The sequence below is a fragment of the Ruditapes philippinarum genome, unplaced genomic scaffold, assembly GCF_026571515.1.
Source record: "Ruditapes philippinarum isolate M1 unplaced genomic scaffold, ASM2657151v2 ctg4703_1_1_1_1, whole genome shotgun sequence".
Classification (NCBI taxonomy): domain Eukaryota; kingdom Metazoa; phylum Mollusca; class Bivalvia; order Venerida; family Veneridae; genus Ruditapes; species Ruditapes philippinarum.
Genome location: NW_026853547.1, coordinates 14,523 through 86,611, shown reverse-complemented (window position 1 = coordinate 86,611; position 72,089 = coordinate 14,523). Strand labels below are relative to the sequence as shown.

The 72,089-nt window shown below is 32.8% G+C and overlaps 3 protein-coding genes across 3 annotated transcripts in view; 1 reads left to right on the top strand and 2 right to left on the bottom strand.

The window, feature by feature from the left end:
* Nucleotides 1-6,184: 6,184 nt before the first annotated feature.
* LOC132737170 (uncharacterized) lies at nt 6,185-26,312 on the bottom strand. Its single transcript, XM_060724421.1, has 6 exons — nt 25,495-26,312; nt 15,768-15,878; nt 14,669-14,706; nt 12,557-12,676; nt 11,338-11,482; nt 6,185-10,184 (listed from the first exon to the last, which is right to left on the bottom strand). Exons 1-6 carry the CDS (start codon nt 25,661-25,663, stop codon nt 7,930-7,932), a joined length of 2,838 nt encoding a protein of 945 aa, XP_060580404.1. The 5' UTR covers nt 25,664-26,312; the 3' UTR covers nt 6,185-7,929.
* Nucleotides 26,313-34,706: 8,394 nt separating this feature from the next.
* LOC132737169 (uncharacterized) lies at nt 34,707-58,659 on the top strand. The gene is made up of 10 exons (XM_060724420.1): nt 34,707-34,994; nt 39,009-39,193; nt 45,035-45,179; nt 51,712-51,818; nt 52,245-52,386; nt 53,241-54,853; nt 55,272-55,353; nt 55,799-56,059; nt 56,764-56,844; nt 57,655-58,659. Exons 1-10 carry the CDS (start codon nt 34,856-34,858, stop codon nt 57,819-57,821), a joined length of 2,922 nt encoding a protein of 973 aa, XP_060580403.1. The 5' UTR covers nt 34,707-34,855; the 3' UTR covers nt 57,822-58,659.
* A 9,069-nt stretch (nt 58,660-67,728) lies between these two features.
* The window catches only part of LOC132737168 (3-hydroxybutyryl-CoA dehydrogenase-like), a 12,273-nt gene continuing 7,912 nt past the window's right edge, over nt 67,729-72,089 (bottom strand). The window contains exons 6-8 of the mRNA XM_060724419.1: nt 70,134-70,232; nt 69,231-69,350; nt 67,729-68,746 (exon numbers count right to left, since the gene is read on the bottom strand). Of these exons, the coding sequence (XP_060580402.1) occupies nt 68,562-68,746; nt 69,231-69,350; nt 70,134-70,232 (404 nt within the window). The 3' untranslated portion in view covers nt 67,729-68,561. The remainder of the gene's footprint in view (nt 68,747-69,230; nt 69,351-70,133; nt 70,233-72,089) is intronic.

Sequence of the window (72,089 nt, the reverse complement as noted above, 5' to 3'; positions counted from 1 at the left end):
AACATATGATTATTTTATTGGTGAAAAAGATACAAATACATATCAAATACAATACTCGAGTATGAGTATATCAAAAAAACCGCGGGCGCATCACGTAGCCTGGCCAGAATCACCATCAACAATAACTTCTACTCAACACATTACTAACAACAGGGGGTACAGGGATGACGTACATAAAGATTTTTTTATAAATCGCGAGTATATCAACAAAACCGCGGGCGCATCACGTAGTCTGGCCAGATTCACATTTTATAACAAGCATTAACAATAACTTCAACTCAACACATAACTAAGTACTTGAATAACATATATAAAGATTTTTTATAAATCGTGAGTATATCAAAAAACCGCGGGCGCATCACGTAGCCTGGCCAGAATCACATTTTACAACAAGAACTTCTACTCAACACATTTCTAACTCAAGGGATAACATACATAAAGATTTTTTATTAATCGTGAGTATATAAAAAAAAAAAAAACGCGGGCGCATCACGTAGCCTAGCCAGACTCACATTTTGTAACAACAACCATCAACAATAACTTCAACTCTACACATTACTAACTACAGGGATAACATACATAAAGATTTGTTTATAAATCACGAGTATATAAAAAACCGCGGGCACATCACGTAGTCTGGCCAGAATCACATTTTATAACAACCACCATCAACAATAACTTCAACTAAACACATAACTAACTGCAGGGGGTACAGGGATAACTTACATAAAGATTTTTTTTTATAAATCGCGAGTATATCAACAAAACCGCGGGCGCATCACGTAGTCTGGCCAAATCACATTTTATAACAACAACCATCAACAATAACTTCAACTCAACACATCACTTACTACAGGGGGTACAGGGATAACTTACATAAAGATTTTTTTTTATAAATCGCGAGTAAATCAACAAAACCGCGGGCGCATCACGTAGTCTGACCAAATCACATTTTATAACAACAACCATCAACAATAACTTCAACTCAACACATAACTAACTGCAGAGGGTACAGGGATAACTTACATAAAGATTTTTTTAATAAATCGCGAGTATATCAACAAAACCGCGGGCGCATCACGTAGTCTGGCCAAATCACATTTTATAACAACAACCATCAACAATAACTTCAACTCAACACATCACTTACTACAGGGGATACAGGGATAACTTACATAAAGATTTTTTTTTATAAATCGCGAGTATATCAACAAAACCGCGGGCACATCACGTAGTCTGGCCAAATCACATTTTATAACAACAACCATCAACAATAACTTCAACTCAACACATCACTTACTATATACAGGGGGTACATCACTTACTACAGGGGGTACAGGGATAACTTATATAAAGATTTTTTTTATAAATCGCGAGTATATCAACAAAACCGCGGGCGCATCACGTAGTTTGGCCAGAATCACATTTTATAACAACAACCATCAACAATAACTTTAACTCAATACATCACTTACTACAGGGGGTACAGGGATAACTAACAAAGATTTTTTTAAAAATCGCGAGTAAATCAACAAAACCGCGGGCGCATCACGTAGTCTGGCCAAATCACATTTTATTACAACAACCATCAACAATAACTTCAACTCAACACATCACTTACTACAGGGGGCACAGGGATAACTTACATAAAGATTTTTTTATAAATCGCGAGTATATCAACAAAACCACGGGCGCATCACGTAGTCTGGCCAAATCACATTTTATCACACCAAAAATCAACAATAACTTCAACTCTACACATTACTTACTATAGGGGGGAACAGGGATAACTTACATAAAGATATTTTATAAATCGCGAGTATATCAACAAACCGCGGGCGCATCACGTAGTCTGGCCAAATCACATTTTATAAGAACCATCAACAACAACTTCAACTCAACTCATAACTAACTACAGGGATATTAACATACATATTTAAAGATATTTTATAAAGCATAAAAGATAGCATACATCAAGAACAATATAAACGATCAAATACAAAAGTTGTAAAATATCATCACACTTACTCTATTCACAAAGAACGTCTTCTCGGCGCGAGTTTCCCACCAAAAATGACCTGCTAGCTCAAATGATCACGTGGTCTGTAATCTGTGAAGCGGAAAAAATCGGCATATTCCGCCGTGCTTCTCAACTCTGACCTTTTCATTATTGAAATATTGTTGGGCAATATTGGCCCGAGACATTTGAATATTCAATGACCTTTTATCGGCAATCATCGGAATCCGGCATAACGGTATCGATTCAAATATGATCGAGCATGGGAAATCTTAATTTATAAGTACACAGGGGTGGCAGGATAAAGCCATATACGAAAACACACCAACAGGAAAAACATTTGAAAGATAATATATGGCCTGTTAGAGTAGTGGTTAAGGTCCTTGTTTCGCATGCGGAAGGTCGTAAGCTGAAATCCCACAACGGGTGAAACTTTTATGGGGCCTTTGAATTAAATTATCCTATTTTTGTTTTACTTTTTAATTCATTTATTTTTTTAATTCATTAATAATCATTATTTTATATATTTTCCCATGTATTTCATTTACGAGAATGATATAGCTTATAATGTATGGTGGCTGATTTGGAACACTTTGAGCGTTGCGTTGTCGATAGCGACAACAATCGCCTTTTCGTCGCACTGACGTCTTGTCGCTTGGCTTATAAGTCAATCCTTTGATTTGAGCGACATCGCGACATCGCGACAACACGCCACACGACAACGCGACGTTTGGCGTGCTTCGCTAGCTACAAGACGTCGCACAAAAACGTTCCAAATCAGCCACCAAAGAAATCAACTTTATTTCTCAACGAGAACGATTTGGAGTGCGGGTAACTGATGCCTGCACTCCAGTTAACTTACTGTGCATGTATATGTATACGATTTAACTGTGACACTTTTTCAAACTGGCAGATGGCGCAAGTCTTGTGTAGAACATGGTCAAAGGAAATGCGCTTTATGTAATCAAAATGATATTGCCGATGAATTCCACTAGATGTTAAAATGCCCTTTCTTCTTAGTATCATGAGGAGGCCGCCTAACATCTTAACAGCCTATCGATGTCAGCTTTGCAACCTGAGGTTGGCAATCAAACATCAAAACACTCGGCAATCTGATTTATACTCGGGGCTACGCCCCCTCGTACAGTCAGATAGCCTCGTGTTTCGATGCTCTTTCTATTACTTAATGTATTTCATGTTTAATACAAACATGCCGAGGGAGGTCCTCTTCCTTTGGGTTTAGTTAGGGGTCCTGTGGGTCAAGGCCAAAGTCACAAATGCCAAAAATAGATTTTCACTTTTTACAGGTGCATTAACATTATTCTTTTGAGAGATGACTTTTATATTTGTAGGAACATAAAATTGAAGTCTTCTCCTTTGGATGGAGTAAGGGTTCAGTTGGGTCAAGGTCGCCAGTTCTAAAAATAGATTTCTACACTTTTACAGCCTTTATTTATTGACAAATGTATTTCATATTTGGAAGGTAGATAACTTGCATGGTATTCTTCCTTTTGATTGAGGTAGGGATCAATGGGGCATGGTCACAAAAGTTAAAATAAATTTTAATTTGCAGAGTGAAGTTCACAAAAAACAGTTTACGCTTTTATCAAATTTGCTTCTCGTATGCGTGTTTTTATTTCCATTTTAACGCCAGAAAGGCAGTGGTTATTCATATTATTGTTGCAATAAATTAAAAAGATGTTTTCTTTACACATTTGTCTTATGTTTTTGTTTTGAAAAATAAAGTTCTTAAAATTATCTTAAAATAGATACTCTATTGTGCGTATGTTTTGTATTTATGGTCATTTGAACTTCACTATGACGTACTCGACATGCGCATTCGGACATGATAAGAAAAAAAGTTCAAATCAAACTCGTGAATAAAAATACGAGCATAAAAGTGGTTACAGATATCTAACTAATATCTTCGTTACATATGTATTATTCATGTCTTGTGTTTTTCGAAAGATGTCAGATTTAATTTAATTCAAATATTTAAAATGAAGCTTACAGATTAAGATTTTCATTACAGCAAAACAATGATATAAAAAGCCTAAATTCTCTGGCCAATACGGCTAGCTGTCTTCAGCTAAATAGCAAGGCCAATATGAGCTTAACCCATTATTTGTATTCTTATTATATGGTATTTACTGAGAATCTTTCATAGGATAAAGCGACTTGGCGAGTAAAATATCACTTGCCACAATGTCAAAGCGTAAATAGTGTTTGACAAATCGTAAAATGTACTAAATCTTGTGAACTCATTCTAACTTTGACATCTGCTTACTGTGTGTGTATTTGCGTTTATTTATACTCGCCACCGGTTGCCCATATGGCGAGTCCTCCAGAAGTGTATTAGTCATTTTAGATTTTGGAGATAGTGCAATTACAGGTACAGAAAGATGCCCCAATTCCAGAAGCTTCCCCTGGTTCTTTAACGTGCCAAGTTGTTTAAGCACCCATACATGGGACCTCGATTAAAAGTGTTATCCGAAAGACTAATTAGTAATTTTAGTTGGCCAGTCCGGGAATCGAACCCACAAGGTCGAGATTACAAGTCTCGCGCTCTAACCGATTGAGCTATGCGGGCTGGCTGCTAACAAAAATTCCGGTGCATATTATATGTGTTAATCGTAAAATTCGGTCATATCTAACGCCCGACTGCGGCTCGAATACTAAATGATCAAGGAGTACTACATGATAATTTTTGTTTTCGATTTTCGTATTGACCGTGCATTTCATACTATGTTTTTCACGTATTTGCCGTTTCTGACAAAATAAAAAAATTTGCCTTCACGTTTGAAGTGAATATTTAATATGTATTTTGGGGGGAAAATATAAAAAGGGAGATAATTTAGCAAAAATACCTGTCAGGATCATCTGTCCTTTAGAAATGCATTAGTACTTATATATGAAATAAGTATTTAAGTTTAAAGTGAATATGTTTGAAATTAGCCGTATCAGAGCGAAAACATCTTAGAGAAATAAGGGGAATAACTTTGCAAACTATATCTAGGATTATCTGCCATTTGATATTGCATCATATGATCATAGTAAACAGATTAACCACATTTAAAGTAAATTCGGTAGTGTCTGAGAAAATAAATGAAATTACTTAAACCAAATTCTGAGAGCGACAATACCATTATACCTTTAATCTGTTGTCAATCAGGGTTACAAATGAAAATGGGAAACAAAAGAAAAATACTTATCTATTGAGAAATTAGTATCAATTATCCTTTCTAGCCTAAAAATTACATTATATAGCAGCTCAAAACGTCGATATTTAGGTTCATAAAAGAAAACAAGTAAAACAAAGATGACAATTACAATAAAATTAACTATGAGAATGTTAAAAAGTAATATAATAATACTTTAATCATGATTTTAACATGAATTTACATCTTGCGACATTTAACGGTAGTGTTGCGACATTTAACGGTAAGGGAAATTCGTGCGACATTTAACGTTAACATTGCGACATTTAACGGCAAATGATTTTGCGACATTTAGCAGCGGTTGCGACATTTAGCGGCAATGATGCGACATTTAGCGGCGGTTGCGACATTTAGCGGCGTTGCGACATTTATCGGCGCCACACTCAGCAAGTCAGAAAATGATGATGTTTCGTTCACATCCGTAGCACAATTATATCTTAGTTACAAAACACCGATTTCAGACGTTGCTGCTTATCATTCTGTTTCATTTTTTTTTATTATTTGCTAGAGGTAATTCCTGCTATGAAATAATGTTCAACATTCTTTTCGTAGGGTTCCATATCAGAATTGTGTTCATTACATAAGAATGGTTGATGTTTAAGAGGCTTAGATGAGAGGCTGGTGACTGGATCACACGCTTAATAAAAACTGAAAACGATGTCGACAATAATGATTTTAAGTTATGATTTAGCTTTAGTTGAGAGGCCAATACATATAGGTTCGAGTATCATGTATTTTCCTTTTGTAAAACGGGAAATATCGAGCTGGTATTCATTTGAGTTGCTTTAGTAGCTTAAAACAATGTGGTGTCATGACTAAAGTCAACACACTTCATTAGTCCTATTGTCATAGAAACAAACTGTTTGATGCTGCCTCCGGACTCCACCGTGTTCTTCGTTCGCTCTTTGAACAAACACAACTTAACATACAAATAAAAAAAAAAATGACATATAATTTTATTTTTTATTGTAAATCCATAATAATATATTACTTAGTCACATTATCCACAATAAAAAACGATAATATATATATAAACATCACTAAATATATCAACAATGTTATCATATGTAGCACATGTATATGATTCTGAAATGCTGCTAGGAAATAACGCCGACGAACGCTGTAATTCCCCTGACAATCGTGAGGAAGCCGGTATTTTACATTGATCAAACATAACAATTTATTGCAAAAAAAACACAAAACGTAAGTGAAGTATTTAATATCATAATAAAAGAGTGCAAAACAATATATAAAAATGTAGTAATAAAATACAGACCCATGTAGTAATAAAATACAGACCCATATGCATAAAAATCGTAATACAATGTAAATATACATGTATGACACACGCTTGTGATTTCTATGTTTGATATAGTTAGTAATAGTTACTTTAATATTACTTTAACAGTAAGGCTTTTGAAGAAAAAAGGAAGGGCGTTGGTTGTTGTTATAAGAATGATAATAGTTTTTGGCAATAAAAATGAACCAGTTAAACAGTAACAAAATAATCATGATAATCAACAGTATCATTAGAACATAATACCATTGAATTTATAATATATTTATGATGCAACTGTATAAATATTTGTTAATTGCATTGATTCTTATCATCTGGGCAACATTTTTGTTTATAGATACGACCAATACTGAATCAATATTAGTGCTAGGGGACGTGAGAGATGTTGCACGTTTTCATTATCCCTCATATACAGCCTCAATCAAACCGAGTATGCATGCAAATTTGTTGTGGTTATCAAATGCTTCCGAGGGATCACTTTTTCCCAAGATTTTCATACTTCTTAACAAAATACTGAAATATACATGTAGTACTTAGTGGCATGTATTCTCGTATTATCTACATTACTCCCTATATACCACTTCCTTTGACATTTGAGCCGTGTCACGACAAAACCAACATAGTGGGTTTGCGACCAGCATGGATCCAGACCAGCCTGCGCATCTGCGCAGTCTGATCAGGATCCATGCTGTTCGCTGTCAGTTTCTCCACTTGTAATAGAGTTGATAAGCGAACAGCATGGATCCTGATCAGACTGCGCGGATGCGCAGGCTGGTCTGGATCCATGCTAGTCGCAAACCCATTATGTTGGTCTTGTCATGACACGGCTCATTTTATTATTTTTCATCAAATAAATTTGAATTAAAAGAAATAATGATGTTTAAATTTTACTGAACTTCAACATAGGAATCATCTTAATTTAAAATTGCTTTAGTCTATTTTAACAACCATACGTTAAAAAACAAAACAATTTAAACGAAATTTTATTTTTCATTTAGATAATTATGCTGTAAACTCACTTTAAACTATATATAACATTAAAACTGAGGTCAGTAAAACAAATAAACAATAAACAACATAACGCACATGCACATTAACACTAGAAAATAAATTTGTGGATTAAAAATGATTAAAAAAAAATAGCTTGAGTATAAATTAAAGATTGTGTTGAAAATAGTATTAAAACAAAACGTTTAAGAAAAAAAAACGTAACGTTACATGTTAATAAATCCATTAAGTTAATAAACATAGATAATAAATGAGTGTAAAGGTAAGCCTGAAGAATTAGAACATGTTGTTTTCCTGATGCACTGTAACCATTACATTTGAAATAAAAATAACATATGAACACTTTTGAACATGACTTTGATCACCATTTTTGTCATCAAGTCAAAAGTTTAACATTCCTCCTCTGAATCACCCATTGTATGTATCTTTACTATAATTGTCTGATCGTTACCTGTTGATAACCCATCTTGTACATCTGAGTTCATGTTGATTAAGGGTGTATTTGTGTGTTTTGAGGTGTCAGGTGACAAATCCCGACCCTCGGGTGACGCATCTCGACCCTGATTATTGCTATCTTTGATATTTGTCATTCCTCCCATGCTTTCGCCAGGTGGTGGACTGTCTCTGCTTGAAAAAGAACTTGATAATGACCTACATTGCGAGTCTGAATCCGATAATTGTTCATTTTCCTCTGCGTTTTCTATAGTCCGATTAGAGGTGACAAACGTAGCTTTAGTTAGTTTCTTTAAACTCGAAGACATAGAGTCTTCATGGATATGCTTTTCTATCAAAGCATCGTCCTCTACAAGATGTTTTTCATCAGTCCATTCTTTGTCTGTATCGCCTTGAGGTATTTCAGTAAAAGAACCTGATCTAACTAGCCGTTTTCCTGACCATTCAAAGAAACTATCATCATTTTCATTCCGTATCTTATCATTACCTTTAAATGAGGTAGGTCGTTGTGGAGAAATATCTCTTGTTATATTTCTGTCATCACTTAAACTTGTATCATATGATCTTGTTTTATGAATATTTAAATGATTCACAGTTCTTAATTCACCAGTAACAAAATCGTCTCTTACTTCAAAAGCTATACCCCCTTTTTTGTTTGGCGATCCTTGTTTTTTGCGTTCTTCCTCAATAGCCGTTCTTTCCATGGCCTCAAGTTCAGTCACAGAAATATCATAAGCATAACTATTTTCTTTTTCCTTAGCATTTTTACTTGGAAAGGATTCTTTGAAAATTACAGACTCTTTATCAAGCGAAAGAAGTCCATCTAACTCTGTGAAACTTTTATCAGTGTCAGCTTCTTGATGTAGGTGATTTGGCAACTCGGTGTTATCATCATCCGCCTCTGATTTAGGTATGTCGTCACTGACATTTTTCGTAGTTGTTACAGAAGCATTTGCTAATGTATCAATCTTTTCATTTTGTGCAAATATGTTCGATCTTAAAGGAACACTCTTATCCTTTTGAATTTGCGTAGCTGTGAAATTTTCTTCTACGACCTGGCTGGAATCATCGTCTGGTATACTGGCATCTGTTTTATTTCTGTTTTGATTTTTGAATTCAGATGAATCTTCGACAGAATCATCATCCTTGATAGAGATATCTTCAACTGTTTCAGTTCTTTGATGAAACTCAATAGAATTACTGCCAATTGCAATATTCCGCGCTCTTGTCTCTGGGAGAATGAAATTTTCCTCGGCCTCGTTATCGTGTACTGTAATCAGAGGCGGCACTTCAGCGATGTTCGCCTTGGAGGGAGATAACTCTTCCATGTCAATTTCCGGGATTGGAGGTGGGGCTTCAGACGGCGGAAGTAATGATGAACTAAACACATTATCATCATCATTTAAATTTTGAACTGGCGATGATGGTGAGCTACCTTGAACCTCACTGTCGCTATGGAGAGGGGTGCTATTTGTGGAACTTCTCTTTTTCTTCCGCTCTGGTTTGAGTGGTACACTTCTAAGATCAATGCTAGCATCTGCAGATTTTTGTTGCTTTTCCACGTCAATAGCGGCATCAGGATCAGTGTAACTGAGTCGCAACATGTCAAGTTTATCTTGTTCTGTTAATGTTTCAAAAGGGTCTATAAACTGTTGTTTTGGTAATTCATCGTCGGAATTAAATGGTTTGTTTTCACTAGTAGAGTTGTCAAAACCTAAATTAGTTGTGATATTGTTCGCACCTACTGACGTATTTTCGTCAGGCACTCCTTTATTAGTGATTTCACTGTGTACAACAACACTGGTCTTTGGTGCTGTTACTTCAAAAACCTCATTGTCAAGTTGTATTGAACCGTTCCCTAATTCTTCAGTTATAATATTTTCGTTGAAACTTGCGTTCCTTTCCTTACTATAAGCCTGATTCTTCGGACAGTAACGCATTTCACTGGCTGCCCGTTTCGGATAAAATGGTGTCTCGTTAATGTGTGCGCCTAGGACCTCTACAGACTGACTTCTATATAAGGGATGATTTAAGTTTGTTCTGACGTCACTTAACTTCCGGTTTTTCGGCATTGTCTGCTGTTTTTGCAGCGTCACTCTGACCGGATATGGGGAAGCATAACTAAGAATTGTAAGGGCGTCCTCGTACACCATATTTTCAAAGGAAATCCCGACATTCATGATTCTGTCCCCTGAAAACACAAATAAATTCATTAATTCAACAGTTTTTTTTTCCATATCAATGAATGATTTCTTACAATTACCTCTTATCGTGCTAAATATCGTGAATGGACTTATCCATCTTGGGATAAAACCATTTATCATTTTAGGGGGAAATCAAAATAGTAACATAGGAACCGATTGAATGGCGAACAGTGCAGACCATGTGCCGGCTGATCTTGGTTTACACTGGTCGCACATGTAGAATCTGTTGCTACCAGTAGGCTAAGGGTGAAGTACAATTATAAAAAGGACCAGGTAATGAGTGTAAATTCCTGTCTTTTTAAATGACTCCGTAACGAAATATTCTTGAAAAAATCAAGAGGTTATAAAATAAATAAGAGCTGTCAATAGGACAGCAACGCTCGACTATTCTTAGTGCTTGATAGTATAAAAGCCTTGATAATGTAAAATGTTAAGTTAACAAAAGGGCAAAAATTTTCTGTAAATCCATGTTACAGTTATAGGCCTTGAAGTGAGTCCTATTACGCTCTCAAAGAAGAGTATAAATTTCCACTTGTTTCAAAGCCAGATGTCAATAGAATATGAAAATATCTGAGGTGGTATGCAAACTTAAATCAAATAAAGTTCTAAGTTGAAAAAGGGGCTTCATTCTGCCAAATGCTTCATAGAGTTACCTCCTCCTGTCTACAGGTTGGGGTCATGATGGTGAACAAGTGTGCAAAGTTTCAAAGCCATATGTAAATGGACTTTAAATATATTTGAGGTATTACAAAAACTTTAACGTAAATTCTAAGTCCAAAAAAGTGCATAATTTTGTCAAAATGCTTGATACAGTTACCTCCTCCTGTCTACAGGTTGGGGTTATGATGGTGAACAAGTGGACAAAGTTTCAAAGCCATATTTCAATGGACTTTGAAAATAATTGAGGTATTACAAAAACTTTAACGTCGAAAAAGGGGCATAATTTGATATGTACAGGTTGGGGTTATGATGGTGAACAAGTGTCCATATGTCAATGGACTTTGAAAATATGTGATGGTGGTGTAAAAAGATTAACATAAGTGGTTACGCCGACGCAAACGCTCGGGTGACTACAATAGTTTTACTTATTCTTATCGAATAGTCGAGCTAAAAAGTACATTTTTTCATAATCGTTCTTACCGACTTGAAATTTTCCGGACTCTTTAGCCGGACCACGGTTGTGAACCTGGCTTACAAAGATACCGTCCCTCATACTACCGGCTATATTGAACCCAAGACCAATAAAATCCTGGCTGGTCAACCATACCTCCTCTGTATTAGAGTCCTGTAAAAACGTATATAGGTTCTCAAATAAATTACCATTATATCGATATCAAATGAGTTTTTATCATATCAAATCAGTTATTATTATATCGATATCAAATTAGTTATTATATCGATATCAAATGAGTTATTATTACAGTGCATATCGATATCAAATGAGTTATATCGATTTTAAATGAGCTATTATCATATCGATATCAAATGATTATTATTACATCATTAACGAGTCAAGGAAGCAAAAAAGTGTATTGGAAATGACAACAAACGGAATATTTCTTGCCTGATGATATTATAAACACGCACGTCCATCAGTTAAAATTCGCCATTTTTAGATTCAATGCGTGTACAATAAAAATAGAATTAAATTGAAAAAGAAACTATATCACGGCGTAAATTGAAGTAATTTGTATATTTACACATGTGTTGGGATAGAAATTTCAACAAAGTTTTTCTTTCAAGGTGCCCAATGTTCACAAAAGAGAAGAGAGTGTCAAAAAAATCCCAACACAAAGTAGAGAATAAAACACACGTTTAGATTTTGTCTGTTATATTTAGCGCAATATTTTATTCATGGAATGGGATTTTCAAAAAAAAAATGTCATAGCTTTGTTGAAATATAGAAAGAAAGTACACTTCAACGATTCCATAAAGATACCTGTATATAAAGCTGCAACAAATATCTTAATGTATGTTGCATGTTTTGAGAGACCATAAGAAGAGCATGTATACATTGAAAACTGAATAAATAAAAATTCATTTAAACTTTCCTAAATACAATATTATAATGTTTCAAACAAGAACAAATGAACTCATTGCAACTTAAAAAAAACATGATATCTCTATCAATCAAATCACGGACTTAAACTGAATTAAAGTCCGTTTTAAAATTCAATTTTAAGTTCATTTAGAATATGACAGAGGCAAGTTAGGTCCGTGCCAGTAAAGATGAGTACAGGTCAGTAAGAATTGCCCCTCAATGTCGAGTCTAAAATACCTACATGTACTTCGCACCCAGTTCAAAGAGTTAGTATATCGATTTAACAATAGACGAAAGCTTTTTGTACATTTCACTTACAGCCATAAATTTATCCAGTGACCCTAATGAACTCTTTCTTTGTCGAACGTTTGGCATATCTGAGGGCGGAAGCGAGGACCATGTTTTCTTAGCAAGATCTCTGTCTTGTACATTTGTAAACTGAAAGAAATCAAATGATAAGTTAGAAAACATGCAGTCTTATTTAAAATGTACATAACAGTTTTCATATCAGAACGTGATTGCAGTTGGCAGTTTCAGAAATTTTCATTATTTTAGATATTCATTTCCATTTGTTTGGACTAACGTTGAAAATCCGGAAAGTAAAGTAACGTACATTTTTAACACGTAACTGAAAGGAAATGACTGGTTGCTAACACTGGTTTACCTCAAATATATTCTAACTTTGTATTTATCATTACCTAACATATAAATAAAATTACATATATGAGCAATCTGAAAAGCCATTAAACATCAATCAATTTCATTGATATTGCTTTCAATTTTATCATCTTTTCCGTATACATTTTAACAAGAGCATTACGTTTTCTATTACAATAACTTTCGACCTGTATAATTTGAATATTCTTCCCGTTTCATTCCTTGTGACCTTTCCTAACATTGACTAACGGTATGTCACCAAGGGAGGTAAATAGTACAATTTCAGTTCGTTGACAGCTATATTTGTATTTTCCCAAAAATGGTTCATATCAAAATGAAATATATAAAAATGCCATATATAAAGAATGCCATACATTATAAAACCTTTGGGTAAACTACTTTATATACTATATGTCATGTATAAATGAACAAATTTTAGTCTAAGCTTGAATAACTGAGCGGATATTCGAGAAACAAGACAAGCGGAGTAACCTCCCTTTGACAAACACGTATATAGATTCCATGCTATGTCCACAGGTAAACGTTGCGTGGCCATGACTTAGTCTATACCCCCATCCCCCTCTACAACCCAAAACCCTAAAAAAAAAATATGAAAAAATTTTTTTTTTTTATGACTAAAATATTATAAAGGTATTTTACTCTACTTTCATTTTGCATAGAAATATCACTAGCATCTCAATTATCAGCGCATATATTCATCAATTTTTCACCAATCTTAAAAATCTTGGTCTCAAATCTTAGATAAATAAATACTCTTTAAGAAAACAACACTGGCACCTTCGCTGATTATACGTAGGAAGAAATATCCAAGCCCAAACTGTCAACAAATGAAACTCGGAAGAGATCTGATTGCACCGTTTCGGTAAAACTCTCACGAGTAAAACACACTAAATTCACCGTGAAAGAATATTTCTTTGTATTGCGTATTTAGGTATATAGTAAAATGGGCCTGCAGATTGTTTTCAAATGGAGTATTTTCATTGGTCACATGAAAACCTCGGACCAATGAAAATACTTAAAGGGAAACAACTCTGCTGTGCCAATTTACTTTCATTTTGGATTGAGAATTTGACATATAGGAAAAAAGGTGCGTTATAGTTTCATATGATGCTTTGATTGAACAATTATTACAAATAATAACTTAATTTTATCATATTTAAATGCGCAATACAAAGAAATATTCTTTCACGGTGAATTTAGTGTGTTTTACTCGTGAGAGTTTTACCGAAACGGTGCAATCAGATCTCTTCCGAGTTTCATTTGTTGACAGTTTGGGCTTGGATATTTCTTGCTACGTATAATCAGCGAAGGTGCCAGTGTTGTTTTCTTAAAGAGTATTTATTTATCTAAGATTTGAGACCAAGATTGTTAAGATTGGTGAAAAATTGATGAAAATATGCGCTGATAATTGAGATGCTAGTGATATTTCTATGAAAAATGAAAGTAGAGTAAAATACCTTTATAATATTTTAGTCATAAAATTATTTTTTTTCATAATTTTTTTTAGGGTTTTGGGTTGTAGAGGGGGGATGGGGGTATAGTGTAAGTCATGGCCACGCAACGTTTACCTGTGGCTATGTCAACCCCGTATTTGACCGGGTGGAACAATATTGTAACACAAAGGAAATTCATTTACTCTATTTACTTTTGGCAGTAAGTAGAACTGTATAAGAAACGACTTTGGATCAAAATGAACACTATGTTTTTTTTTGTTGTCGTTGTTTTTTTTTACAATTGCAGAACTTAACTTACTGTGTTCTTTCCATCTTTATAATCCAGGGATGAGTCACCTGAAACATATGATTGTTTGGTTAATTCTTTTCACTTCAAAAGATTATACATGTACAACTTTTACATCAAATGGTGCATATATAGATTTGGAATGAATTAGACATGTGTTCATACATGTGTTAAAGATTTCCCTGTAATATTTTAGAGAACTGAAGAAAGATTTAGTTGATCGTTTTTTTCCTAATATTTCATACTATTGTCAACATATTTCATTCAAGGCACATCTTCTTTGATATAAGAAACCTATTAAATGTTATTACATGATTTAATGTTGAATTCAGCTAAAGCCGGTGCTAGGGGGCGTGGACGGTAACTTGCACTTTCAAGTACCGTCCATGAACAGACTCTCAATCAAACCGAGCCTGCAACTTTTTCAATTTTGTGGTGTTGGAATTTTATTTAGGGATTCCGTTTTTCTCTATTTTACAATATAATTGTTTTCAAATTAACGGTTCCTTTCTGTTTGCAGGGTTGATGTACTTTCCATCCATCTTTATTATGAAAAGTTATAAACTTTTTAAGATTCACCTTCTCTATTAATTTACAAATTTCGCTTTTATCATACATAAAACATAACCAAAATGCCAAAGATTCGGGTATAAAAATCTTAAAGTAGCTTTGATTTAGTAGTGAAATTTATGGACAAATATATTTCTTTTTGGATTGTAAATTGTTAAACACAAATTTGACATACTAATAGTCCTTACATCATTCTAGATCAGTGTCTCGTGTTTCTATATTATATAAACATAGTGTTATAGTATTACTTCATTCATTGGTGTTTATCCTTATTTCATAATATAATGTTCCACATTCATGTCAGTGACCTTCCTACCTTCCCAACATACTTTCATTCCTTTATACAAGCCAAACCTTTTTAAATCTCGCACTTTTCCATTTAAGATATACTCTTAATTTACCATCCCTCGACAAAAACGGTAGATCTATGTACATTATTCAACGGACCACATTCATGTTCTGTCTACATCATATCCAAGACAATTTTCAATAATTAACTTGCTAAAAACTTTGAGATAACCTCAAACATTAAATAGCTTACCGTCCCCATTCTCAACATCAAACGCTGGGTTGAAGTAACCAAACTTGCTGCCATTCTTTCTCTCGTTGTCGTCTGGGCTGTCAGACTTCAACTTCTCCGGCTTCAGAATGTCTGAAAATACACATGTAGATAAAGTATTTAACACAATTATAGAAGAGTAAACAAGTTGCATATCTTTTGTTTTATTTATGAATGATAATATTATTTTCTTCATTATGTTATATTAATAGTGAAACAACATGGTGCATATTTGTTTATAACCATTTGAGCCGCGTCACGACAAAACCAACATAGTGCGTTTGCGACCAGCATGGATCCAGACCAGCCTGCGCATCCGCGCAGTCAGATCAGGATCCATGCTGTTCGCTTACAAACCCTATAACAAGTAGTGAAACTGATAGCGAACAGCATGGATACTGATCAGACTGCGTGGATGCGCAGGCTGGTCTGGATCCATGCTGGTCGCAAACCCATTATGTTGGTTTTGTCGTGACACGGCTCAAATTTTGTCTGTTGATAGCGACCAGAATATCATTTGCAAACAGCTTTGTACAAGCCGAAAACCTCAATCTCGTGTTAGGTTCCAAGATGCTTTAATAGTAGTCGGCCGTCATATATATTTTCATTTCGAGAAACCTGGATAAGATTTTTTTTAATTAATAAGGAGACGACTTTTTTCCAGACGACAATTTTACAAGCTTGCAACGTCGTAACAGTAAAAGGTCTAACGGCGACTTCCACCTGAAGGTGTGTTGGTGGAAGATCCAGATGCCTGTTTATGCGGTTTTTTTTGTCTGTTTTGTTGTTGTTTTTTTTTGTCTGTTTTTTTTTATTTATTTACTCTGGTGGGCATCTATGCAGAATCACTAAATTTCCTAATACGATAAATTGATAACATAATCACACTGAAGATCTAAACGCCCGAAACAGAAACGAGATTTGTAGTCAGCTAACTGACCCATTTGGACACGGGGATATCCCACTATACTCTCAAATGTGTATAAAAGTAGTTTTTGAGCCAAATTTTCACACAAAAAATGCATGAACGAAAATAAATATTTCGGGAACACATTTGATAAAACAATTCTTGCCTAAACTAAAACTAACATAGCTGCATATGTTTTTATAGTCGTTTGTTTTATAAAGATGTAAGATACGTTTCGCTAATAACCACCACTCCTCCCGCTAAATACTTCATCAATAACAAAACAGAACAGGATAAAATATGTTCTGTTCTGTCAATACCAGAGACAGGTTTGTAAAAACATGCAAATCACTTTACTAAGTGTACTAATTATCCCAAAATGTGCTAACTTAAATTATTGAACTGAGTTTTTTTTCATTTGCACATGTATGCCGCTGACGGTTATTCGGTTTTAGCATTCAAAATGGAAACTATAAATGAAGGGACTGAATATTTCACGTTGAAGATTTTCATATTTGAACTTAAAGACCCTATTCTTACTTATCAAAACCATCTTGATTGTAATACGAAACTTTTTATCGATATAATAAATTTAAAACTGACATTTATGTGACTGAAAACAAACGGTTTCTTAACATTTGTCACTGGTGCGAACAAGACAAATTGTAAAAAGCGAGTTTTCGATCGATAACCACAAAATCAACAAATTAACACGCAACGCAGCATCCAAATCGAATATAATCGGCAAGTTTTCATTTCCAAAATTATGTATTTTACGGAGCCTCCGGAAACACCCGAACTTTACGGAGCCTACGGAAAACACATTGTCAGAGCACCAGATTCCATTGCTAAAAGAAGTTTTCGTGCTTATCAATCAGTCATTTTTTGTCATTCTAAAAAAATCTACTGTTAAATTTTCTTTGCAGACGACACAGAATCATTTATCAGCGTTCTGTCTTTTTTCAAAAATAAGTAGCCTAAGAAAATAAGTATATGTTACAAAATGAAGCCATGCCTGTATATCTATCTATTCATTTGAGCTAACTTCAATAACATCATCAGGATCAAATACTCAAATATTTTCATCATATTCTCTTTAATTAATTTTATTACGTAATAGCTTTGTTTTATCATGTATTATTATTATATTGATAAAGTATGATTCTTTGTTTATGGGGATATTGTGTCTGAATAAAATATTTGTCATGTTCTGTCTTTTAGTTGTATGTGTTGTGTGGTGCTGTGTTTTTGTTGTGTGTCCTGTTGTACTGTGTTTGTGTTGTTCTGTGTTTGTGTTCGTCGTGTGTTTGTTTTCTATTGTACTATGTTTGTGTTGTGTCCGTGTTTGTGTTGTGTCCGTGTTCAGTTGTACTGTGTTTGTGTTGTGTTGTGTGGTGTGGTGTGGTGTGGTGTGGTGTGGTGTGGTGTGGTGTTGTGTTGTGTTGTGTTGTGTTCTTAACTTCCTAGACTACATTGATGAAAATACGTCTTCACATTTTGCCGCGTGTGAGACAAATCTTTACCTAAAAATGTCTCAGAAAATATTTTATACAAATACATGTAATATCAAAATGTTATCGGATGGTGTATGTACATGTTTCAAAACATTTTTGTTATCTTATACATTTAAAGAGTATCGTTGAACTGATCAGTCAGTGTTATAATTTGTGATCAATCATGGTGACATGTTATTTATGAAAACTAAATAGATGACCTGGTCAGATACAGTAAAAATGATGGGAATTCAAAATTACCCATCAACTAGACAAACTATCCATCTAAAATCATCAAAAAGCTTCACCTTTGCGTAGTCTGTCCCATCAAAAATAAAAAATCAACTTTTATTTTCTTGGTATTTCATAACAAAAAGTAGGCTGAATGATTAAAATTATCCTCCAGATTTTCATGGATGTTTTGCAAAATTAAATTTTAATATATCTTGATTTTCTCTACAGAAGTCCCCTGTTGTTTACATAAGGTAGCCATCGCCAAAGGACTCTAAAGTCATTTATCAGAAAACTTCAATCGCATCATCTCGGCCCCCCTTTCCGTCAAACTTCGGATATTATTGATAATTTAAGCCGAAATGTTTCCGATTGAGAAAGTACGTCTTTAGGATTGTTTTATAATTTCTTTGCATATTTCTAAATTAGATATATTTTGCTCAGCTCTTGGCAAAAATATTTCACTAGATCTATTTATTGCCTTCATATCGTGTTAAAATCTTGAAAAAGAGATTATGATATCTATGAGTATATGCCGAGACGACATATGTGATTTCCAGCGATGATAAAGATTTGCCTTTAACACCAGCATAGAACCAGTCCAGCCAGCACATCCGGGCAATCTGAGCAATCACTACAATCGGAACGTCCTCGGCTATTATTCCTTATTCGAAGACTAACAGATTTAAAGGGCTGCAATCACTTAAGGCTAAATATGTTCATTTACATAATGTATTCATACAGATATTCCATATTTATTTTGTATCTGAGTACAATATTCCCGGATGATCAAATAAAAGCGTCTATGTAATGTTTTTCATGATAATAATAAAAGTGACAAGCGCCTGTAGGAAGACGAAACAAATATTTATGGGGCTGATGATACAGCATTTACTTACTATCGGAATGCTTACATGTACGTATATACCGGCTAACACCATATTTTCTAATTTCATAGTAGCTGAAAAAACGTATTTTCATTGAAATCTGTTAACATACAATATCTCATACATGCAGAACATTATTTTATTAATTTCATTTTAGTAGGAAAATATATATAGTGGTCTTCAACCTTAGATTGTCTAATTCGAGTATCTATTTCATAAATAGGTGATATACAATAACACTCTTAACGTTATTATAAGTTATCAAAATACAAAGGTGGTCGATGAGCCTTTTGTGACAATTTGTTTCCTTAAGGGATTATAAAAAGGATAATATGAAATATTTGTAAAATTGATAGCTTTTATAAAATTTAATTGTCACAAGTGTATTTAATCTCGGTTACAACAGAAAACATGTTTGGACAATGAGATTACACTATAACCTGAGGAGTTTAAACTATATACAAACATAAGGTGCATGTATGAAATAACTTTTATTAAATACTTAAGAAAAGGGGTATATATCGGGCTTAAAGTAGCCTATTCTATTTTTGATCAATAAATCGTACATTATCATTCACGCGACAAGACGTCAAGTGTACATGTTGCTTTTCGCCCTTTGTTGTTGTTGGTGGTGTTTTTGTTTGTTTGTTTTGTTTGTTTGTTTTTGTTTGTGTTTGTTTATTTTGGAAGTGGGGTTTTTAGTTCAGACGCCATCAGAAACCCATGTAGGCAACTCCACTATATAAGCGTTCAGTTTTTTGCTACATGTATTATTTGGCCGATTTTTAGTCATATTAGGTGGCATGGCCGGGTACCGAACTCGAAACCATAGCATCTTTTTTATCTGACAGTGCTACTTCTGAACTACCTTCCCAGATGACCCATAATACTTTACCGTAGTATGCCAACGCTGAGTACCACCTTAATACTAATAATGAGCTCCTTAATTAATCTTCTAAAAGGTTGATTAATCAAAAAGATGTCCAAACCAAGATTATACAAGATAATAAGATAAATTTAAGGCAATATGACCTATATTTAAAACAGCTGATTTGTCCACACTAGATGTGTGTACAGTTGGGTGATGGTTTAACCGCAATTTATTGTTTATATTGTTTGCTTGGTAGAAGATGGTAAAACTATACGCACATTTCAAATGCGGACAAAGCATTTTTTAAATGTCAGTTTGAAATATGGTTAAACTTCTTTAAACTTTAAAGTATTTACATGTATATTGTAAATTTAAAAGACGGCAGAACCATAATTTATTGTTTAAACATATTTTTATTTTCAAGAAAAAATGTTAATTTATTATTTACATGGTTTGTTTGAAATATTGCCATACCAAATGTTAAAATTTTTCGTTTGTAGTCAAATCAATACGAATATACATGTATATAACGATAGGTGGCATAATAAGATAGGGTATAGAGTCACTAATTTATATAATATAAAGAGCGAAGAGAATTTCAGTAGATCTTAATCTAAAGACTCTATCCACTTTACGTATGCACATTCCTTTGCACGTGCAACAAAAATTAGGTCAATCATTAAAATCACTTTTAATACAAAAGAATTATATTTTGCTAGAGGTAATGTTACATTAAACCATGTGTTTGTTTGTTTATTTGTCCGTCTGTTCACTTATCAAATTTGCATACATATGTATATATTGGCCATAATTATATGAAAGAAAGAAAGAAAGAAAGAAAGAAAGAAAGAAAGAAAGAAAGAAAGAAAGAAAGAAAGAACAGAATACGAAAATAAGACACTTGTATAATCACAAAAAAGTTTAAAAAGAAATATTTTTAGACCCTAAAGATATACATAAAGCATTTGCTAATTCTAGATGCGGACTTCGTATGCCTTTAATATAGAACCATGCCAGCCTGCACTAGCACTTCCCTGCTTTCTAGCCAGGTTCGATATACAGTTGACCCCCTCATATTAATAATGGAAAATTCCAAACTTAGAAGATAGGATAAGTCCATTTTTCAATTTAAGCGGGATTAGGGTTAACAAAGAATTAGATTGACGATTAAATGACTTTTTATTCATATTGTGCCATTGAATGGGCATAAGAGTTAGATATGTTTACATTGTATGTATGTAAAAATAAATCTATATTTGTTTATATTGTGAATGGGGGAAATGGTTAACACCCTTGACGATGATGAACTGTGACAAGCCACTTTTATATCTATCTTTTCACAGGTAATACACGAATACAGACGACATATACTGACATACCGGATTTATGCCGCAGGTGAAAAACTTTACTTGAACTTATTTGTCATCCATTTCGTTGACATTATTCACCGCTTTATAGAAAAATAAGTTAGAATACACAATTTTCCCATATAATGAGTATTTACGGTGAGGTACGGCGAAGTACTGGACTTAGCAGTGAACGTTTTTTTTGACACATGTTTGTCAGTTTTATGATGAATTACCATATGTCCAATGACTTAATAAGCTCGTAAGACAGTGCGTCTGAGACAACTGACAAAAAACATCACCATACCGTAAATACAGCATCTCACCGAAACCGCCTACACCGATCTTAAAATAGTACGTCTAATGTTTTTATTGATATTTTTAGAAAATCTTACATTTTAAATAAGCCTTACCATACTAATTATCTTAAATTGACTTGCCCATCATTCAATCATTTATCATTCTAAAGAAAAAAAATAAGAAAAGTACTGAATGCATAGTGAACGGTGCCGACACGGATGTGCCGACTGATCTTGGTCTGCACTAGTGGCAAGCACACTAAAGAATCGTGTTTAAATGAATTTCATTTGTTTAGTAAGTAGATTAAAACAACAACAAGAAACATGTGATAACTTTAAAAGTTGTACATTCTGAAATGAGTTGAGCGTTTATTTCCTGTACTTGTGCTTTTTCCAGTTCAAAATATTTTTGCATTCATGCACAAGTTTTAGAAATAACAGTTATAAAGATTTTTGTTTTATATTCTGCATGGCTGGCGAATTGTGCGCGTTAAAGATTGTGGACACCTTTAACAATCAAGCCTGAATGACCGTTGTACAACGGTGTAGCAGTAGATCGAACTCACGACCACTAGATAAATCGTCCATTAACTGAGTGCTGAACCATTCACCATTCATAAGTAAAGAATGTTTGACGTAGGACTTGTTGAGGTTATAAACCTCCAATAACATTTCAGTTAGACAAGGCGTCCCATTAATATTAATGCAAGGTGTTATTTGCTTGCATTTAGAATTCTATTTCTCGCCTACCGTAATTTGTATAACGGTTACCCATGCCACCCCGCCAACCTGTCCTCTCGCCTTTTAGTAAGTAAGTCAGTCACAAAAATGTTGATCTTTCGTTTACTTAAAGCTAGAAATATTTGTTTATGGAACTTGGTACAAGAAATATGAAGGTATGCGAGCCACTTTACTTCATTAATATTAAAAATACGATAACAAAATTTGTAAAAAGTAAATCCTATGTTGATGTTGAAGAAGGTTGTTTATTTATCCTGTTAAGTTTAAAATAAAGCTGACACGATTTCAAAGGTCAAACGGTGACTTACATGCTCTAATAATGTCAAAACAATGACATAAAACTACATTTTATTCCAGTAATAAATGAATGAATTAAATTTTTTACATTCTTAATTAATAAAACTTTTGAAAATGTCTTAATTAAGCTGTACATGGTATCTATTTATAGTAAATAACAACTGTGAACCCTGTACAAAATGACCACCTCTTAATAAGGTCCTGACAGAAAACTTGTCACAAACGGACAGCGTATTAGTGACCAGTTTGTCAATGATTGTTCAAATACACTTTTTTTAGAGACCGCCTGTCAATACAGACCCGGTTTTTGTATTTTCTGATCGCAAGATCAGTAAATAAATAGCTAACATCCACGGTCTAACACAAATTTTTCTAACAGACCTAACAACGCAAAGTAGTTCTCGCTCAGAACTGCTTAAAAACCAGTAATTTAAAATAAAGAATAATTTTTAATGTATGCATTTAACGAAATACAGTGCATTAAAAGTTTAGAGTAGTCAATAGAAATATGAGGTTACAATCACAAATTTCGCGGATGAATATCTTTTTTACCCATTGAAAAATGTTCGGCTATTTCCGTAAAGCTTAATCAATGAAAATGCTATTTTTATCTATGTCGATTACCGAATACTCCAGAGCGTAGTACACATAAATCTGACTGTCGAATAGTGGAATATATACATGTCGTACTGTTTTGGCGAGAAGATTTTCGCTAAATTATTTTCATCAGTGTTAAACAACAGGTTTATAGTGAAGAAAATACCTCGAAATTAGTAGGAATGGAAATTCTCAATTTAGAATTACAATGTATTTGTTATTATTCAAGCTACTTATGTATTACTTCGCCGTGGTGCAGAGGTAGCGCGCTCGTTTAGGGTGTGAGAGGCCCAAGGTTCAAATCCTAGTCGAGGCAACTTTTTTTTTTTGAAGTGTCTTTTGTAAGGAAGTAGCCACGATATGCAAGGATAAAGTATGGCTGTCATAAAAAATGAAAATGATTTTTTGATGCAACTCTAGTCATGCAAAATTCCATATGTATCAATCTCAAACTGTTATAGACGCAGTCGCTGCGTAAGATTAATTATAGTATATAAAAATAAACTTATATAGGAAAATACATACAGATAGTCAGTATGATTTAGATTGCAAAGATCAGAAAATACCACAGAGGTTGCAGCCCTTTGATTATTTTATTAACATTAAACTTTTTATGCAGGTTTGACGAAACCTAAAAATACACACGGCATAATGTAATGAAAATATTATGAATGAATATAAAATGAACGGTTGTCAACATTAAGAATTCATTTAACGCATTATTTTTGTTACTTTGTTAAGTAATGCAGTTTCTATGGTAACAAATGGCTAAATGACAGAACAGCGGTGAGAAATTGATGAATGTAGGTCCTTTCTATTATTTGTTACACCTATAATAAAAATTTATGAGCAATTTTTATCACATTGTCCAGAGTCGCGATAAAAAAACACAGCCTGTACCACCTTTAGTATGGTACTTTTGACATTTTGACATACCGTCTCCTCATCCAAAGGTCATCGGGTATATTTAAACCAGACTCCTTAGCTTTTAGACATTTCGTTGACGTGCCTATTTAATGTATTTACGGCGACGGTCCAGCATAACTTGGTGTTAAAAGAAAGACCCTAGGTACTCTTTATGCGATAATTATTTCAGGTACGAGCTTCAGCATGGTTAAAACATTACATTTTCTTAAGCTACTTGGATAGAATCAATGAACTTATCCGGTTAAGTTGAGTTAAATACCGGGTCCAATGAACCACATACACGCAGGAATGCACTTTTTGCGGTGTTACAATGCACCTTCTTTTCTTAAAAAAAGTTTTTTTAGGGTTTACATTCATGGCCTACATATTTTCTAATAAAGAGAGCAATTTATTAAATTTGATCCTATATTTGATCAAGAATAAAGAGAAATAACTTCCTCATTCAAAATTCTTTAAAACGAAAAATTGAGCCGTAACCAGCATTCATTCAAACGTGGGTTTCATATATCTATACAAATATATGTCGCGTTCTGCTGCACGAGACATTGGATCGCACGAAACAAACATTGGGCCGCACAAAACTAGTCAATGGCTCGCGCTAAACTAATATTAGATAGTGCTTAACTTAACTTAACTAATAGTTCTCTCTTACAAGTAGTATATTATATATATGAAAGTTATGTTTAAAATGGGTCATTTATAAAGAATACGGACTACTCTATATCACTGGACAATATATGAAGTGAAACTGGTAAAGGAAACTCGTGCGGTGGTGTGTGAAAGCTAAATTGGGCCAACAGTGACCAATATATTCCGGACCAATAATGTCGGGTCATGAATAAATATTTGACTAATATTAAAACCATGGTATACATGTATAAAACAAACACCATTTCTTCCCTTTAACATGCATAAAGACACGTAATGGATTTAAATTAAATGATCACATTACAATGTATAGAAAATTGCCCAAAGATTTGTCCTGCAGCTGTGCAGCACATTTGACAATAAAGTACTATAATTATTTTAAATTCAAAGATACGTTATCTAATTGGCTTCAGGGTGATGGAAATAAAATAATTTAACAGTTAAGAGATAACGAAGATGACGCACCTTTCCGCCTCTTCCAGATCCAGAATCCGATGATGGCGAGCACGATGAAGACGACCGCGAGGGTCGCAAACACGCTTGCAACTACTATTACCCCAGCGTCCGTGCATTCTGCACTAACTAGCGGTACATGGACCGCGACGATAGCTAACAACAGCGTACAAACGTTCATATTTTTATCCCTCTATTATTTTTCAACACTACACTATCATTTCAAGAATTAGACTTGCAGCTGTAACTGATATCCTATCAACAAATGTGATATATGAATTGTACAGTACGTCACTTAAGAAAATTATTTAAAGTATTCCGAAAATAATGTTTTCCAAATATTAATTTGACATTAAACATTTTGCTGTTGCCTTAAGTCCGTAACTTTATTATTACAAACGATGACATACTTTTGTCCCAGTCGTTTATGTGTTCATACGATATATAAGTAAATTAGCTGTCGTACGAAGGGTATAAATTTCCCCCTCTATACCTGTAAAATCACTCGCGCGTGACTATACTATTACCATTGGTATGCCGCGCCTCGTTGCATCTTAAATATACACCGTCATTATAATTTTGTCACTTCAAACGTCTATTTAAATACCATTTTAACATAAACAAATAAACATCCCTATGGCCATTAAACTAGTATACGATAAAATTTCTCAATAAAAAACTAATAATTTCACGTCTATGTTAACCTTCCGGTGAAAAGAAATGGCCATATAAAAGCTTAAATTAAGCGCGTCCAAACTTGCGCCATTAATTCGGATCAAAATACCAAAAATTCCACAAGTCCATTTAATACTATTGATCATGTCGCTCTATAATTTCACTTGTCGGGACAGTCCAGTTATCATAGCCTCCCTTTGGTGAATTAAATTTTCTCCGCGCAATTCTTCCACACAATTTTTAAGGGTACTGCAAAGAGAAATCTGCTACGACTCCTTTTTACGTGCAGTTGGCATGGAAACGTTTTGGCAGTTTTCTTCTGTCATTAGCAAGTTTGATATTTCTTGCGAACAATGCCGTGCTCGAACGAACCTTTTAGATTCCTAAGTAACTGTGTTATAGATAAAAACAATAAATATACCTTCAGTTGATAACTTCTATAAAAGGTCACCTATAATGAAAAAAAATGATATAACTACAGAATGTAAATATTCACATGAGTTCGAATTGATGAGGAGGGGGGGGGGCGACAGATGATAAGGGCGAAGATGAGGAGGAGGTAGGGGGAGGATTTTTAAGAATTGATGAGGATGGGGGATGGGGACGATAAATGAATGATAAGGAGGAGGGGCAACGAATGTGAAAGATAATGAGGAGGAGGAGGAGATGAGCCATTATTCGAGACGTCACCACAATCACTTTGTATAGTGGTATAGATCTAGCTTACAAGTAAATTCAGTCTTTAAAGCGTCTGGTAACTTGATTTACCAGAGATACAACATAATTCTGTTGTGAAAAGTCAACGAAGACTTCAGAATGCCCTTATGTGAAACATGATGACCTGTTTGTTAGCACTGTATATGCACTGTATACCCACCTGATAGGTACCATGTCCCATTTAAAATCAATTACCAATATAAGAATAAATGAAAAGAACTATCGCCAAGAATAAGGATTATAATTATATAATATACTAGTAAGCAAAAAATAAATACTGGATTGTAATTATTACACACTATCGTACATATTTGAATAAGTCGTTGTTTTTTAACATTAATGACAATACTGTATACTTGCTCTGATTCTTTAGTAACGTTTGCGATTAAAAAACAAAAACACAACTGATTACTTGGGTGCATTTTCATTAAATATACATGTATTGTTATTAATCGAAACTCTAATTATTGTGCATTTATATAAATGTTGTTTTTGTAATACATTTTGTATTCACAAACAATAATAATAATAATAGGTCCCAATGACGGATAAAATACCGAGGAGTAAACATCTACAGTGCTTGCAAATTCGACATGAAATGTCAATAAGAAACCATCACTGTTTAACACAATTTAAACGGTATTAATTAAGATGCAAATTACGCATTCGTATATTTACCCCCCTGTGCTGCAAGAGAAAAACAGCTGAATATTATCCATAAATATACTGCATCACTGTTTATAGGTTAAGTCATTTAAAATACTTGATATAAAGTCCATTTATTATGGAAGTAACTAAAATATTAATCTCTTAATTGATATTTGAAATACTTTTCATATTTAGGTAAACAAACAAAGGTTTCTCCCCTTTCAAGAATTTTTGCAATAACGGTAGAATGTTGCCACATTTTTTTCAGTATTGCTATGTCTCTTTATGATTCTTTGGGATCATTAATTCCAATAATTTTTTGTGTTAAAAATTGAATAGCGCTTAAGCCGGTGCTGGGGTGGGGGTGCGTGAAAGATTTTGCAATTTCCATATCTCTTATGAATGAATGAATGAATGAATGAATGAATGATGAATGAATGAATGAATGAATGAATGAATTTATTCATATTTATTTGTTTGTTAAAAAGAATTCTGGAAAAACACTATCGGGAGTAACTAATCAATAAAACTACCTTTGAGAGTGGCTAAAAATACTTCATTACATTTTTAATTAAAGGACATCACATGTATGTTGTTAACTTGAGTTCACATATACATACACACGTTCATACATAAAATACTCATTTATAGATAAGAAACTAGGAATAAGCATGTATTATATGGACATTTATTTAAAGAAACTACATACATGTATTAGTCTTATTAGTTAATACCACAGGCACGAGTATCGGACCTGGGAAAAAAAATATGACCAGATTGATAAGAAAAACCTGTGTTCATCTTAAAAGTGTCAAAAAAACAAAAAAAATGTAAATAATGACACCCTTTAAAAATATACTATAAGTTAAGAGAAGGCCGGAAACTCCAGATTCGAGCCTACGAGCAAGGGATTCATTTCCCGGGCCGTTGTGAAAACAATTGGCCAGACAATTAAAAAAAACTTTTATCACTATTTCACGTTTATATTAAGCTTCAAAATGAGACCAACCCCAAGTCTCTAGCCCATCCCGTTCATGAAATATCTATCAGGAAACGAGCGAATTCGTGCTAAAAATCCTTGGTAGACAGAATTGCGGCCTGTGGTTAATACTTTCGCAGTGTAATTACGTGAGTAAAACAACTCCTCTATAGATATATGAAACTACTGAATTACGATGCAACGCTTATTCCTGGATATAAATGAAATTAACCTGTTAAACTCAGAAATGCTTTTATTTTTATTTATCAGAAGCTTTGCAGTTTTGGTGTACTTTAATTATTTTCAAAAAGTTACTTATATGCCAATGACAATAACATTCTTTTTCTTCTCATGCTTTTTGGCAATTCGTACAGTTACTTACATGTATTTAGTATTTTGTATGGGAGTAAGAAAACTACTTTGTTTACTTTTTGCTACTTTTATGACATTCACATTATTATTTCACATTTAGCACTTATTTCATCACATAAATCTAACATGCTTTAAAACATTTTAAACATGATAAAATTCTTGTAAGCCATTTCTAAAGAAGTAAACATTATTCATTTCCGAGGCATAATGTGCCTTCGTCTTTGTAACATAGCATTTTATTTTTTTTTATTTTTATGAAAGCATTTTAATTTCTGGATATTCGTCCTGCTCTTCACCCGCGTACTCTCCATTAAAAAAATTCAGCAAGAAAACCGTTAAAGTGGAATTGGTCTACAGTGATCACATTTTCCATTAAAATTTCAAAATCTTGATATAAACAATATAAATGTTTTGTATGTTTAAATGTTTATTTTATAGAAATATTGCTTAGAAAAATGTTGATAAAGTTTTAGGTGATTTTAGTATTCATGAACATTTATATGGTGAAAGTTCTAGGACATTTTATTACTTGCAAATATAATATATGTTATATCGGATCATGTTCCTCACAATGACAGCAGCATTCCTGTATAATTCTTTCTTGGTATACTATCAACGTTATTATTTATTGTTACAGACCTTCCATTATAGACCAATTCGCTTTAACTTATTTTAAAATAAAATGACTTTTGATGTGGACATTACAGGCCCAATAAAGAATAAGAAAGTAGGTAATTATCTTGCCATCTGCAAAATGTTACTTCATATCGCATAAAATATATGCAATATTGTAACATCCGGTCGTGGGACATTTATTTATCACCAAATAAAAACATAAATTAATAAATCACATCAAAAACAGTATATCTGGTATCTGAAAAATATACATGTATGTATCTACAATGTAAATGATAAGACAACCACTACATACATTAGATAAAACTCTTCTTCATTGCGTCCCTTCCCTGTATACGGTGTCGCTCTACCAGAAGATAAAATACTACGTCACAAAGAATTAAAAGCTTTCGAAAAGGGCAATCTAGACAGATAAAAGTGGTAGGAATATATTATATATAAATTTATTACAAATGTTCTATCATTTTCATGTACCTGCTTGCCCAAAAATTCCTAGACCCCTTTTATCAGTCGGCTGTTATCAGCTGAAAGGTAATTTCCCAACGAACGTACAATTATTCAGAGTAGAAAGGGTAATTTTTACAGGCTCATTTCAGTACCTTGTCCCGGAAATGTATGACGTGCAAAACTAATATTTTCAAGTCTTCTTATGGAAGTGGTTGGGGCATCCGATGCTGAGTGGTTAAGTCCGCTGACATACCAATCATTTGCAACTCTTTTACTGTTAGTCCAAGATTAAATTTTGTCAAGGATTTTGGTTGCTTTTCATGCTAACGGAAGGCCGATTGTTCAACTCAATCCTTTTTTTTATTTATCAGTTAAGTTGGGATTGCTAAATTCTAAATTGACGTGTTTGGGTTAGACAATACTTTATTTTTGTTCAAACATACATGTATACTCATACGATGCTAATATTATCATAGACATAAAATTATTGGTAATTTAAAGACGGACTTTCAATATCCCATTGGTTTTAACTACATTTTGTACTATATCTAACAAATTCAACATTAATCCTGATAATATATGGAGCCATGTTTGCTCCTTTTTGAAACGGGCAGACATGCTCAGGGCTATTCAGGGCTCGAACCTGCCATTTCTTAACTTCATAAATAAATTAGATAACCACCATGTCATCACAGCCTTCTTTGCAAGTATACAGTGTTTTGTTTTTTCTCTCTCGTGTCATTTCATCTTTGTTTTTATCGTTTGTCTCGAGAGAGATCGTGTTACAATTTTATCGATCAATTATCTTATCTGCTGTTAAGGTATGAGCAGGTGCGATACTGAACGTGTTGTCATGTAATCCCACCCGTCACAATATACCACTGATAGCATACCGTAGTCAATTGTAAACCGAAAATAAATTTACTTTAATCAAGTGATCGATTTGTTTTGAAACCTATACACGGGTAGCATGAGGTTTACAAAAATTTCATTCTGTAATAATAATTGATGTGTTCCTGTATGGTATAAACATTTAACTGTAATGAAATTTGAATTAAATAGTCTTCAAATTTCTATAATTACATTAAGTTTATATAGATTTTTAACTGATCAATATGAACGGCTTGGTTGTTATTCAAGTGACCCGGGACTTCTATGACGCCATTACCGTGTAAATATATCTCCGTGAACAATATATCCAATATACCTTGCTAAAAACCGCCCAGATATAAATTGTGTCTAAATGGTAAAGCACCGGGTTTTATTGAAACATGATATGTGTTCGGATGGGTTTATATAAGAAATTTAATTTTATTATTGGCAATTAGACCAAATGACCTCTTTTGCTACTTGTATGAACGGAATCTTTAACTGTCTTAACTAGGTGCCGTGTAAAACTACTGTTCAACAAAAGATGATATTGCAAGGTCTTTAAGAGATGGCTTTTTCATTGCCTTTGAGAGATTTGTCCCCTTTCCCACGGAAGCAGGTCTAAATCGCTGTGTGGTTGTTGTAACATGTTGCCATCTTCATCACTTTAGTGTTGTTACATATTTCCGGTCATTCGGGATAATGAATTTCAGCATATTTAGTGTTGAAGACTGAGTACTACTTCAACCGGTGCTAGGGGGCGGGGATACAATGCACTTCCAATCATCTCTCATGAACAGCCTCAATCAAACCAATAGTCTGCAATTTTCACTTTGCACTCGAAGCATCTCCCCTTTACCAGATAATTTTACTGAACAAAAGGAATAATAGACCTGTCCAAATGATTGTGGAGGGCGGTGGACTAGAGGTCGTCAAAAATTAGCTTGATGATTCTTTGAAATTTGAAAATTTTCATAAGTTGGTCTGGTGGTTAATGAGTCTGCCTCTCAATCCAGGGATCATGGATACAAGCTCTTCTAAGTTAAAGTATGTTTCTTGATATGAACCAGTGCACAGGAAGCGGACACGAATTTTATAAATATAAAATGTAAGAACATGTTCTGTAATGGAAATTTATTATAGAAATGAAATATGTTTAAACGAAACAAATTAATATCAGCGAGATACTGATAACTTACCTATCTTTTTATACAATGTAATTTGTATCATCACAAATGAAATATGTGAGGAAAGATCAATAAGAGAGTGTGACATTTACTATATGCAGCCTCCAACAGTACGAGTTCAACCATACATATTATTATGACCATCGGTAAGGCATTCAGCAGGGTGCAGCAAAACAAAATTTAACAATCGTGAATTCCGCTATTACCATTTACTTTCTTCATACAAAATGTAAACTTTGACAATAAACCTGAAGAATATGTACAATGCGTTGAATTTGAAACGGTCCATTTGAATTTTAAAGGATTTCAATAACAAAATACAAACAGCTACCAACAGTAAAGAGCCTGGTCAGACTGCACGGATGTTCACATTAGGTTATACAAATATAAAATTATCACCAAAATGAAGTGAAAAATAGAAATACCCCCCTTGCTTCAAATATGAATAAAATTCTTATTTTTATCACTCCCTTATACACATTATCAACCGTTTATTTCTACTGTAAATGTGTTACTACTAACAATTATGAATTGAGCATAATAGAAATTTAATTTTTTAATTTATATATACAGTATATTGTTATTTATTAAATTGACTCTTTGATAATGAAGATATTCTATATATCGTGACATTGCACAATGTAGAATTGAAAAATGATCCTGACAAACAAATTTGGCGGGAAATCATAGTACAATCAATATCTACCGATTAATGGATTCGATGCTAGCCGGTGCTAGAGGGCGTGAGGAATGTTGCACTTTTTCATGAGTGAGACTAAAAAAAGGATTGGAGCACCACACTAAATACCGTATTCCGGTATATACCGGGCAAGGCGCTTGAATCGTGAAATGCCAAAATCTTGCATTTTTACGCAACGGAATGAACGTAAATAGGTCTAATTCATCTTTTCACACTGATTTATGTATGACAATGCATGAAAAATGTAAAAATCAGCGAAAAAAAACGATATTTGTCTATTTTTTGATCATGATTTCTGCAAGCGTCTAGAGGTACTGCTCCAATCCTGTATTGAGCTAAATCCCTTTTTCATTATCCCTCATGTACAGACTCAATCAAACCGAGTCTGCAATTTTAATGTAATGTTCCTGATTTTAATGCTTCCGAGGGATCACTTTTTTCCAAATACATATCAATGCATTAACCTAGCTCACTGATTCATTTGTGCCCAGTGGCTTTCTGTCTAGTCCTTCGAACGATAGTATTTTAGTTTAACTTACTTAAATGGTGAAGAATAGTGTGTTATATTTAAATAACTGTAAGTGAACTTAAAATCTTAATATGACCAAAGAATGATATTATTTTTCTATCTCAAAAGCTTTTGTATTTTTGGAGTTTCTTATGATATTTCTGACAACGAACTCATTGGCTCATGATTACTGCTAAACCATTTTTGGCCTTTTGAAAAGTTCTTTGGAAGACAAAGAGCAATTTTGTTTACGTTTTGCTACTTTTACGACAAATTATTTGAAGTTCAACGCTATACTTCCTTCACATTAAAATAGAGAAAATAAGAATCCCGTAAGAAAGCTTAACACGGCAAAATGAAAATGTTGCAGACTCGGTTTAATTGCGCCTGTTCATGGACGGTACTGTCAAATGCAAACTACCGTCCACGCCCCCTAGCACCGGCTTAAGCAGAACATGAAATAATAAAATTTTTAAATTGAGAAACAACTGCAGATGTGTTCATACGCGGTTATCAGTAACCTTCAATGTGACACTTTAGTGCCATTCCATACAAAGCGGCGTATGGTTCCCGCGTAATAAAAAGCGTATGTCCTAAACGAGAAAACAAGGGGCAGAACTAAACAAAATGGAACTTTGAAAGAGGATCAGAGATTATGAAGCCTGCATATCACAAATATCACAAAGTTAATAAGCAGGCAACATATCCTAAGGGTGATGCAACATTATTCAAGTAGGAATTATTGGAACCACCCAACATGAAAATGCCAAATAGTTAAAACCGAAAAAAAAAATAAACACAACAATAATGTCGTGCTGAACGATCTTTAAGGATCTCTGATTTTTGATTTAATCATATTTTATTGCTTGAAACATGTACATGTAACATAAAGATTACATTAATACAAAACAGAATACAATAAATACGAATAAGGAAACATGTATGTTAACAGTTTGAAGCAAATGGGTTGGGCCACAAGTTTTACCAACATTAATGAAGGCCCTTCCCAGGCAAGTTTAAATAACAAAATGTTCATTATAAAGATACAAAACTTGTTTACGTAATTAATGTGTTAGGCGAAGAAACAAGAAAATATATGTTTTTGCGCATCATCAGAGCAATATTTACAGTTTGCTTCTATATATATCTATATTGATGTTAAAGTATTTAGATGACAATAATATGAGGAAAAAAACAACAACAACAAAAATTGATATGAGGTTCTCTGATTGAAACATCTCTAAACCCACTTTTAAAACATTATTAAACAAAGACATTTCTGATGCTTAACCTCAAATTTGACGAAAATTAGTTATGGATGTCAACCACGAATATGTTTTTTAAACATAGTGCTTAGTTAAAAATGCTATTTTCTACCGATTTATAATATTACGCAATATTTTGTAGCATACCCATGTATGGGAAGAATGCCAATAAACCGACTGGGCGCGAATGTCTAATGTGTACAGGTATATACAACTTCCAATTTTACAGGTAAGTAGATTATTGAACAATATACCGATATCGGACAAAATTGATCAGTGAACAGGACTTGATGGCCGCCATGAAATTATAGAATTATAAGCTGGCTGGGCAGTGATTTTATATAGCTATATATTTTTATTTATTCGACAATGGACTGTATAGTTCCACCACAAAATACTCTTTGGACAGGGGCTTTGTCACATGGCCTACCTAGATACCACCAGAGGAATTTTTTCCCGAATTTCTACTTCCAACAGAAGAGGTCCTTCAACTCTCATTTTTTCCCAGGTATGTAACTTCCTGTGGAAACACAGTTTATTGATTCTGATATATATTTCTATCAAATATAAGTAAAAATCTTACAACGTTATTTTTGTTAAAATTTACAAATCACTAGACAACATTGGGTAGTTATGGCCTTACGGGGTTAAAGTTATATACATTGGTTTATCGGACACTCCCGTTTATTAACAATGCCAGGTATGACTAACGGGTGGCATTTAATAAATGTTTATTCGTTTAATTAAGGTAGTTCATTATATTTTTCTACTGACTGTAAAATATCTCGAACATAAATACTAAATATATGTAAAGAAAGTCAATTTCTATATAAATTCTATCCCGGGTGATCCGCGCATTTTTACAGGGGTTTCGGGAAAGGGAACGGGAGCACCGAGATTTTAGCGGGGCAATGAATTGAAGCGGGAAAAATTGGTTGCAGGAAAATAATGCATGTTGATGAACTTTAGTAAATATGGAAACCACAATAATTTAGTATAGTTTATAGGATAAGAAATGCAAAGAACTTTTACGGCCTTTTTTACCAAGTTGATAGAATCAGGGATACTGTCTAAATTCCCCTGGCAGCATGGTTTTGAATTTATCTAGATCTACAACTTATTTTATGTCTGTAAGTGAGGATTTGAATGTTATAAGTGGCCAGAAAATGAAATAGAATACAAGATACAAGAAACTCTATTTTAAGTTGACTTACATATTTCAAGAAACATTAGCTAATAAGCTATTTACAGACAATAACAAAGACATAAAACATATATACTAACATATAACAGATCTGAAAGTAAAAACATATAAAACTAGTAGCAACTTTAGGCATGAAATAAAAGTATCAAGGTTAAGAAGAACTATACAATAAGATGACAAATTAAAGCAAAGTTTGATGATGAGCACAGTACATATTGTAATATGTTGGTTACAAACAACTGAATTATGTATGAGTTGTTACACGGAGATGTACATGTATATTCTAGATTTAGATTATAATTGAATGAAGAGTAAATGGAAGCCAAAGAGGTCAAGATAACACTTCTAGGTTTATTGTTTAAACAGTTTGTCTGGACAAATAACTCTGTCATTTCATGTGGGGTATTTGCAATTGTCAGCACCACTGTAAGGCATGATGAGACAATGGCAAAGGAACCGAAATAAACATTTTTTGTCTGTCTTTTTTTAGGTCTGGTAGACTCTTAAAGCAGCATGCCTTGATCAAGTTTCATGCATATTTTCATGAAAATTTAAAAAAGTATTTAAAATCATAAAATTTTCGGAAGTGAACAAAAAAAAAATTACATGCACACAGCAATATTGCAATCTATGTTAATGACCAAAAAGACGTCAACATAAGCAAACAAAGCCCTTACTGTGCTAGTAATGCAGTACAAAAATTTAGTGATTAATACCGCAAAATCAGTCATTGATTGTACATAATATGTAAATCATTACTTGAATCTTAAATTGTTTTATTTTTCATAAAAATCTTAGTACATTTTCTCAAATTTAATTTTCTTGAAATATTTTGGCTCATCTGCAGGCAGCACCATTAAAATTATGCAGCTTTAAGATACAAAGCCACCTAATATTTCTTATTTCTAATTGCTGTATTTTCTTTAGAATACGATCATATATTCTTTAGAAAATAACACTTTTAAGTAAATTCAATAATAAATTGAGCAACTACTTTACAGTTATGAATTATTATGAATTAATACAATATATATAATTATTCATGACAAGTTGTATTATTCTCTCTCCTTTTGAAGTTTTCTTGAATATCTAATAAAAAAAAAATTGTTCAGATAAATACAAAATTCGAGGGTTAAATACAAAACTGCAGTAAGTTATATAAAATAAAGAAGGACTTACAACAATCTTGCAGTCAAACCACAAGATAGCAGGTAGACCCAATTTACATGTTATAACTATTTACATTACTACATTAAAATCTGGAAAAGGTCAGATCCCTCAAGAGTATTGAAGACAAAGCAAATATATGTAGTTGACAATTGCAAGATTGGTTTGATTGATAAATTCATATAACTAAATGAAAGAAATCTGCATTGTCATTAAAGCAAATTGTTGTTTGTAGCTAGGGTGTTCACACATTTATGTGTATGTAAATCAATTGTAGTACTGTTACACATAAAGTTGTAATCAACATAGGATTTTACTAAACTTTATTATAATTTTTAAAGTGCCTATACAAGAGTTTAACAGAAATTTGACTTCATTTGGAGTTGAACTTTAACCCTTGAATACCAGTACCAAGGGTTTTCATTATTTAAAGATGATAAGGTTGAAATGCTGTTAAAATGGGTTGTACCTTTAGCCTGTATATTAAAATATCCCCCTCAATCCTTGGCCAAATCAGCTGTTTCCATTGGCACATCTGTTGCCTCAGATAAAAATGAAAATCCTGAATACCATGTTATATTTTTGAAATGGACTTGTACTGCCTTGACTTATTATGGAAGAATCCATTGTTAAAATTAGGGGTTTTGATATAAAAAAAACTGACCTGGTTTTAAAATCAAACTACACTCTGGTTAGCTCAATAAATATAGCTAACCAACCCCCAGCACAAACTTGCCTGTGTACCATCAAAACTGTCAGATGACCTGTACACTCATTATACAGACTGACCAGTTGACACTACATAGATATGAGTTCTTAATTTTAGCTCTTTGATATAAAAATCCCCTAAAATAATAATACAGGGCGTTTCTGAACTCACATTACAAGTATTTGGCAATGTAAAGGTTAAGGCCTAGCACATGTGATCATATAAGTAGTAGAACTAATATTATAATTATAAGCTTTGATTAAATGCAAGTATAATTACTATACAGAGTTTTATATTAAAAACATATATTTAGATAGTAGAAACTTGCTATCACTTTTGGTTATTTGACCATGCAGAGCTTCAAAGCAATTGAGGTTTTAAGTGTCTACATGAAAATCACCGTGCCTACTCAATCTTATAAGTTATTTTTAGAATATGAATAATCAACTTTTGTTAAAATCCTTACAATGCTAAATATATATAATGAACTTGTCCATCTTTCAGTCTGAACAAAACATTTCATTAAAATTTTCCAAATAGTGAACAGTGCAGACCATAATCAGACAGCACAGAATGTGCTGGCTCGCCTTGGCCTGCACTGTTCACATGGGTAGTTGGGTAAGGGTTAAAGGGACTGACCACTGAGACTTTTTGACATGAAAGGACTGTAAAATATTTTTTCTAGATTTATCTACCACTTGATGTTGGTCTTGGCAAGTAACTTGTGTTCAAAATTCCAGATAATTCTGTTTTTCCAGAATAATTATTTTAAGTGTGAAAAATGACCTCAAAATGAAAAGTGTTTAAATGCTTTTTTTGTGGGGGGGGGGGGGGGTTGAACCTTACTGTTCATATAAAATAAGTCAACTTTGCAAAGTTACTGGATTAATTTCATTTTGGACAAAATATTACGTAAAAAATAATTATCATGGTACATGTACATGTAATTAGAGTCATGAATGTGTTCATTATTTAATTTTATGGGTGTTACTGCATGATTGAATTAATGACTATTTTATGCCAAATTAGTTAGACCGTAATTTTATACTTTACACCTGTAAAATCATAGTGGACTCTTCAGTCTTCACTGGTTGCGACTTAATTTTAGCATTTCAGTGTAGCATAAATTCTTAAAATCAAAAGATTCAAAGCAGGACAAAAATATTACACAAAAGTACTTCTAAATCAGTATCATTTGTGGGGAACTAATTTTCATGGTTTTCTTGAATTTAAGATCCAACGAAATTTTTTTTTTTTTGTCTGCTGTAAGATTATTTTGCATCACATTATTTATATTATACCTTTTGGAAAAAAAACAACCTAAACAGTCTACAAATAAAAAAACCTACGAAAATGTTATTTGTGACAAAAAACGAAATTTCATGCCCACAACATGAAGTGAATTAACAGTAAGTGATGATATTTTGATGTTAATATTACAGGACCAAGTGTTTTCTTCCCCCATGATGACGATGTGGATTATCCCACTGACATAAAGGGAGAATTGACACAGACGATGCCATATCATAATATGGTTGATGACAATGGTGAAATCAAACTTTGTGTTGTTTGTGGTGAACGAGCAAGCGGATTTTACTTTGGGGCATTAGTATGCCTACCATGTAAGGTAAGCAATTTTCTGATGTATTAACATAGTATGAGAGGCGCATCCGTGGCCAAGTGATTAATAGTCATTGAAGTCAAACCACTTGCCCCTAACTGCTGTGGGTTCGAGACCCAAAAGGGACATTGAATTTTTTCATGTCAGGAAACTATCCAACTTGCTTACAGAATGTCAAATCATGGTTCTATTCAGTTGCCTGTTTGTGCCTGAAAAAATACACAGAAGGACACCTAAGGTCTTCCTACACCAGTAAAGCTGGAAAATCACCACAGTAACCTATACTGTGTTGGTACAACATAAAACCCAACCAAACCATAGTATGAGAACTGTACCCTTGTTTAAAATTTGAGTGGTGTGGGTTACGAGACCAGTATGCTATTTTAAAAGAGCCAAGCCAGCCTCGACAACTCTGCAGCCAAACCAAACTGCTTTAACTACTAGTGGACTGCTCCAGATTTGAATCTGGGCAAGTCCATTGTGCATGTTTAATAGGGTAACGTTTTAATGCATAGGTGAACCTTTCACCAATGCCCCAATTAAACATGATAAATGATAAATAATGCAGGGATGTGCTTTCTGCTATAATTGATTTTATTGCCTCTCATTAAACATGTATAAGCTTCTGTTACCATTTTTACATAATTTATTGAAACACTTACATACATAAGTTATTGATAATTGATATATACATGTATAGGATGCTTCATGAAAGGCAAGGTCATTTTTTGTATTCAGTTCTGGGATGTCCATTTAGCCATACAGCTGTACATTAAACTGATTGCTTAAGTATAATCTCTCAAAATATTACAAAGTATATTTGATTTTCTAATATAGTATAACCTCATAGAGATAAATATAGAACATCATTTGTAACAGGTCTGTGACCACCAAATTTGGAATTTTAAGAAAAATATAGGTAAATGAAGGGATAAAAAACAGCAGCCAAATGAAGAACTTTTGTAGTCAAAGTGAAGTATGAGGACACAACACAGTCTGCAGGAAAAAACATTACACTGCCAGTGATTTCACTTTGCTGAGTTTCATTGATCTGCATCTGAATAATATGATCATGATGGCATTTTCTATCAGTTTACAAAATGTATTGCAATATTTATAACCAGTTACATAATCTCATTATACTTGTACATGCAGTAGAATGTATTACCGTAATTGATTATACCAGACAAAAATAAGGAAACATGCTATTTATAAGTTAAATTTCCTGTGTGCCCTTTGAAGCATTGAAGCATTATCAGTCTTGTAAAATCATCATATTAACCAGCAACATTTTTTGATCAGTCACATTACCCCATGAAACAAACAGTTATAAGGTTTCATTCATAGAATTACCTCATGGAACAGTTTAATCTGGTTACATTCATAGAATTTCCTCATGGAACAGTTTAATATGGTTTCATTCATAGAATTACCTCATGGAACAGTTTAATATGGTAACATTCATAGAATTACCTCATGGAACTGTTTTATCTGGTTACATTCATAGAATTTCTTCGTGAAATGAACAGTTTAATTTGGTTACATTCATATAATACATGACATTTTTTTTATCATCTTGAAACAATATATAACCTCATCACATAGGCATCATCATATAGACATCATCACATAGGCATCATCATATAGACATCATCATATAGACATCATAATATAGACATCATCATATAGGCATCATCATATAGGCATCATCATATAGACATCATCACATAGGCATCATCATATAGACATCATCATATAGACATCATCATATAGACATCATCACATAGGCATCAATCATATAGACATCATCACATAGGCATCATCATATAGACATCATCATATAGACATCATCACATAGGCATCATCATATAGACATCATCACATAGGCATCATCATATAGACATCATCATATAGACATCATCACATAGGCATCATCATATAGACATCATCACATAGGCATCATCATATAGACATCATCATATAGACATCATCACATAGGCATCATCATATAGACATCATCACATAGGCATCATCACATAGGCATCATCATATAGACATCATCACATAGGCATCATCATATAGACATCAAATATAAACATCATTAAAGAACATGCTACAACATTGCTAACAATCATGTTTTATCACAAAAAAAACGAAACTTGTTAAGGCAAAAACTTGTTCTTGTTTTGCTTCATTTGGCCATCCATGTTATTCTGACAAATAAAAAAAACTCAAATAGAATATAAAAATCTGAAGTGAAGTACAGTGCTTCCACACAGCACTCTCATTGACACCTGCTGTTGTGAAGTATAAAAACCTTAAAAAAAGGTGATCCCTCAGAAGCATTAAAAGCATCAAAATTACATGAACATTTCAGACTTGGTTCAGATTGAGTCTGTGCATGAGGGATAATGAAAAAGTACGATAATATCCCTCAAGTCCGAGACCTAGATACTTACCTGTAAAATACTCTATATAAAAAAATCTACTACTGAAAATATATTTTATCTGTTTTTCATTTTAATACTTTTCATATATTTCTACAATTTCTAGATAAAAAACAAAGAAGGGAAAATGGTTTGATGTTTTTTTCAATGTCACCTTTCTCCTGTTACCATAAACAACATGGATCCTGTCCTCTCTAGTCCAATATTTGGTTTTTTAATGTCCAATATATAGTTCCTACTTCAACAAAAGACGGCAGTTGGTATTACAAAAAAAAACATTGTTATTGCAACATTACAGAAGGCTATTTCCTTTTTTAACATTTACTCGTTTTATCTTGGTCAATTCCGATAAAATTCTATCGTAGATCAACATGATATGTTTACATAATGTATTGACTTTTTTAGTCTATTATGAAGTATAATAACATACAAAGAAGTCTTTTATTACGCGAGGATAGTTGAAAGAACAGACTTAATGACAATAACCTCAAGTAACCGAGTATAATGTGCGATTTCAACAGTCTCGTTTCATTTTAAGTCAACAAGCTTGCGATCACAATCATTACATTAGATTCTGTTCGGTTTTCTTTGGTCTCGCTGCAAGATTCTACTTGATAAATATCAATATATTAGATTTTTGTTCCGTTTTATCGTGTATTCAAATTAAAACCATAAATATGTACAGGATGTGCTCTATATTTGGTGGCGTTTTTTTTTTTTTTTTTTTTTTGTATTGTAATACAATTCTTCATAACAAATGTCAATAAAACAGACTTTGTTACGTTATAACATTATTTGAGGTTTGAAATGCGAAGAAAAAAAAATGTTAAGAGACATTATTGATTCGAATTGCTAACATGCATTATGCGATGTTTTTATCCTGTGCCAACGATTTTTATCATTTTTTATCATTTTTAACAACCACTTGTCAGTGGGCGACCAAGTTACCTTTATATTTATTGAGGATATGTCATTGTACAGCATGTGTCAGTGCAAAACAAGATTAAAAGATCGTTTTTGAAGATTTCTTGTAGGATTACAGCTTAAATGTTTAAGAAAAGATTAAATTTATCCTTGGGTCTATTTCAAAATATCAAACTTATGTTAAAACAGAAACGAAAAGGTGTTAAGCATGAAAGGAGTGGTTTTCTTAAGAATTATGTTTTTAAGGGTTTTCCCCATTCTTTCTCTCCTGGAAAAAAAAATTTGATTGCAGAAAAAAATAGAAAATGTAGTTTTATTGATTATTGAGTATAATATATATTAATGGAGCAAGAAGGAAGTCGCCTCTTTCTCTTGTATTAAAAAAAACCAGCCTTATAATTTGGCAGTAAACAATAACTTACCATGCATGGTTTAAAATACAAAAAGATTTCTTTTAAAATTCAACTATTGAAGATCTATCGAAATAGCTGCTACAGATTTGGGTATATATAATATATATTTGTTTATCAAATTCAATATTTATATTTGTACCTATACAGTTCATGTCTAAATTTAGCTGAAGGTTACAAATTATGGAAAGTAGAAAATGAAATTAAGTTCTTGAAATATGGTAATGAATTTATCAAATCAACTCACTAGATCAACCAACCAACTTATCAACCAACCAACCATTACCAACCAACTTTTTAAACCATCAAACAATCAATAAAAACACATAAATTTTTTTAATCTTTATTCAATTAAAGTCCCTTACTTTGCTCAATCAATCGCATGTTTTAAATAATAAATTGACCCTTTTCTTCAATCTTCAGATTAGCTAGGACTATTATGAATAATCAGCAAGGAGTTTTGAATGGACTGAACCTGATTTGAATTTGGACCAGTCCATTGTGAGTTAAGCAAAAATGAGCAGCTACAGTAATAGTTTTAGAATGATAGGGCCAGCAAAATCTGATTTAATTTGAATTACTTGTCTGTTTTTATGTGAAGCATTTTTTAACCTGTCCATATGATATTTACATACAATGTAGTTAATTCTGGAAATTTTTCACTTGTCCATACAGGCTGTGGGACAACCTGGGCAATACGGACAATTGATTTTGCCGGCCATTCAGTAATGCTCTGACAGTTACTGACCTACTGGCAAAATTTTACAAGTCACTTGGTGTATGCTCTCTCATTTTTCAAACATGTAGCACTCTGATCATTCTTAGTTTTGTGACCTTCATTTGACATGAAAATGCTCAGTTGAAACCTTCAATTGATATTAAAACCTTCAGCTGACATGAAAACCTTCAGCTGACATGAAAACCTTCAGCTGACATCAAAATGCATGATTTAAATATATTGTACATGTATCATAAATGAAAATCGTACATGTATCATTAATGAAAATCGTGGAGCTTTAGGGGCTATTTTCTAGACTTGCAAGGGGGCAGTGGCATTATTGCCTGTATGGGTCTAACATAGCCCCCTGAACCCATATAATTGTGCCTACTATCAACTTTGGCCTTGCCTAACTCCTGATTGTCTAAATATCATGTTTTTAACATAAGCTGTCACCAATTCCTACCTGGTAGAAACTGGACCCAAACCTCACAAGAACGGACCGTTTCATTTTGCCAAATTTTCTGAGTATGACCTCTGTTCTGTAACCAAGGGCATATCAAGAATTTCCAGTTGGAAGGTCATATTTAGAAATTATATAAAGTTACCTCTGATATAAATATTGGTTTCACATTACTTTTATTCACCCTGCAAAAGCTAAATTGAATTCTTTTATGCTGGAAAAAGTGACTGACACAGCTATCTAACATCATAATCTTGTCATAATGAATTTATTAAGCTATTGAGTATACAAAAAATAATTTTCTTATCAGAAACTTGCAAATTAATGACCACTTCATACAACTGCAAAACTGTTGAAAACAGGTGTTAAAACTAGAAAAGAAAGTTAAAACCCATGGGTTTAGTATGTTGAAATAAGATGGGTCATTTGTTTAAGAAGGCGGGTAAATAAATACCTACCAAAAAGGAATGTAAAAAAAATAATTATTAGAAGTATTAAGATGGTCTATATAATGTTGCAAGGGAATTTACCTAGTTACTGGTTCATAGCAAAACGAAGACAATCATTGGTAATGCAATGGACAATTTAAGACTCCCAACAGGGTTTAAAGTTTGTAGTAGGTCTGCCTTTTGATAAATATTTTCAATAAAATCTGTGTCTCAGTGACATTTTTTTCTTTGACACTTAATTATTAGATATATAACTATTTCAGTTAAGCATTCAGTTATGACCCATTGTTGTTATTTACTATATAAAGCGCTTCATGATTAACTAGCAATGCAATAGGTGGCGCTTTTGTCAATCTTTTTTTAGAACAGAGAGTGTGTATGTTTGAAGCAATGTCATCATCTTTGTCAAAACGTTTTTTTGTGTTGTTTTTTTCAGAGCTTTTATATAAGATGTACGAAAGATGGCGAACCAAGCTTCACGTGCCAGTGTAGCGGAAATTGTGATATAGTTAAACAAGGTCGTATTCGATGTCAATACTGCCGCTATCAACGATGTCTAATGGCAGGAATGTGCCGTAAAGGTAACCTAATCTATATTTAGAATTATCAAATTCAATTTTAAACTTTTGTTGCCATAGTGATGTATTACGTTGCAAACCATTGACAGAGCCATTAAGCTTTTATATCTGTATAGATAGGTTGGGCTGATGTAAGGTTTTATGATAACCTTGTCATCTCATCATGTTATCTTTAAGAAATACTTGAAAATTCATTCTTTTCATTATTGTCAGGAGATAAGCCTATTTTGAACATAAAAGTGGCACGCCTACACATTTATGCATTATTTTTGTTGAAAACTAAAAACTTGTTAAATAAAGTTTTAAAAATTTGCAAAGGGAAAAAATTTCTTCCTAGAATAGAAAACTTTATTAAGCATCCTCAGATAAATGTCAGTTTTTGGAAACTTTAGAAAATGCTCTAAATAGTAAAAACTTGTATTGTACAAATTGAGGACTCAAAATTATTAGTTGCATTTATTATTGTGTCATTAATATCATTAAATTAAAAAAGCCCTTTCTCATAAAAACAAGATTTTGATAAAATTATTACTTCATCATAACAGTCATATCTTGCTTAATGATGATGCAAATCTGCACATAGGTAGCCAAAAATGATGCAAAATTTTCTTATTGTCTAATACAGTTTACTATTTAGCTTAACTATAATATTTACATATATAATAGGGAGAGCTATCCTCATCACTCCCGAAGTGACACACACTCCATGGAGGTCCAAAAGCCTAAAAACATAAAATTTGAATTTAATTTCTTACATAGATATAAAGCTGGGTCACATAAAACAGAAAAATACCCAAAAGAACATTAAGGAATATAAGAAGAAATCAATTGAAAATCATACTTTTGTGCTATTCTTAGCCTTCTTTGAGTTAAAAGTGTTGCAATGCTTTTCAATTTTGGGTCATAATGAGTTTCCACTAAAATAATTATCCCCGGAAGAATGGAGTGAGCAAATGATCTGAAATTTTGCACACATTGATGATTTATTGGTCTAGACCTACAGTCCAGTTATGTAAAGAAACCTCAGTGTTAGTCCCTTTAACCCATAACCAGATATATACGCATTTCTACGCCTTTTTTCACCCCCCCCCCCACCCACCCCCAAACCCCCCTTCCTTTTTTGCTTTCTCAAATGGTTGAAAAAATGCCTTATTTAGGCCCCCAAACACTTGTTTTTGTTTGAGAAATGTTGTTTAAAAAAGTTACCACTTTTTTGGCGCGGTCCCCCATCCAATAGATACAGAAGGGGGGATGTGCCCCCTTTTGTTTTGGGGGTTTGAAGGGGGGCGGTAGTCCCCCTAATCGCCAAGAAAATTTTGGACTTGTGAGAGGCTAAAAATGACCGAAGGTCCATCATAAGGTAATGTGTAACCAACGCTGAAAAGCCTTTGACTCTATCTCAATCCATTGAGAAGTGGCAGCACTTTCAAATAAATTTTGATGGAAAAAATCAACGCAAAATAGTGATTTTTGGCAATTTTGAGATGTCCCCTAGTTGCCATGGTAACAGGAAATTTAAGACTGATCATGTTGTTGCAAAGGCAATGGTCCAGTCAACATTTGTGCCAAGTTTGATTAGTATTGAAGCAGTTTTTATAGTTTTATAGCAACTTGAACCTGTAACGGGAGACTTTTCAATGAAAACAGCCATTTTTCACAAAATGCTCATGGGGTAATGCCAGGGTTAAGGTTTTCATACAACCCCACCCAAATCTTGAAATCATGTCCCCTGACTCCCGTCCATTAGTAGTCTCCGTTGAATTCTCATCTATGTCACCTCAAGAAACCCTAGTATGCATTTGTCATAGGAAAGGCTTATAAGTAATTTGATTAATTTCAAATATACATGTATTTCATTTTTTTCCCCTCAATTTAGCCTAAACAAACTAGGTTATACTCAAGTATAAATTTTACTTTAAGATGTTTCATAAACTCTGTGGCTACCTGAGTTAATATCAAATTCAAACAGATAAAGGAGCTGAAGATTTGAATGAATATCTTTAAATGGAAATCCAAGTTATTTGACTTATATTGATTGTGAATTTGTTTGAATGTAAGATTCAATATAAAGATTTTTCTAAAGCCATTGTATGAGTGACCTTTATTTTCTGTTCAGTCTACCAAACATTGTTCAAAGGTTGTGAAAACATTGCAGAAAACGTGATATTTACTTCAGTTAGTCAATACAGTCATGTATTTAGTCAGGCAAATATTCGATTTATTGGGCAGGTTACCTGAGGTACTGAAAGTAGCCGAAATTAAAAACCACTTAGTACCTAGGTCTTTCTGTCACAGAAAAATGTAACAAGAAATAAGTGACATTGAACGTTTTGTTCAAGGAAGGACAACAGTTACTGATAACATCATTTTTTTCTAAAAAACTAAAAAAAAATTAAAATCTGATCCTCAGATTTTTGTCCATACAGTCAAACTTTGAGTTAAAAGCCACCTTAAGATATTAAAGTGACTCCACTGAGGATTTTTGACATGATGGAACTGGAAATATTTGTTTGACATTTGTATACCATTTGTTCAAAATCTAGACCAGTTACTTATATGCAAAATTTTTTATCATTTGCTCACTCCATTTTTGTAGAATAATCATTTTTATTGTACAAAATGACCCAGAAACTAAAAGAGCTATAACGTTATTGCTTTTAACTCAAATCATGATAAAAATTACATTTTAAATCTATTTTCAGGTTAATTCCGAGTTTATTTGTCTCTTATAATTTTGAATATTTTTTCCTTTTTCAATACCCATTGCATATTGATTAAATTTTATGTTTTTTAGGGCTTTGAACCTCGGTGGAGTTCCTTTAAGACCTTCCCAAAAAAGTTGGTCTGTCAAAAACTACCATATTAGTGTCTGTCATAATCCTTCAAAATTTCTTTCGATAAAATCTGATCGACTAATTTTGAAACCTCAACATTTATTAACCAGCACAAACAATCAAGTTTTAAATCTATATCTATTTAGTCACACAAAAGTCATTAAGTACATTTATTTTAAATGACTTTTGATGTTTGTGTAATCTATTTCAACATGACCTTAGTTTTCAAGGTCACACACGCCTTTCAGTATGGTGATTAGATATTCACAATACACAGCCTTACCTCTCCATTAAAAGCCGCTAATCCCTGTAGTATATTTACAAGATTCTCAATTCTTTTAAGTGATTTTATTCTTTGATTTGATATTATTTTATTCTCCCCCCCCCCCTCCTGATCAAAATTTCTAATGATCGTTTAAGGGAGATTTTTAAAGGAGGGGGTCATTTAAGTGCTTAAAGCTTGTTTATTAATCCTTATACCATCTTAAACATCTTAAAATGGTCTTGCCAATCTTTCAATTAGGACAAAACAATTCACCTGCTGATTTTGGTCTGCACTATTTGATCGGGTAAATTCTATCGCCCAGGTTAAAAAGCTAAAGTAGATTCTCCTTGAGGAGAGTATCTCTGTCCTGATTGGGCCTTTAAAAACATGAAACTATGGATATTCTTCTTGAGCAAATTGCTCATATGGATTTCCATTGTGACTTTAAATAAACAAATTTACACATTTACATACAAAACATACACAAAAACTAAGTGAACTTACTTTGAATGAAGAAAATTTCATAAATCATTTAAAATAAAACACTTGAAACACTTGCTTTTGTCTTTCCTGATGTCACATCTAGTTAATAATCTTGAAATCTGAGTAAAACTATTAAAAAAATTTCATTTATTGAAGTATTCCTTCATAAGCAATATGCATTTAGATATGGTTGTATGTAAGTATAGTTTACCTCTAGAAGATTATTTATATGGTATGGGGCATTAACTTCAAGGTGAAATCTTCTGAAAGGCCGGCAGTTTTTTAAACTTAAAACAGTACCACTATCAAAAATCAAATCTTGGACTTTCAAATCCATGATTGTCAAATTTATGACAAATATCAACTCAGAATCAGTATCAATTTAAGATTTGTAAAGAGAATTATTTTCTGAGAATTCAGAAAAAATATTACTGTTTTCCAAAAATAGAAGCCAATATCAGCTTTAGAATAGGCACAAAAACCATTGTCGGTTATAGAACGATTTACTCGCGTCTTTCAGGGTCCCTAACATCTGTCAATAAAAAGTTCTTTTCAAATTGCCTCAAGTTTGATCTTGTCTGGTATGAATGCAATTACAAATTATTAAACACGTTTTAGAGTAATAGAACAGAATTTATAAAAAGTCTGGAGTTGCCTTGAATATAAGAATGAATTAAAATCATTGAAATAATTTTGTATTCAAGGGTGTGTATATAATTAAACATGATACTTGCTGATAATCAATTTAAAAAATACTATGTTGTTTCTTATATATGCTGCCAAGCGGTTGTTTCTTTACCCTAACCACTCTAAATATATTAAATAGACTTGTCCAGCTTTTAATCTGGACAAAACCATTCATCGTTTTTAGGGAAAATTTCAAAATACTTGTACTGACTGAATAGCAAACAATGTAGACTATGGTCAAATGGCACAGATGTGCTGGCTGATTTGGTCTGCACTGGTCACATGGGTAGATTCTGAAGCCATCAACAGGTTAAGTGGTACCAAAGAGTTTAGCTGTTATTTCATGAACATAGACATAAAAATTTAACAGAAAAAAAAACGTACTCAAATAAATTATTGACCAGTCGCTTTTCCGCAGCCTTTTGTAAATGGATCCAGCCGTTTGAATTTTGAAAATAATAACACTCATGTCAGTACTTGTGAAAGTAGCCTATAGATATAATATTATTAAAATTTAGCTGTTTAATGGGGGCGGGGAGGAATTGACAATTGTGAATTTCCATAAAAAAGTTTTTAAAAAAAGATACTTTTTTAGCTTTGTGAATGAGACCCTTAAACTATTTCGGCCCAAAAACTGTTTGGGTAAAAAACCCATCTGGATTTTGTTGCTATTTTAAGTAAACTATAGGAATGATTTTTCAAATTTGACAGTGACTGCACAGAAATTTAAAATCATGATTCTTTCAATTTATGTACTTTGGTAAAAGTTTTACGAGATACAAACAAATAGTCTGCCAATAACTGACAGTCCGTATTTACTTTATACTTTTCAAAATGAATGCTCTATTAAACAAAATATAAAAAAAAGGAAAATGATATTGCCCAATCCTATATGTTGAAATCTGAGCTGAGTTTGGTTAACAGACAAAAACTTTGTGTTATAAACAAATTAATTCTGTTGAATGATTGAAAAACCCAACTTTAAAATTTGATAAAAACACTTGAATGTGTATTATTTTACATCAATAAGAGGTTTAATTTATATGTTCATTGTATTTCAAGTACTTTGGACAACTTAATAAACACTTAAACACTTGTTTTTAAGACTTTTTTAGAATTTCAATTTTACACATCACACTTACATTGGAGAAAATCATAAATAATGAATCAGTAATCTTGTTTATTCATCACACCATTTTGTATGCCCTTCGTGAATTTTATTAGATAACATTGTAGAAAAATTCATAAAAAGCACTTCTAAATTGAGTGTCTTATTATGTTAACAGTCAAATATAGGGGGGGGGGGGGGACTGGGAGAAATATCATATTGAGAGGTGTATATTATTGAACTCGTCAAATGTCATCCATGTATAACCATTGGTATCAGTTTTCAGAAAAAAATAGTTTCAAATATAATGATGGCTTTTATACGATCAACAAATTTAAGTTTTGTAAAAAAAAAATTTCGAAATTTTCACTCAAGTTTTCCAGTATGAAAGGCAATTGGGCTTCTGCAGAAAAAAGAAAGAAAACAATTCTGGTACTGATAATGACTAGACTAAGCCACCAGTTCAGGGGGACGGCCTGTCATTGGCGCCCTTTCTGGCCACACTTGTTATATAGTTGCTCTATTTTAATAATTTGATGTCAAAACCCTTCAGCGCCCTCTCTGGCCACACTGGTCACAATTTGTTGCACTGTTTTAATAATTAAAAACCCCTCAAATTAACAATGGGTAGTCCCAAAACAAAGTAGGACAAGTTCATTATACAATTTCATCAGTGTGATGGTTATAAAATGTCCTATATTAAATATATAATAAAATATAACAGAGCACTATTATTAGTTAAAACACAATGAAATCTTTAGAATATAACAGTCATTTACATGATCTAAGATATAATACTACCTGGTAAGATATAGGCTACAAAGACAAAAGTTAGTAATGAAACAATAGGATCTGTGCCAAAAATGAATTATAAGGTATTGCCCTGTAAATATATATATAATCAATAGAAATACCTATACATTAACAGAAGGAATGTTATTTCTTTGATTGATTGATTAATTAATTGATTGATTGATTAATTAATTGATTGATTAATTCATTGATTCATCACTCACTCACTCACTCATTTATTTATTTATCTATTTTATTTATTGATTTATTTATCTTTTTTATTTATTTATTAAATAATTTATTTATCTTATTGTATCTTATCTTATCTTATTTTATCTTATCTTATCTTATTTTATCTTATTTCAGAGAAACCAGAGACAGTCCAGCCAGCTGAAGGCCAAGTCTTGTGTAAAGTTTGTGGTGACATTGCTAATGGCATTCATTTTGGTGTAAACACTTGTGAAGGATGCAAGGTCAGTATTAATCTTCTGTGAATAATTCTAGGCATTTGTTTAAAAATTACATCGTTACATGTGAAGGATAAAAAATAAGTGCAATAATCATATAAATGAGTTCAAATAATTACTATTATTTTGTTATGAAGTCTGGTAACTATTGTTATATTTGGTATGAATAATAATACAGAAAGCAATTTAGGTAATTGTAGATATTTCAGTATAAGTTCTTCTGAAACAAGATAATTAACTATTGCAATTTTGGTGTAAATTCTTGAAAAACATCAAAGATAGCAGGTAAACTGTAATTAGTCATTTGATATTGTGAAAAGTTAATATAGTTGCTGATTTCATTTTAGTCTCAGCATCAAACTAATTTATTTTATAAAGTTCAATTTTGCTGACTTGATAATTGGTTCAAATGTTTTTTCTTTTTATTTACAGAAATTTTTCAGACGCGGTTTAGTTGAAAACCAAAGTTATATTTGCAAAAGCGAGAAAGAATGTGCTATCAACCCAAGAAATCGTAACAACTGTAGATATTGCCGTTATCAGAAATGTTTGACTGTCGGCATGTCCAGAGAAGGTGAGTAGAGCACCTAAATTTGAGCCACGCCATGACAAAACCAACATAGTGCGTTTGCAACCAGCATGGATCCAGACCAGCCTGCGCAGTCTGGTCAGGATCCATGCTGTTCGCTATCAGTTTCTCTATCAGTCAAAGATCATCACTATAAGACTTAAGTTCACATATAGAAAACCTTCACTAAATGCAAAAATCTAAGTATTCTTCTACATAAAGTGACAAGAAACCAACTAGCAACATAGACCATTGTGTTACATACCTATGTCCTGCTTTATATAAAGATTTTCTGTATTTGTCATCTGCTACAAATATATAATTGTAAGACACAAGTAGACAACTAAACCAGACTATTAAAACATTTCAGTTGCCTCCCATTACCCATTTTTTTCAAACTATAGGTAGATTTCATTTTTTTTGTGAGCCTGGTCAGAGATTTTTGTTAAAGCAGTATTGCTATCTAAAAATTCTAGTGCAATAGAATTTGTATTTGATAGAGGAAAATTCATTTTAGAAAAATTCTGTAGTGAATAATAGGTTCTTAAATAATATTTGTGATAAGAATCTACAATAAATCATGTTTTACACTTGAAATAAAACACCATAAAGCAGCTTAGATATTCCTCGGCTTGTAAGACTATGAAGATTTCCACGTGACCTTTACATTGTCGTTGTAATTCCAACAACAAACTTGAATTTATTGCTGAAAAATTTTACACCGAAAACTGGCAGTGCTATCCTGTGTTTGCTTGGTGTCGGGTAAAAATGATTTTAAAGATTGACTGTATTTACTCTCATATAAGTCTGACCTCTTTTAAGACAGGTTCTAGGTTTGGATTTATTTATTTATTATCTAGCAATAAAGATGGGAAGACCAAAGAAAGGAGATGGAAGTGAAGCATCCTGTTTGACAAGCAGTCCCAAAATGACTCGCCAACCACTTGTAGACTTAGAAAACAATCAATTAACGAATCCCCAAGTCGGGGAGGAATCTTGTGATAATGTAAAGACATGTTTACCCGTTGACAAAATAAAGGAAGAACACCTTACAACCAGTTGTCATTTTGAAAAGAAACTTGGAGACAGTTGTAACCAAGGGCAAATGTGCACGCCGAGATGGCAGCCTTGTAACCAGGGACAAATTGTCTCCACAGGTTCCCACAGTCAAAATGCAAATGGTGTTACAGAATTTATTGAAGAAGAAATGGACGAGATATTGATGATGTTACAGAATGATAACCAAGGCGGACCTCCCGCCAAAAAACAACGTTGCTTTAGGTACAATGATGAGAATATGCAGAGGACCTGCAAGCCAGAATTTGGAATGCAAAATGAGGAATGGCTAATAAACGATATGTCCGGTCAACCGATCGCTGAACCCATGAATATGAGCGTGAATCATATGATGTCAAGACCACCACCTCAGTATCCTGGTTATACTAACAACATGTCACCTTGTCATTCTCCAAGAAGTCAGGGGTCATCTCCTCCAAGGTATATGTCAGATGCTGAGGTCCATTCCCCAGGTTACATTCCAAATGGTAGTCCTAGATCACCATCTTGTCAGTATTCTCCCAGGCATAGCCCCATGTACATGCATCCACATTCCCCACACAGTCCCTATCAGGATGACATGTGTCAACAAGGATCACCATACAGTGAAGCTGGATACCACAGTGAACCATACAGTCCCCAGGATAGTTACCAGGTCACAGATTTGTCTGTCCATTGTGGTTTACAGGCGATGAACCCCTGTGGCTCTCCAGCTCAAACTTCTCCTGTCTACAACAGTCAAATGACTCAGCTATCAAACCCCAGCCCATCTATGACCATTCCTCATCAGGAAGGGGGAGTTAACTCCCATGACGGCTGGTGTTTGACTGGTTCTCCGTCATTTTTCTGTGAAAGTCCATTACAAAACTCAAATCACACAACCATTCCAAATCAGGAAGGGAAAAGCATTCGTAGTTCATCCAGATTAGCAAACCTACAGAAGATTAACCATTTTTTCATGTCAAAGACTCCATGTACTCTCCAACTGTCCCCAGATAATGACCTTGATGGGAAAATGACAAGAGGTGACATTGAAGAAGAAATTGTTCATAAAACACTTGACTCGGTTAGCCCAGCACAATCATTCTACTACGTTATGTCCGAGAGTCACTCGTACTCGAGTGATTCAAGCTGCGGCACAAACTATGATACATTTACATCTTGCCAGCGCGCCAACAAAAGAAAGTCATGTGACACATCTGATATGACGGACCCAGCAAGTTTAGCTGGTTCCAGTGTGGGAAAATACAACGAGGGTGTGTCCAGGAAGTATTGGCAACAGATACCATGTGACAGAACAGATGTGGAGCCAATGACGTCACACAAACAAGCTTTACTAGATCACTTGAACAAAATCTTTGAGCAGATGGTGGAACGATGTACGGAATCATTATCAACGAAGCCCTTAACAGGACAGGTAAAATTATTTCTAATAAATTTTCAAAATTATTTATTGATTTACTTATTCAATAAACTTTGTCATATCATATTCAAAATTTTGTTTTTGAAAGCTAAAGTGATTTAATACACATTTAAAAGTTTAAAATGTTTATGTGTAAGTAATCACCGGTAAGTTAAATGTTGTCCGATTCAAATAATGAGCAAGAAACTTTACATAAATTGTTTAGTGCTATAGTTCCAGGAACAGATTCCAGAATGTGTCTCTCAAAAAGCTTATCATTTCTTTAGCTTCCTACACAGACTAAGACAACTTCTGTGTAAACTAGAAAACTAAAATATATTCAATAATCACTAATGTTGATAAGAAGAACAAGATAATTATAAGATTAAAAATCATTTTGAATTTGTTTAATATCTTTACCAATTTTTTCCAGGAAAATGCTAACTGGCAGCAGATTCAGTTACGAATTATTCGTAACACATCGGCAGTGGTCAAGTTTGCATCCCAAATACCAGGTACTTTACTGTTTGTATTTAAGTGATTTGTCAAAATAAGTCTGTGGACCTAGGGATTGTAAGTTTGAGTCCCTGACAAGGCACCACTGGCACCTGGTGAGAGTCCCTAAATAATGATAAAATGAAACAAATAATTCCCATATAACAAAAATTGCTTTCCAGGAGTGTCCTCATAAACCTTACCATATACATGTTTAAAAGTGAATGTTACATAATTGTTATGATAGTATAACTATATGGGGGATGTGTATGAAAAATGATTCTTGGTAAAAATTTTAGGAAATTTCGCTCTGGAACAAAATCCAGAATACTTCTTTTAGTTCAATTGACTGCTAAAATACATGTATGGCAAAACCACTGTTACATAAATCTGGGTGTATATATAAAAATCACAACCACAAATTGAGCTCAACTTAAAAATTCAATATATATTTTATTATCACAGGGTTCAGTAATCTCCACCCAGAAGACAAAGAATTCCTGTGTAAACGTGTGACATTCATGAGCACCCTTCTGATGGCGGGACAACATTTATACAGCCCATCAGAGAAAAATTTCCATGATTTCTGGAACTGGCAAATCACACCTCAGAACCCATTTTATTTATTCAAAGAGAAGCTTTTGGAAGTTGGAGAAAAGATTCATTCGGCACACATGGACATGTATGAAGTTTCAGTAATGGCAGCTCTCAATTTCCTGGCCTCTGGTGAGATATTTGTGTGTTTAAATCAAAACTTTGGCATGCATATCATCAAATATAGTTTTAACCCTAAGCCTCTTGAATTTCTTAAATAGACTTGTCCAGTCCAGTGAAAATCAATCAATATACACCGTCCAGTGAAAATCAAGAAATTTAAGACAGAAAAAAATAGTTTTATAACCTCAAAGCCAGCAGCTGAGTAAGGATAACAGGTAACTTTCAAGATAGAACCATCAACCGCATCTGGTTATTGTGGGGGTTTCAAATCCCTCAACGGATTTTACTTAATTCATGTGTGCAAGCTATTCATATTCTGTACTAGTGGTTCTTTACTCAGGTAACCACAAGTGGCAGAGGGGCAAATCTATGCATAGATCTTTCTCCATCAGTAATACCTTGATGTTGCAATATGTATAATAACTTGTAGTATCTGTGTGACATGCAACCCATCCAAGTAACAATTTGTTGTCATTTCACAAAATTCCTTAGTTACTGCCACAAATTTTGAAAATTTGAATTAATGACATTGTTAGTTTAAATTGATCAACTTTTCAATAACATGTATATAGAGTACTTTGTCATAGAGTAATATACATCAAAATTGACATGATCATTTAAAGTAGTTGATTTTTATGGCTTTTGTGGTTTTAACTAACATTAACATTTAAAGTATAACTTTTAATAACATGTACATTATAATTTATTTATAGACTTCTTGGACTTGGCTTATCCAGAAGCTATTGAGGAGGGAAGAGGAAAACTTATTGCTGCACTTAAATCTTATGAATTAAGTAAGTATCATAAACTTGTCTATATTTCACAACTAAATGTATCATATAACAAGACTGTCTTGATACAGAAAAATAGGCTGTTGTATTATTTCCTATCATATTTCATACAGATAATGAAAGAATGAAAGTCTGGTCTTATTCAAACAAAATAATATAATTTGATTTTGATTCAGCATCAATCAAATATACTGTTATAATAGCAAACAGTGCAGACCATGATCAGATGGCATAAATGTCCCAACTGATCTTGATTATTTGTTTGTTTGATTGGGTTTTAAGTCACACAACACAGTATAGGTCATTTGGCGACATTCCAGCTTTTCTGGTGGAGGAAGACCACAGGTGCCCTTTCGTGCATTATTTCAGGCATGAACAGGCACCTGAGTAGAACCACCCACCTGTAAGCATCTGAGTAGAACCACCCACGTTCTGTAAGCATCTGAGTAGAACCACCCACGTTCTGTAAGCATCTGAGTAGAACCACCCACGTTCTGTAAGCTAGCTGGAGAACTTCCTCACATGAAAGCCTCTGTCAGAATTCAAGCCCACAGCAGTGAGGGGCAAGTGGTTTGAAATCAATGACCTTAACCACTCTGCCACGGGGCTGATCTTGAACTGCACTTGTTGCACGGCCAGAGGGAATGTGTTAAAGTAGGTCTCCCCATTTCCAAAATTATTTAGGTATTATTAAGCACATGTTTTTTAACAAGATACAAACATTTTACCATTTACAGACAGTCCTTAAATATAGCATTACATTTTTTATGGTGAAATATTGTGATTTACATGTTATATGATTGGTTTTTACAGCAAAAGGAATAGATGTACATTCAAGGCTGACACATTTGTTTAGCCTCATTCCGGAGATCAGACATGTAGGCATGTGGCATCAGCAATTAATGAAACAGATGAAGATAAATGTACACAAGCAGGAAGTGCAACAACTATATGATGCAGTCAATTATAGAGAGAGCTAAATATTTAGTGGTGTTAGACCATGTTACATAGCCACAACAAAGCCAAATAACTTTTTAGCAATACCAGGCCACATAACAATTATTATGAAATTATTAGTGAAAGGTCAACTTACATTTAGCAATACCAGGCCAATATATTACACAGTGCAAGGCCAAATTATATTTAATGGTACCAAGCCACATTTCATTCAACTTAAGGCCAAATAACATTTAATGGTACCATTTTAGCCATATTACATTCAACTTTAGGCCATATAACATTTAATGGTACCAGGCCACATTAAATTCAACTTTAGTCCAAATAACATGCAATGGTAACCAGGCCACATAACATTCAGCTTTAGGCCATATAACAGTTAGTGGTACCAGACCATATAACATTAAACTGAATAAGCCCTGGTATACCATGAAAATATGCATGTCCATATTTTTATAGAATTCTTCATGGTAAAAACATCTATAGATTGAAAAAGTGTAAAAATAAGTCACATGATATAACTACTCAATTTGAACAAAAGCAAGGCCACACTATTTATGAAAGTAGTTTAACTGAAAAATTTGTCTAAATTTTTGATCACCCATAATAAAACTGCATACTTTTTAAATTCTGACAAAACTTCCTTGCTTGTACAACCATTAATAAAGCTGGTTTATTTAAAATACAGGATAAGAATGTGTCACAAAGTACTTTTCCGTCCATTTTTATATGCAATAATGTCCGTCCATCAGACCATTTTTAGTCTACAATTTCATTTTAATTTCTACATTTTATAATTCTGCTTACTAAATTTCAATGAAATTTTACAATAAAGGTCCTTTTATCAAGATCTTGAACTATTTTGTTGCCAACTTTTTGTTATAAATATAAAAAAAAAACCCATACAGATAACTTCAAGGTCATTAAGGTCAAATATGATTTTATTGGTTACAGTTAATATTTTCTGCAAATTTAACAGTAGTTCTAAGCAATTTGCATGCTATGTACTGATAATGGTTGCCAGAATGTTAAAAAATTTCTTTTAACACTAAAACAGTATGAAAATAATTTTTCACAATCTTTTTTTTTTCACCTAAGACATACATGTATGTGCTTTTATAATTGACATCACAAGGAAGTGATCTGACCTAATCACAAAACATTACAGTCATATAACCATAACATAGAAAGTATGTGAAATAACACTATCACACAGAAGTATGTAAAGATCTTTGATCACATTTCATATATGGGGAAAATGTTTGATCACAATGTTATATAATTATGTGTCAGTGATCTATGATCACATTTTACATATGGGGAAAATGTATGATCACCTGATATATATGTGTCAGTGATCTATGAACACATATATTGGAATGATATATATGTGATCACATTGAATAAAAGGGGGACATGTGTGATCACATGTTATATGTGAGTGATCAATGATCACATTTAATATATTGGAATGAATTGATCACAGGAAGCATGTATAAGAGTGGATATTTTGGTGTGATCACAGAATAAATGACATTTAATTTGAATTAAATATACTTGTTAAGGGACCATACATACAGTTTAGTGATCTCAGCAGTTGTGATAAATAAGTAGACTGATATATTTTAGTCTTACACATTTAAAATGAGAAAATGCATGATTTAAAAGTGCGAGATATTTCTAAAAATGTGATCACTCAAATATTGTGTTTATGATTGTGTTTCTACTAGGATCACAGTATGTGTTTTTTCCTAATAATAGTAGGGAAATGCCAGTTTCTGAATGTTTTTGTTTAAATGATAAAAAATGTAAGTTTTTATTGGAGTGATTACAAAAAAAAATGTAAGCATGTTTTCGTTTAAAATTACCGCAAAATATAGTACATTTGTACACAAGATTATTTAAATGATCAAAGAATACGAGTGTTTTCATTGAGGTGATCACAGAATGCGAGTGTTTTTATTTTAAGTGATTACTATATATGCTAATGATTAAGAGAATAATAATATTATTGAGGAATATTTTATGAACCTTAACTCTGCTGTTACCGAAAGATATAAGCCTTTGCCCTCCAGTATAGAGCCAGGTCTGAGTCTATGTAGTCTATCTGACTAGGCTCTAAACTGTTGGCTGGCTTACCTTCGGTTCTTCTTAATACCTAAAAGTTTGATAATTCATTGGTCAAAACACATTGGAAGCTGGTAAAGTCCATTTAAGAAACTCAGCAGGTTAAGGGTTATCAATAAAATATTTTTCACATTTACCGATAATCTTGGTAATACATGATTAGATATTTTTAACACATGTACATGTTGATTTTTTTTGTAGATTTTTTTTAAAATGGAAGAATGTTGCAAGAGAAGCTATGTGTATTGTCCTATAGATTTAATATATAATTTATGATGATACTGCTTAAAGCTCAGATATGCTTACAATGATTAATGTACACTCTGGGTGTTTATCATTATTGTTGAATTTTGTAATGATAAACATACAAAATTTTCATTCACAAATGCTTTAAAAGATGATGAAATTTTTTACCAAGTTTCCAATAAATAAATAAATAAATACTTAATATCAGGTGATATTTTGACTTTATTTTATCTATCTATTTTTACTCAAATGAAAGTGCTTTGTTTACAATATAATGTTAATTAAAGCATAGATCGTCCCATACATAGAATGCCAATCTGTTCTTGCATTCATCAATTAAAATTAAATAGCTTCAAGTTCATTGAACAAGAAAAGTATGGTTTGAAAATCTATAAAGTTTTACTACTGAAATTGAAAAGGCAGGTGTAAAAATATAAGTTTTTTTTTATAATTCCTGAGGTTTGAGGGAATGCTATGTATTTTTGTGGAGTCATATTATTGTTAAGAGAAAAAAGTACTTTTTATCGTTATAAGTTTTATGAACTACAGAAAAAGAATGTTAAAGTTTTGTTAATTTTATAATTTAGTTATTTTATCGATTAGTTTTGTTAAAATAGTTGTTACTGTCCTTATATATACATGTATAATTTGTGATTGCTTTACGTCTTTAATACCTGAATAGTTTTTGATTGCTTTACTTTTGTTGAACCCTATAAAAATCATTTAAAGACTGAACAATTTATTAATGTTTAAAATCTAACTTTACAAATACTGAATAAGAGGGAGAGATAATGTTTTGTTTTCGATGTATGTATTGGATTTTTTAAAAAGTACACTTAATTAAGATTCAAATCGTAAAAAACAGATATATTATTAACAATGTGTACCACAAGCAGTAATGTTTGAATTATAAGTTCCTCAAAGAAATTAATATTTCTTTTAAAGAAAATATACGCTACATAATTGTATGTATTGAGCTGTGATCAGATGACATCATAATTGATGTCATAACTGCTTACTATTTCATTTGTGGTATATTTTCGCTCCATATATCAAGATTTCTCTTCTCCTGCATTGTTATAACTAACGATTATATTAATATATTATTAATGCCATATTTTAACATGGTTTTATTCTGTTTGGCATAGTCCATTACATGGGCAAAGCAATGACCCTGTGATAATATATCGAGAGTTATTTAACCATATGTTTTGTTGTATGGATGTGTTATTTTTTAAAACAATGTAAATGTTTTAGCTTAATAAAGTGCTTTGTCAATGTGACGGTTTTGTTATTGTGATGTTTTTGTTTATTGTTATCATATTTGAGCCACGTCATTACATAACCAACGTAATGCGTTTGCGACCAGCATGGATCCAGACCAGCCTGCGCATCCGCGCAGTCTGATCAGGATCCATGCTGTTCGCTATCAGTTTCTCTACTTTTAATAGGGATGGTAAGCGAACAGCATGGATCCTGATCAGACTTGGTCTGGATCCATGCTGGTCGCAAACCCATTATATTGGTTTTGTCATGACGCAGCTCAATTATGTTTTATGGAGGATGTCAAACTATCACATCATTTAAAACTTTATTCAGAATAGTTCAAATCAATCTGTCCATTATATATACAAGGGGTGTATTAGCTATATTTTTCATTGATAATATTTGAAGGTATCTTTAAAAAAATAATGTATTTACTATACATCCCCTATCTAAAAGTGGTTCTTCAATTATTAGCAATTTGTTAATATTAATCATACAGGAGAGCGTTGTGATAGTTTGAAAACATCTATATTTGTTTTGAAAGCTACTGTTTATTACTCTGCCAATGGTAAATTGACACTGTGATAGTTTACAAATTAGGCAAGTAAAAATGCTGAAGTTAAATATTATTTTAATATTTACATTATTCTTTTAAATATTAAGCAAAGTCATGTTTATTTCATGAATTCTCTAATTATCATACATCTTAACAGATAAATCTACTTCACTGAAGCCACATGTAAAACTACTTCACTGTACCTATATGTAAAAGTACTTCACTGTACCTACATGTAAATCTACTTCAATGCAGTCACATGTAAAACTACTTCACTAAATACTTCATTGCAGTCACATGACAAACTACTTCACTGTACCTACATGTAAAATACTTCATTGCAGTCACATGACAAACTACTTCACTGTACCTACATGTAAAATACTTCATTGAAGCCACATGTAAAACGTCTTCACTGAAGCCACAATGTAAAACTACTTCACTGTACCTACATGTAAAATTACAAATGCACTTTACTGTACCTACATGTAAAACTACTTCATTGCAGTCACATGACAAACTACTTCACTGTACCTACATGTAAGACTACTTCATTGAAGCCACATGTAAAACGTCTTCACTGAAGCCACAATGTAAAACTACTTCACTGTACCTACATGTTAAACTACTTCACTGAAGCCACAATGTAAAACTACTTCACTGTACCTACATGTTAAACTACTTCACTGTACCTACATGTTAAACTATTTCACTGTACCTACATGTAAAATTACAAATGCACTTTACTGCACCTACATGTAAATCTACTTCATTGTAGGCATATGTAACATTACTTCACTTAAATTAATTACAATAGCTGACAATTCTAAAGAGATATTGTAACTAGCAATTCTGGTACATTGTAAACACAGGCAACATTATTTTTCCACAAATACAAACTCAAAGTAATGTAACCACATCCAAAACTACTTCCAATAAAATATTTCAAGCAAATCTTCTTCAGTGGCTTCACAAAATGACCCTTGTATTGAATGAATACATGTGCACAGCTAGGTAAAGTTTACTTCATTGTGGCCATAGGTATAGTCTTTTCATTTAATTATGTAAAAGAAAATAAGTACTGTATTATTAGCCACATATGGGTGCAAGCAATGGCTTATCTTTAAGCATTTTCAGGTCATATTATGTTTTAGCATAGCTATAGGCAATACATTATTAATACATTTCCATTAGTGAACTTGATGTATCATTCATGCTACAGAAAAGTAGATTTACCTGTTAATTCAATCATTGTTTATACATTTTATTCAAGGAAAACAAACACATTTTTTTGTCATTTCTCACCATTGCTACATCTACATCATCAAGTATTAGCAATACATGTAAAGTTTGACTGATATTAATTAAATTTTGAAAGAAAATGCTTAATATTTATATACAAGCCAAAGAAAAGAATGTTAACAGGAATAATATCCTAATTTTGCTGAATTAAGTCTATATGTATGCTTACTTCTTCATAAAAAGATAATGTTATATGTTCTTTTTTTTTAAATAATCTGTGTTATATACATTTTTGTTTTTAATGTTGCAATGACAGCCTTCTGTTTATAGAAGGATCTATGAGTTTGTCATATTGTTGTTTTGATATATCATATTTTTTTTTATCTAGAACCATTTAGTATTGAAGCTTTTGTTTGTGTACCAAAGGGAGACAGAGTTATTGCACCTTCCGTCCAACCATTTATGCTTGCTTAATGAATCCGTCCTAATTTGTGTATATCGGCATTTTTGTTTCTAGTATGTCATTACAAGATCTCATTTTTATCTTTAAATGAATGATACATACAGGATATTCTACATACATTGTCTTGTTGACTTTACTTTAGATCAGTTCAAATTATCAATAAAGAGTTATTGCCCTTGTTCATTATTTTCAGCATGTATTTCTTGGGCATTCCTCAGTTTCCATGGGAACTTTTACAAATATATCCATCAAGTTTTTTCAAGAATTTTTTACAAGTTCTGTTTTGCAAATTTATTTCATCAAAATCTAATAATTCTTTGTGATATGTAATGTGTATATTTTAAAAAAGACCAAGTAGGCTTAAATATACGACAGTATGTTGAAATGAATGCCATACAGTGGTGATCCTGAGTCATTGATACATTATTACATTAGAAAAGAAATTCAATAAATGTCAAGGTCATTTAAACTTTTGGTATGACCCTTTGAGAACTGATCTATGTATTATAATGTGATATATAAACCCATTTTAGATGGCACTTTTGTTTAGCAAACAAGCTGAGGTCAGTACCACAATCCGAGGTCAGTACCACGTGTGATTTTTTCTACATTTGTGATGTACTTTGCACTTTGTTGAGGTTAACCATGTGGTTTTCTCCATAATTTGTTCATAACTCTTTCATTACATGTCAGCATAATAAGATAATGTACAATGTATATGATATCAATGTCAAAAAGTCAAACTGACCCAACAACCCGACATCCAACTTTTCAAAAACCATCAAAATTTGCAAAATGTTTGGAAATAATCAACCCTTAGCCTGATGGAACAGAAAAAAGGTTTAGCTTTTGCCACAAGTATAGAGCCAGGCCAGCCTGTACATCTTTGCAGTCTGACCTGGCTCGTTACTGTTTGTTACCTAAAATTGATAATGGACCGTTTCAAAAAAGGAAGCTGGACAAGTACATTACATAAATTCAGCAGGTTAAGGGTTAATGCAGTTAATTTTTTTATTCCAATGTTTTTTAAGTATATGTATCTGTTCAAGGTGCTCTGATTTGGGGCAAAAAAGGTTTGTTTAAGCAAAAAAGGTGTATAGATTTAAGGCCACTTGAAAAAGAATGCAAGTATTTGTTAACTGTCTCCCATACCTACGTTTTTTTTTTTTAATATGTATGTGCGTTAGAACACCACCAAATATACCACTAAATTTCCGCACCGCAACAAGAAGAATAAGATAGACTACAAGTTAATATCTGTTATATCAATCCTAACAATTGATACACTGCATCAGTAAAGTAAGATGTTATATAGACTAAATCTGTTGTATGAAAGAAAGAAGTGTGAAGACAGTTAACAAACTTTTTTTAGTTATGGCCTTAGACATAAAACTCTGCTATAGTATTTGAACAATTTCAAATGAAACCATATCTTAGTATTCAGAGCTAGCATGTAAAGATTTTATTTGTTGAATGAGTAAAACGATTATATTTCTGTTATATTTGTAACATGGATTTATTTTTTTCCAGCAAATTTACTGCATGGTGCACAATAATATTATGTCACTTTTGATGATCTCCATTTTAATTTCACAAACATTCTCATTATAAATACCAAGTTCATTTCCTACTTAACCATTTAAGTGCTTGTTGTGATTGGCCTGTGTCATCAGTGTTTAATCAGGCTAGCCTGAGCAGACTATAAGAATGGCCCTTAGTTGAAACCCTGATCACCCTGAATATTTTAAATGGACTTGTCCATCTTTGAGTATGGCCAAAACCATTCAAATTTTTTGGGGGAAAATATGAAAATAAGTTATGAGTGAATAGCAAACAGTGCAGACCATGATCAGTCAGCAAAGATCTTGGTCTGCACTGGGCGTATGAATACATTCAGTTGCCACCAGCAGGCATATACATGTATTATCAGTGCTAAAATCCCTATTTTTAATAATAGACAGTTCCAAATTCAAAGCAAGACACTTCCATTACACAAATTCAGGGAAATAAGGGTTCATACATCTATCCTTTGTCCTCCAAAGCAATGAGAGGGAAAAAAATATAACTTGTACCAGTATTCAAGAATTGGTCAAGTTTGCTAATTCTTAGTGGCTTTTCTATTATATATTATGATTTAACTAATATATAACAAAAATATCAAAATTTTAAACACACAGTATCAATAACTGACTAAAATTTGGAAAGAAACAAAGGTTAGGAAAGAAATGAACTTGTAATTTTTTTTATCATTTTAGAGACATTTTAGGGAATCTCAAATTATCATTTTTGAATAATAGTGGATTTTTTTAAAGTTTTAAATGGAGACCATCAATATAAAAGTTTACAATAGACACGTCATTTGTGACTTGGAATTTATTAGTAATAAATGTTTAAACATGTGCTTCATTGTTTTCATTATGTTTATTTGCTACTTTTCATAGCAGAAGTCTAAAAATGAAAGTTACTGTGATTGTCATCTGGTTGGCAATACCTAGAAAAGCAATATGACCTCCAGATAAAAACAATATGACGGCCAGAAAAAGCAATATGACAGCCAGAAAAAGCAATATGACCTCCAGATAAAACCAATATGACGGCCAGAAAAAGCAATATGACAGCCAGAAAAAGCAATATGACCTCCAGATAAAACCAATATGACAGCCAGAAAAAGCAATATGACAGCCAGAAAAAGCAATATGACCTCCAGATAAAACAATATGACGGCCAGAAAAAGCAATATGACAGCCAGAAAAAGCAATATGACAGCCAGAAAAAGCAATATGACCTCCAGATAAAACCAATATGACAGCCAGAAAAAGCAATATGACAGCCAGAAAAAGCAATATGACCTCCAGATAAAACCAATATGACAGCCAGAAAAAGCAATATGACAGCCAGAAAAAGCAATATGACCTCCAGATAAAACCAATATGACAGCCAGAAAAAGCAGTATGACAGCCAGAAAAAGCAATATGACAGTCAGAAAAAGCAATATGACCTCCAGATAAAAACAATATGACAGCCAGAAAAAGCAATATGATCTAAAAAAAAAAGCAATATGGCATTCAAAAAAAGCAATATGTCAGCCGGAAAAAGCAATATGACCTCCAGAAAAAGCAATATGGCATTCAGAAAAAGCAATGTCAGCCAGAAAAAGCAATATGAACTCTAAAAATAGCAATATGACATCCAAAAAAGCAATATGACATATTGTTAGTATAAAGTTTGTTTTATTAGGGCTCGGATCAAATAGGCCATAAGGTGACTTCTAAACTTTTGATGGAAAAACTTCTATACAGTTTACATGCCGGTTTGATTGCACTTTGAAAGTCTTAAGTCTCTGAAACATGCTTGGAATGAGGCTTCTTTCAGGCTCCCAAACAACAGCTTTATTACTAACAGTCATAAAATACTCTAATCATTTTATTGTTATATACCAAAAAATTTAAACATAAAACATATTCCAAAACATAAGAATCTGGCAAGGACTGCTATTTTAAAAAATTGTACTTTTACTAATTTAAATCCAGACTTTTATTTCAAGGAAATTGATCTGTTTAAAAAAAATGTTTGCTCAATCCCACTAAATGGCTTTTTTCATGTTTTATTATATGCATTTCCTTATATGTGGCATTTTAATGTCGTTTGCAATAGCCCCTAATTTGAAACATGCTTATAATATAACCTACAATTTAATGTCAATATAATATCGTGAATAAATCATGGGCATTGAATAAATAAACACAAAAATGTTTCCTTCAAATTCTTTATGATATTTTTTAATCAATCTTTACTAAAAACATTCTTAAACAATATTTAAAAGTACAACAAAAATGTTAAAAAAATAAATTAATATATATATATGTATATACATGTATCACAATATATAATTTGTAAAAACAAAAACAAAAAAAAACATGAATATGAACAAACTTCCTAGATAAAAAAAAATATATCAAAAAATTGAAATGAAAAATTTGAAGACAAGAAATCTTTCAAGTTGAACAACTATACTAGTGGAGGAAGACCACTAGTGACCCTCATCATGTATAAGGCACCTGGATAGAACCGCTGACCTGTATCTTAAACAGTCAAACATTTTGTGGTTAATTACATGGACCCATGTATAGAGGTATATTAAAGTACATGTATATTAAAAAATTGAAGCAAAAGCCACTTCTTTATGTATTTCAATAACAAACTTAATATAGCTATTGATTCAATCTAAAAATCAGTGGGACTGATTATAAAGATTTATAATTCTCTATATTTCAGAAAACAAAATGATTTCAAACACATTTTTTATAGGAAGAAGTAACAAACTATATTTGTATTCAACTTTCATCAGTCAGAGATATTAATATACAAATAGTTGCTTTGGATTCCTTCTATTCCGATCTTAATAAATGAAAAGGTTAGGCTGATTCCGCAATGAATATGTTTACAAACATTCAATATCAGGTTATATTTAGATATTACAAAATATGTAAAGGGAAGTTACTCATCCTAAATTTTCAAAAATGAGACTTGTATACAATCGTGTATAACTACAAAATATTAACTATAAAATATATAAAGGGAAGTTACTCTTCCTTTATTTAAATTTTCAAAAAAAGACACTTGTATACAATCATATGTACAAATGTATCTGTATAAAAAGTTTTCAAACACTTTTTTTTAATAAGACAGCATAAAATTTATGAGAAAGTTAATTTATAAATATATTTAAAAAATAGAACTTGTATCTTGTGTTACATACTACAAACAGTCAGACGAAATATTTTTCAATCTACTTTTCACATGAACAAAATTGTGAACTATTGCAAATGAAGCACAGTAATGTAACTGTCTATCTCTTTGCATTCATCCACTATAAACGCGTATAATTTCTATAATGTCTTTGCGGCAGATTGGACAACCATCACGTCTGTTGATCAGCATGGCGGCACACATGTAGCATGTGACCATGTGATGACACGGTCTCATCACACAGTCTCGAGCTTTATCCATACATATTGCACAATCTAAATCATTGTCTGATGTTGACACTGTAATGGTAAATACAACAGTAATATAGACACTGCAAATAACACTTGAGCCAATTGCCTGTACAGTGTAAAACCAAATGGCTTTGTAACATACATGATGTACATAAACTATATCTTTAATCATGTTTTTACTTAGATTAATAAATTTAATGCTGAAACTATATTCATGTTATAAGAGTTAAAAATTAGATAATAACATAAAATAAGAGTGGCAAGAATGACTGAGTGGTTGACATGTTAGACTTGTAATTTAAGCATCGCTAGCCGCGTGGGTTCAAACCCTGCCAGGGGCAAGCTATGATCGCTAGTGGCATGGGTTCAAACCCTGCCAGGGACGATCTAGGATTGCTTACAGCATGGGTTCAAACCCTGTCAGGGGCAAGCTGGGATCACTAGTTGCATGGGTTCAAACCCTGTCATGGGCAAGCTGTCATTAAATCACAAACAAAAACTTGACACTGATTTGTTAAACAACTGTAAATACCTCTATTATCTTGTACACCATGACTGGTTCCACCTTCTACACTTATCTGTCTCAAATTTGGTATTCCATGAACAAAAGTGGTACCCATTCCAGAACTAACTTTCATTTCCTCTTGTCTGGCTGAAAACAAATATCACAAACTGTCAGCAAACCATTCATAGAGCAAAAATGTTTTATTCTATGTTTTTTTTCTCTAATCTATAATGATTAATGAATGCAAAATCTGTAATATTTAATTTTCACTTTGATTTTCATTTAAGTAAGAGGAGGGTCTCTTGACACATAAAATTGAATAATACGTACAAATTGTGTGAAGAATTCTATTTTTAAGATTGGTTTATATGGTCATGAGACTTGTGTTGTAATCAACAAAGTAAAAAATTTACAGATCTTAATACTTTTACACTGGCTACCAGCACCGACTGAAACACACTGTGTGCTATCTTACAGATAATAGTTAATGCTGGTAACAGACCTATTCAAGTTTGAAAAATATTAACAAATTATAATTATATCTTTATTACTATTTTTTGAAATATTGTATAATTACATTCATTACAGCACCACAGAATGATGTCATTAAAAGCATGCCATTCATTTATAAATAATTATTTATAAATCGGACAGAATGACAATCACATAGTCACATAGAAAGTGTAAGATAACATTATCCATTACTGTTGTTAGCACTAGAAAATCTAGTCTCATATGTAACAAAGACATACAAATTTTTCCAATTGCCATTACGGCTGGCATTTTATATAATTTACAAATCGACTTTATTTCCATTTGCCATCACAGCAAATATTTTATATCAATAACAAAATGACTTTATATACAACTGCCATTGTGTCAAGTATTTTACATCAATTACAAATTGGCGTAACAAGAATGTTTTAATACCTTTTTTCCTATCGTCTCTTTGATCTTCTGTTAGTATAAGAGGTTCTGATCCAGAGCGAAAAAACAACGTTTTCCCCATCTTCTCTAACAAGTTCCTCACTACAATATAAAACATTCTCACTATAATATAAAACATTCCATCTAGAATATAAAATTAACAGTTTTAATGGGTTTTAGGGTATATACATGTATATATAGAAACAGGACTATAACAATTTGAATGGTCAGCCCGCATAGCTCAATCAGTTAGAGTGCCAGACTTGTAATCTCCAAATTGTGGGTTACATTCCTGGGCCGACCAACTTAAATTACTAATATCAGATTTTCGGATGAGACTTTAAATCGAGGTCCTGTGTATGAGTGCTTAAACACTTAGCAAGCTAAAGAACCAGGAAAAGCTTCTGGAAATGGGGCATCTGCCTGTGTCTGTATCTCGCAACACCCTTTAAAATCTAAAATGAATAATACTCTTACGGAGGACTCACCCAATGCCATCTGGGCAACCGGTGTCGAGTATAAATAAACTCACACACACTCACAATTTAAATGCTAGCAGTGATAATGACTCGATGTACAGTGTACAGCTAGGTTTGACTGCATTTATACTGGAAGACTCATCAGGCTACATGATTTATGGATATTAAAATCTAAAGTCTCACATAAACATTGTTTAATTCTTGTTAAATTCTTGATAAAATCATAATACAAATGTACATATTGTATAATATTATTTAATAGTTTGAAGTAAATGTCAATTCTGGACAGAAATTGTTATTATATTATACTCTTAGCTTTTAATAAGTTAATTGTACTCAATATTGTTATAATGGTGACCAATCAGTAATATCATATTGACGACATCATTGCCAACACAAATGTTGAAGTTATTTTTACATCAACCACTTGTTTCAGACGTAAAGTAGAATAATAAACAAAACAACAGGACATTGTCACAAACCAAGTTTTTCTAGCAATATTACATGTGTGTAAAAGGGCCATAATTCTGCAAAATATGATCAAATTATAGACATCCAACAATATATGCCAGGGTACTGGACAACAATCATTCTTAGTTAGTTTGACTGAAATCCCTTGAGAAATGTAGCAGGCATTGCACAGGAAAGTAAATGTTTGCCCCCACCCTTCCCCACCCCGCCACAAAAAAGCCAAAATATTTCAAGAAAGCCAAACTTGTGAAAAAAATGTACTTTTTTGTTGATTATAAAAGGTAAAGGTATTGTTTATTTTACTGTCACCCTTGCTAAAAGGGCCAGCTATTTCTGACTAATGAGACACATTTTGCTTGCATACCATTTACCCCCCAACTCCCACCATTATGCCAGGCAGATAGAAATCGGTAACCATTATAACAACCTCGCTGCTCATGAAGTGGCCATTTCGGAACGAGTCCAACGAGTAACATTCATCCTCCAATTAACGCTCCCTGTGGAGCTTGAACCTTTTACCTCCCCATCTGATTATATTTTATCTTGTTTCTACCTACAGTTGACTCTCGGTAACTCGAAATCCAAGGGACTGGGAATTTTACTTCGAGAGAAACGGAATTCGAGTAACGTGGAACTGCCGCCATTACGTTGACATTCATACATGTATATACATGTGCCTGATTAAATGTGCATTGTAGTAGGTTTGTTATTGTTGTTACAGGCAATACTGCAATATTTAACCGTTGAAATGACGGTAAATCACTTACAACTACTAATTATAAATGAACAAAAATATATCATTCAAAATTTAATACATGTATATTAATAGTGAAACATAAACACACAATTATATTTGATTCGATTGATCATCGTACGAAAATGAAAGTAGCAAATATCGTGAACCGGAAGTACAAATTAATGTATGCAAAATGACGGAACATTAATTATACAAATGTCATTTACGTTGATTATGATAACACACATCAATACCTAGGCTGTTATTTGACTA

Coding starts and splice junctions, on each gene's coding strand:
- LOC132737170 (XM_060724421.1), bottom strand. CDS start 25,663: ATGAACGTTTGTACGCTGTTGTTAGCTATCGTCGCGGTCCATGTACCG. Junction 15,879..25,494: donor GATCTGGAAGAGGCGGAAAG/GTGCGTCATCTT, acceptor GTGTATTTTCAG/ACATTCTGAAGCCGGAGAAG. Junction 11,483..12,556: donor CACTGGATAAATTTATGGCT/GTAAGTGAAATG, acceptor ACGTTTTTACAG/GACTCTAATACAGAGGAGGT.
- LOC132737169 (XM_060724420.1), top strand. CDS start 34,856: ATGGACTGTATAGTTCCACCACAAAATACTCTTTGGACAGGGGCTTTG. Junction 45,180..51,711: donor GGCAGGAATGTGCCGTAAAG/GTAACCTAATCT, acceptor ATCTTATTTCAG/AGAAACCAGAGACAGTCCAG. Junction 56,845..57,654: donor ACTTAAATCTTATGAATTAA/GTAAGTATCATA, acceptor TGGTTTTTACAG/CAAAAGGAATAGATGTACAT.